At 41.9% G+C, this 72,089-nt stretch overlaps 2 protein-coding genes across 2 annotated transcripts; one reads left to right on the plus strand and one right to left on the minus strand.

The window, feature by feature from the left end:
• The first annotated feature begins 10,764 nt into the window (after positions 1-10,764).
• Positions 10,765-18,589, plus strand: LOC121846774 (zinc finger protein 239-like). The gene is made up of 2 exons (XM_042324163.1): positions 10,765-10,979; positions 16,704-18,589. Exons 1-2 carry the CDS (start codon positions 10,841-10,843, stop codon positions 17,447-17,449), a joined length of 885 nt encoding a protein of 294 aa, XP_042180097.1. The 5' UTR covers positions 10,765-10,840; the 3' UTR covers positions 17,450-18,589.
• Positions 18,590-51,888: 33,299 nt separating this feature from the next.
• Positions 51,889-59,140, minus strand: LOC112255221 (zinc finger protein 664-like). The gene is made up of 2 exons (XM_042324158.1): positions 58,461-59,140; positions 51,889-54,137 (listed from the first exon to the last, which is right to left on the minus strand). Exons 1-2 carry the CDS (start codon positions 58,915-58,917, stop codon positions 53,263-53,265), a joined length of 1,332 nt encoding a protein of 443 aa, XP_042180092.1. The 5' UTR covers positions 58,918-59,140; the 3' UTR covers positions 51,889-53,262.
• Positions 59,141-72,089: the final 12,949 nt, after the last annotated feature.

Genomic DNA, 72,089 nt, shown 5'->3' on the forward strand with positions numbered 1-72,089 from the left:
GCTCAGCTCGGCGGCTTATTTAAGTACTTTCTAGAAATAATTCAGTAATTTCCTTTTGGAACACTATATCAGTAAATTCGAGCGGTTCTATAACAATTGTCAGAATAATTTTATCACTTTGGGAACCGGTATTTTTTATTCGGATTTGTTCAGTGATTTATTTAAATACTTTCTAAAAATAATTCAGCAATCACCTTTTGGAACAATATATCAGTAAATTCATGTGGTTCTATAACAATTGTCAGAATAATTTTATCTCCTGGGAAATACCAACAGCGGAAAGAGGGAAAAAAGAAACAGTCAATATTTTGGCACGGCGGCTGGGTTAATTCACAGCTCGGCGACTGAACAGTATTTGGCTCAGCGGCCGTCAATATTACACCGTTTATATATTCAGAGTATGGCAATCATTCCCCAACAAATGTTTTCTCTGAATTGGGCACAACAAAATCGCGGAACATCCAAACTGGTTATATTATGTTATAGTGTGATGTGCAATGGTCACATCATTCCCGATCTCTGTCTTGTGGAACGCTAAACTTACATATACTATATCTATTCGACCACACCTCTAACATAACCAATTAAACAGTCTACAACTTATTTAATAGGGTCTTTTACATGCAGATTCAGTCGATCTATTAATTAACTACACCTCTAACACAACCAATTAAACAGTATACCACTTATTTAATAGGATCTTTTACATGCAGATTCAGTTAATTATCTGTTAACTACACCTCTAACACAACCAATTAAACAGTATACCACTTATTTAATAGGATCTTTTACATGCAGATTCAGTTAACCAGACTCTATTTATGCAAGATATCTTTTAACCATGCCTTGATTTCTTAAAAGCAATTTAACAGCTATGGATTTAATTTCCCCGGTCTCAAAATCGTGGAACGTCAACTCTGGTTCATATGTTTTCTCAGTACCACATTCATTTGTATGAAATTCACACTAAATTTCCAATATCCATTATTGTGTCCATTATGTGTTAGAACACAGCCACTGTTTAACCTCACATCATACACAACCTATATTATATATAATAGGACAGTTTTCTATGCAGATTTCAGAACAAACAGGGTCCCAGAAGGAATTTAACACATTGGTCAATCACAATTCACCGTGTCCATCATGTACTAAAACACAGCCACAATTTAACTTCACCTCATACACAACCTATATTATATATAATAGGACAGTTTTCTATGCAGATTTCAGAACAAACAGGGTCCCAGAAAGAATTTAGTACATTGGTCAATCACAATTCACCGTGTCCATCATGTACTAAAACACAGCCACAATTTAACTTCACCTCATACACAACCTATATTATATATAATAGGACAGTTTTCTATGCAGATTTCAGAACAAACAGGGTCCCAGAAGGAATTTAGTACATTGGTCAATCACAATTCACCGTGTCCATCATGTACTAAAACACAGCCACAATTTAACTTCACCTCATACACAACCTATATTATATATAATAGGACAGTTTTCTATGCAGATTTCAGAACAAACAGGGTCCCAGAAGGAATTTAGTACATTGGTCAATCACAATTCAATAAAAATAAAAGTTTTTAGCAAAACAAGATCTCTTTGATCAATGCCTTTGGTTCTTATGTCAAAAAATTGGGCAACGATTCATACTCACACTCAATACTTTCTGATCAAAATTTGGTTTAGGCTAAGATACAATATGCAGATTTCGATTTAACAGGCTCTGCTTACCTTGGTGGAGCGCTCTGATCAGGTTTCCTGAGGCAAGACGAATGGTTGATGGTTTCATGTACTACCGATCACTCTTCCGTCTGATTTTGAGCCGCTGATTTGTCTCGCCTCTCACACCAACTTATCATAGATCGAATTCAGATGTTTAACCATCCTCTGCTACCATTTTGTTGATGTTCAAATACAGGAGGGCGAGACCAAATCATGGACGCTGGACATATAACAATAACTAACCATGCTTTCCGCAAATTAGAGTCACCTGTTCTGGTTTACCAAACAAATGCTTATTTGTGTAAAATTTTGCCCGGAATTGGCCTTAGCTAGAGTGAGTTTGCTAGTTAGCTTCAGTGTTGTTAGCACCGGTTAGACATGGCAGCGAACATTCCCCCTCCCGCCGTTATGAAGCTCAGCGGGGATTGAAGCACGAACTGGGATACGTTTAGAGGTGAATGGGAGGACTATGCGCTAGCAACGGGACTTCTGGAAAAGGAAGATGAGGTAGTGGCTGCCACTTTGAGGACTATAATGGGAACTGAATGCCGACACGTATACAAACACAACCTGAACCTAACAGCAGCTCAGCAAGGCAACGCTATAGCTATTCTTGATGCTCTTGAACATTACTTTACGCCAGCAAAGAACGTCATCTACGAGCGTTATGTTTTCGGTCGTAGCAAACAGGAGGACGGGGAGTCCATTGACAGCTTTGTCACTAGGTTAAGGGAAAAGGCAGCTACATGTGACTATGGTGCTTTAAGAGATGAACTGATCAGAGATCAGATTGTGCTTGGCATAACTGATGAGGGCACCCGCAGACGTTTGCTGAGAGAACGTGACCTGACACTGGCCTTGGCAGTGGAGACATGCCGTGCAGCAGAGCTTACTATTATACGGATAAGGTCCATGGAGCTAGAAAGGCAACATATGGACAATGTCAATGCTACATTCAGGCAGCCAGTAAAGAAATTCCCCTTTGCCACAGCTAATGCTAATACTACAGCCAACTCTGCAGTAGACAACCCCAATACATGCCGATATTGTGGCATTTCTCATGGACGAGGAAAAGAACACTGCCCAGCCTATGGAAAAATATGCAAATCCTGTGGTACAGCTAATCACTTTGCAAGGGTCTGCATGAAAAGCAAGAGAAAGGAGGGTAAAGTGCACTCCATGGAAACAAACAGATGAAGGGAACGACACCACAGAGGATGTATATGATAACAAGTGCATAGGGGCAGTGAGGGCAAAAGGACAAAAGTGGTTTGCCACTCTGCTACTCAATAATAAACCACAGCAATGCCAGCTAGATTCAGGGACCACGTGCAACGTTATGAGCCTTAAAGACAACAGGAGGCTCGCACCCAGAGACAAACTCACACAGAGTAGCACCAAGCTGAAACTGCATTCAGTCCAGTTCATGACCTCTTTAGGCCTGTTTGTGACAGAGTGTGTTTTACGTGGCCAGAAATACACCCTTGAGTTTGAAATAGTTGAGGCTGCCATTACTGCCATTACTGTCAGGTTCTACATGCGAGCGCCATGGGCTTATTAACTTCACCATCCCAGCTGATCTTAACATTATAGACAAAGTCCAGGCTGGGCCCCTGAGCAAGGAGACACTCCTAAGCAAGTACCATGATGTCTTCAACACACCGGTCGAGTCAGTTCCCGGGGAAGTCCACTTTGAGTTGGACGCAGCAATCCAGCCTGTCTAGTGCGCACCCCACAATGTACCAGTGGCCATGAAAGCAGTTACGAAGGCTCAGCTTGACAAATACGAAGTAGATGGCCACATCATATCCGTCACCAAGCCTACAGACTGGATAAGTAATATGGTTATCCTCAAGAAACCAGACAAGCTACGGATATGCATTGATCCTAAACACCTCAACCAGGCTCTGCGACGTTCACAATTACATTATGCCCACATTGGAGGATGTTCTTTACAAGCTCCCAAAGGCCAGAGTCTTCACGCTCGTGAATGCCAGAGATGCCTTCCTGCAGTGCAAACTCGACGAGCCCAGCAGCTACATGACCACCTTTTGGACACCCTGGGGCAGGAAGAGGTGGTTGAAGCTTCCGTTTGGTGTCTCTGTGGCTCCAGAGGTGTATCAGCGGAAACAGCATGAGCTGTTGATGGGACTCAGTGGCGTGGAACCCATAGCAGATGACGTCCTCGTAGTGGGCTGTGGGGACAGTGATGAGGAGGCAGAATGTGACCATGACGCCAAGTTCTGGCCCTGATGGTCAGATGCAGACAGGTCAAGCTAAGGCTAAGCATAAAAAAGCTTCAGTTTAAAGTGCCAGAGGTCCGCTTTCATGGGCACATCTTGTCCTCCACCGGATTGAAGGCAGATCCTGAAAAAGTGAAGGCTGTCTTGGAAATGCCCCACCCATCTGACGTGAAGGGAGTGCAGCGCTTCGTCGGATTCGTCACCTACCTGGCCAAATTCCTACCGCGGCTCTCTGAAGTGTGTGAGCCACTAAGGAGGCTCATACAAGGACACCATCTGGCATTGGCTCCCAAAACATGACGCAGCGGTGAGGGAAATAAAACAACTGGTCACCCAGACACCTGTACTGCAATACTACAATGTGTCAAAACCTGTCACGATTCAGAGTGACTCAAGCCAGTATGGACTTGGCTGTTGCCTCATGCAGGAGGGCCAGCCTGTGGCATTCGCCTCTAGGGCACTCACCCCAACAGAGCAGAACTATACCCAGATAGAGAAGGAATGCCTCAGCATTGTGTTTGCATGCCAACGCTTCCACCACTACCTGTACGGGCGCGACAATATTACCGCAGAAACAGATCACAAGCCCCTTATTGCTATATTCAGCAAGCCTCTTCTGAATGCCCCAAAACGACTGCAGAGCATGCTACTGGCCCTACAAAACTACAAACTCAAGGTGGTGTATAAGCCAGGGCCAGAGATGTATTTGAGTGACACGCTCAGCAGGGCTACTGCATCAGGCACTCACACACGCTCCATGCATGAACAACACGCAGTGTGCAGCTTACAAACAGAGCAAGTGAATGTTGAACACATCAACCAGGCTGACTACCTCAATGTTACGGACCAGCGCCGTAACATTTATACAAATCAGACAGCACACAGACAGGGACGAGCAACTTCAGGCATTGAGGTCTGTGATTCTGATGGGCTGGCCCGACTGCAAGGAAGAAACTGCTTTAGCCGTCAGAGAATATTGGCCAGTCAAAGAGGAGCTCAGTGTTCAAAACGGAGTAATATTCAAGTGTCAGAGAGTCGTTATTCCCCGGTCTCTGCGCCCTGAGATGTTGGCGCGTGTGCACTCAAGTCACATAGGAGGTGAGGCCTGTTACAGACAAGCACGTGACACACTATATTGGCCAGGAATGCAGAGTGAAATCAAAGACTATGTCAGTAAATGCACAGTCTGCAATGAATATGCCATTGAGCAACAGCGAGAGACGATGATGTCCCACGAGCTACCGATGCGCCCCTGGCAGAGAGTAAGTCTAGATCTCTTCCAGCACAGTGGCAAACACTTTCTGCTGGTAGTCGATCATTACTCAGACTTTTGGGAGATTGACCTCCTCCCCGACCTCTCAGCAGAGACAATGATCAAACACTGCAAGGCTCAGTTTGCCCGCTATGGCCAGCCAGATAGGGTAATTTCAGACAATGGACCCCAATTCTCCGGAGTTGAGTTCCGAATATTTGCTGCAGGATGAGAGTTCGAGCACGTCACTTCATCACCACGACACCCAAAAGCTAATGGGAAGGCGGAGTCCGCAGTAAAAATCGCAAAGAACCTCTGCAAAAAGGCTCTGCGAGAGGGCAAAGATGCCTGGAAAGCAATCCTGCAGTGGCGCAATACCCCGACAGAAGGCATGGATAGCAGCCCGGCCCAGCGCCTCATGGCACGGCGCTTAAAAGCAGCTCTACCAGTAGCCAGCACTCTCCTGGAGCCATGTGTGGTGACAGACGTGCTGGTGAAGCTACGTCACAGAAGACAGGTCTCCAAGTTCATCTACAACAAATCAGCAAAAGACTTACCTGAGCTCAGGGTGGGTGAAACGGTGCGAATGAAGCCACTACCAGGGGACTGGACAGGCCTCTGGAGACTCGGATCCTGTGTACAGAAAGTGGCACCACGCTCCTACTTGGTCGAAGTGAATGGATCACTGTACCGTCGTAACAGGGTTGACCTTCGGATTGCTGAGCCAGCACCTACTCAGAACCCTGATGACCAAAGGGGTCGCATGACAAAAGACAGAACCCCAGCAAGTCACATGGGGCCTGAGGCACTGGGCGAAGAGCCAGGGGATCACAGGTCGGCCGCTCCTTCGCCCATCAATTCTCCCCTTAGACATTCAGGTGACACGCCTGTGCGAGAACCCGCAGTCCTCGCAGACACGCCCCCTGTCTTTTCACGCTGCGGGCGTCTGTCCCAGCCACCAAAAATACTTAATCTGTAGGTTTCCCATCAGGGATTGTTGACAGACAGAGATAAAAGTTAAGAGAATATCAAAATGAGAAAAAAATAATAATAATACAATTCTAAACTGTTCATGTTGGAAATTGTTACTAGGTTTGTTTTGTTAGTGAATTGACACCTCCTGTCCTATTTTATTAAATGGGAGATGTTATGGGTGTAAGATGATTCCATCTGTTGGTAAATGTTCATTACTGCAATTCTTGTGTTTTTACCGGGGTGCTTGAGATACCCGGATGTGTTGTGATGTACGGAACAAGACTGGTTACTCGCATCAATGCTTCATCATTTAACATTCAAACATCTTCCTCTTCTTTAACTGAGACGTCTTTCTCTTCTTCTTTCACGGTAACAACCTCAACCTCTACATGTTTTTGTATTGTAACAGCCTCCTCTTCCTCCTCCTCTTTCACGAGAGCTTCTTTCTCCATCTAGCAGATCTCCTCTTCTTCAACACGAACGGGGTTAAGTTTGAGACTGGAGCTATGAGGCATGTACTGAAGTCGCTAAGTATAATTCAAAGCAGTGTCACTTTATCAGCAGCACATGATCAATGAAGTCTGAAGAATAATTTTGTCGAACACCTGATTGGTTTGGTATTGGGCTCGTTTGACATTGCAGCCGACAGTGCAGGTGACTGCTGACTGACTAATTTACAAATCAACTTGCATCATAAATAAATACTCATTATTATTATTTATAAATCAGTCAGCCAGTCACCGTTTACCCACAACGCAGCATGGATTTGATGCTCTCGAACACGGCCAGTGGTTTAATGGATGTCATAAAGACTTCATCTATAAAAATGTAGCTGTTCTAAATTCTGTGTTGCTCAAAGCCTTGAGTAATTAACCTTTTTTTTAACACAATTGGCTGGTAAGAGCCAATGCTTCAGGATGCTTTGTTTCCCCATCACTAATTTTCAGCATGTTTTCTGTGAATTAGACTACAGGAGTTTGTAACTTTTTCCACCTTGGCTTACTGTTAGTTGGCTTCTAACTGGTCTCCGGTAGTTAGTCTCGCTGACCATAACCGTGCTGGTTGGCTATGCTGGTTAGGCTAATAGCTAGTTGGCTAAATAGCTAATGTTAGCTGGCTGGCTAAGATAACTGCATATAGCTAATATTATTCGATTTTTGGTTAGATGGCGTTATGTATTTCCAAAATGTTGGTTTACTTTAATCACTCAAGTCATGAGCGCAACGATTGGTTTAATGTGAAGTTCTACATTTGAAGTAATTTCTGTTGTAGTTTACATCATAGGGAATAGGCTGGTCCTCCATATTACTTCACACCTGACTTTATCATTCTTCTGAGTTCTAAATGTAATAACTCCAAAAATAGAACAGTGAGGTGTAACTTTGCAATAGGTCTTCAAACATTTTTGGGGAAAAATATTTTATTTGATCTTTTAAACTTTACCGTAACTTAACCATTTTATTTATCTCTGTCACTTTACATTTTTAGATCAAAAAGCATTTGACCTTTCCACTGCGTTAACAATGGAGGATTGGTTGATTTCCAGTTTTTAAGCATAGTATTTAAGATGATTGACGAGAAAAGTATAGTTCAACCATCGGGTAACTTGTTTCATGCTCATCAAAGGCGAGGGTGAATTTCAGATATTCACTGCTTGTATTGAAGAAGGAGTGGAATTGATGAAATTCCTCTGCTGTCCCCTGGAATAGATGGAACACGTCATCACTGAAGACTTTTTCAGACAAAAAAAGAGTTGTGTTACACTTACCACATTGGTCAGTGTACTTACCACTTACCACAATGTGGTAAGTGTAACACAACTCTTTTTTTATTGGTACAGTTTTGTTAAATCACATAAATAATACTCTTTCGATTCAGAGCCTGGATTTTTCCCCTGAGGCTAAAATCCATATCATGCTGAAATCAATTTATCAAATTAAACAGGGGGAAAACATTTAGGGTTCTACATCGGGACATCATTAAAATACTCCTTCAACAATGTTAAAACATTCTACATTGTGACAGTATTTAATTGATATCGTGAAACTACTCCTTCATGTATGTATTTTATGATGTTTGATTAGATATATTTTATCAGAGTATCTCTTGTCACATTGATCATAGCCATAAGGTTGTCCGCTGGTGTGATATCAGGCTGTTTGACTTGAGTAAAACTCTTCCCACATTGATTACAGTTATAAGGTTTCTCTCCAGTGTGTATTCTCTGGTGTGATTTCAAGTTGCTTGGCTAAGTAAAACTCTTCCCACATTGATCACACCTCTGGGTTCGCGCCCAAATTCTGTCGTAACCGGCCGGGACCGGGAGGTCCGTGGGGCGACGCACAATTGGCCTAGCGTCGTCCGGGTTAGGGAGGGTTTGGCCGGTAGGGAAATCCTTGTCTCATCGCGCACCAGCGACTCCTGTGGCGGGCCGGGCGCAGTATGCGCTAACCAAGGTTGCCAGGTGCACGGTGTTTCCTCCGGCACATTGGTGCGGCTGGCTTCCGGGTTGGATGCGCGCTGTGTTAAGAAGCAGTGCGGCTAGGTTGGGTTGTGTATCGAGGACGCATGACTTTCAACCTTCATCTCTCCCGAGCCCGTACGGGAGTTGTAGCGATGAGACAAGAGAGTAGCTACTACAACAATTGGACACCACGAAATTGTGGAGAAAAAGGGGTAAAAATAAATAAAAATAAAAACAATACATCATGTAGATGTATATAATGAACAGACTAGGTCTATACTGCTCCTACATGGTGTAACAATACATCATGTAGATGTATATAATGAACAGACTAGGTCTATACTGCTCCTACATGGTGTAACAACATTCCTTCCCACTGTTTCCGCATTGTATTACGTTAGCCTTGTTATAAAAATCATTTAAAATACATTTCAAAAGTTTGGGGTCACTTAGAAATGTCCTTGTTTTTGAAAGAAAATCATATTTTTTAATTTATAATTTATAAAAACCTGTTTTTGCTTTTTTAATATGGGGTATGGTGATGTCATTATGGGGTATTGTGATGTCATTGTGGGGTATTGTGATGTCATTGTGGGGTATTGTCATGTCATTATTGGGTATTATTTGTAGATTGATGAGGGGGAAAAAATATTTAATCCATGTCAGAATAAGGCGTAACAAAATGTAGAAAAAGTGAAGGGATCTGAATACTTCCCGAATGCTCTGTATATATAGGGGCAGTACTCAGTGACATCACTTCATGAAACAAGAGGTACAAATATTTGACGCCAAACCAACAACAGTAGTTACTAAAACATAAATTGCTAATGTATGATGTAATGTCAACTTTATACATTTCTATCCCAGGACCATTCAATTTTCAAATTCTCCAAAAATCTGCTGTGGATTACCGTGAATCCCATACCTTTATCACTGAGTGTATTACACGGAGTGTAATGTAAACACACCAGCAGCTCAGCAGTCTAAGGTACGGCATCTCAGTGCTAGGAGCGTCACTACAGCCCCTTGTTCAAAACCAGGCTGTATCATAACAAGCTGTGATTTGGAGTCGCATAGGGCAGTGCACAATTGGCCCAGCATCATCTGGGTTAGGGTTTGGCTGGGGTAGGCCGTAAATGTAAATAAGAATTTGTTCTTAACTGACTTGCCTCGTTAAATAAAGGTTACATATATTTAAAAAATGTAACTTCATTACACCGTTACACTGGCATACAAACTCAGTAGCACAGAGTTGATCATCCATATGACGTGAAGAAATACTGCATTGTGGGTAGTTTGGAAGAGTTCACAAAATAAGTTAATAAATATGTAATAACGAAAAAACATAACTGTTTGTACTTATAGGTAACCATAACGTGTCTACAAATGGCTTACTAAGTCTTTAACCACACTGTATTGTTACACTGGTGAGTAAAAACTCATACTTCCTGAAGATAAAATATACTTTTTACTCAACTGCGTTACCCACTCCAGTCAGCAGATGGCGGTCTGGGAATTTAAGGCAATGCTGCTGGTGTGACGTACAATCTAGTGGACGGAACGCTTCTTTCAACAGCAGCAACAGTTCGTCAGCCAGCTCGGTAGCTTTCTAGACAAAATTGACGAACCAATGAAGCTCTTTAGACGCTTTAGTGTATATTAGCCACTGTGTTTTAAACCCACTTCTGTCGTCTAGTTAGTTATCCGATTTAATTTCATATTTACTGTGTTGTTATTAGTCAGCTAGCGGGCTGGTTAAGTTAGCATTAGCCTAGCTAGCTAACATCTCCAACCATGAGGTTACTAAGCTACCCTCCTTCTAAAGAGGAGGAAGATATCACAGTAAAACAAGAAGTAGAGGGTGAGGCCGTTACTGTGAAAGATGAGGAAGAGGCGTTCAGAGTGAAAGAGGAGGAGGGGGATGTTACAGTAAAAGGAGAGGAGGAAGAGAAAGAGGGTCTGTGGCTGAACATTGTCGTGAAAGAGGAGGAGGGAGAGAAGGATGTTACAATACAAAAACAAGTAGAGGGTGAGGCTGTTACAGTGAAAGAAGAAGAGAAAGACGTTTCAGTGAAAGAAGAGGGAGACGCGTTCAGAGTGAAAGAGGAGGAGGATGTTACAGTAAAAGGGGAGGATGAAGCAGTTTATGGAGTGAAAGAGGAGGGGGAGATGACTGTTACATCGGAAGAGGAGGAGGAAACTGGATATCTCGGCCCAGTTTCCCAAACGCTTCTTAAGGCATCCAATGGTTCTAACAATGAATTTAGCCATAAGATGGTTTTAAGAAACCGTTCCCGGATTAACACTAGTAAGTACTGTCTTAAAAACAGAGGCACAAACTCTACAGTTGTTGAATTGATGTTTGGTGTTAAGGCGGAAATCTGCAATTGCTACATCCATATTTTGACTTTTAAATTATTTATTTTTAGCCATTGATTCTTGAAGAATATAACACATGCCTCATGAGCTTAGTTCAACTGTTGTACCCCATCAGAACCCCAAATAAGATTTTTTTTACTATAATGTTTAGAAACAATGTAAATCAACACTGTATAGCCTCAACATGGTTAAAAGTATAATGTTGATATCATGGCTGGTCAGTCCTTGCATTCATAGGTCTGTCTGTCTGTAGTTACATTTCTCCAACCCCATAATCATTTTATTACCAAAACAGTGGTGGAATGACAGATTTGTTATTGTTTGAACTGCAGATTGCTGGGTTGTGTGGGATTTTTAAACAATAACAAAATGGCTGCCCATAGACATGGTTTGGTAAACTAGGCAAGTCAGTTAAGAACAAATTCTTGTTTACAATTACTGCCTACCCTGGACGACCCTGAGCCATTTGTGCGCCGCCCTATGGGACTCCCAATCACAGCCGGTTGTGATACAGCCTGGATTTGAACCAGTGTGTCTGTAGTAACACCTCAAGCACTGAGATGCAGTGTTTGCTGTGCCACTCGGGAGCCCCAGAATCATGTTCCAGTGCTGTCCCCAACTAAAATACATCTTGGTCAACCAAGAGTCATCTGTTCTTTCTACCAATCGCCCCATGTGTTTTTATGAAATCTATATGTACTGAACTTGTCTGATGCTTTAAGCACGCTGTTTGATTAAATAAATTATACACACAAATGACTAGAGAAAGCCAGTCATCAATATAACCTGACGAGAGGGAGGTAGCTTCCCTCTGCTCCTGGACTTCATAAATTCTGCCGTTCTGCCAGTTATGATTTTCATATGCACATTTTCGTGGAACAGTTTAATTTAAATTATAATAGTATCTCAAAATCATTGTCTGTGATTCATCTACATTCTCTCTAAATCTAAATGAAAATTATACACATCTAAAAGTAACTTTTATTGCCAATGCCAACTATGTAAAAAAAATAGCCTACATAAAGCCAACAAATGAAAACATGGCATTCTGCAGGTAGAAAATATCCTGATAAAAAAATATCCTAGAAATCACATTGGCTGCACATGGCCTGTCTACAACAAACTTGAAACATTGAATCAACTGGGTCAGGAAACTCTGGTAGCAAGCTTGCAACATTGTATAAAATATTCTAGGCCCTCAGTTTCCTGCTCCATTGAGTTCTGGACAGTTATCAGGTATTTTATGACATTTCCACTGGATCAGAGCATTACATTTTTCCCTTTTCTGCCAAGTGGTTATCGAAAGGGCGAGTTGGAAATATTTTATAAAAATACTTAGAGGAACTATTGTCATTCGCAATTGATTTTGATTAGACTTTGTTTACTTGCTGTTTGGAGGTGAAAAAATACTTTGAGAAGCTCCACAACTCATTAGTGGTGGTGCATTAAGACAATCTGAAATAATATCAGACGTCCCCAAATGGGCACATTTATAGGCCTACATTTGTGTGCATGCCAGGTAGACTAGTCCTACTACAAAATGCGTAATCAGGTGTGCGTCCTTACTCAACATTGACAGGAGTGTTTCGAACAAAAGACAATGAATAAATTGACAAAACTGACGCATCTTGCGGGGTAAGTCTGGGTGGTCGTTTCATTTAGTATCCATTTGGGTCGGTTTGGGGATGATTGTATTGATTGAAGTTGACCGACTGAAAGGGAGTGTAACTTTGATTATAATTACTCTTCCCTTAAGGAGGGAATCGAGGTTCAACACCTTTTTGTCCCCGCCCTTTCCTGGGTTGGTGAAGAGCGGCATTACATTTTAAGGAATAAATCCAAGCCTCACTCTCATCACCTGTGGACGGTGGTGCTTCCAGCGAGGCTTGGATTTAATAGTATGTTGTACCTAGTTTCCCTCTTTCAGGGAACAGTGGTTATAGTCATAACGTATTGTCATATGATGAACTTCAACTTAAATACGGGATCTTACTATCGGACAGTTTTTTTGCATTCTGAAATGCACTCAAACTATATATAATTTAGTGTCTCCTTATGTTATGCTGGGAAAACAGTTTTCGTGGGCACAGAAATGCTAAATAATTTCAGACTTTGCTAAATCCCAATGGTTTTTATCAGAGTCGTCTTGTAATCCAAGATGGTGTAGCATTAAGATGTGTTTGTTGTAAATGGTAAGAATTTTTTGTATTTTTTTGTATATATTGCAATATATTTCAATCTTTTTCCATTTTTAAATTAAATATACCTTCCGGCAACATGCCTCACCCATTATGATACGGATCTGCAATTTTTTTTTATAGACCTAATAGCTAGAACCTCCATCAGCAGCTAGCCATCAGAAGCTAACCAGCTAATTAGCTACTAGCTATTTAGTCATTGTTAGCCACTGCTAGCAGCGGCCTTTACCTTTTTAGCTCAGACACCAGCCGCTTTTAGCCTGGATAATACCTGCCAGTCTACACAGCGCGATATCAACCCTGAGCATATCGGACTGTTTTTCTCCACTACATCACCGTATTCCTGCTGTAAGCTCTGGGCCATTACAGCAGATAATCGCAGCTAGCTTGCTGCCAACGAGTGGCCCAGCCCCTAAGCCAGCCTTGAGCCAGGCCCATCTCCCGGCCTGCTCAGTGGCTCCTATGATCACTCGGCTACACAGCTGATGCCTCCCAGACTCTTCACTAAGACGACTAGAAGCCACTATATCACCGGATTCCTGCCGTAAGTTCTGGACCTTTGCACCGGATTGGCTATAGTGGCTAACACCCTTGTCCTGAAGCTAGCACCAGTTAGCCTCGAGCCAGGTGCATCTCCCGGCTGGCAAACAAAATTATTCCAGCTACAATACCTCTTTTGCCAATTGGCCTGGACCCTTTGTCGACACGGAGCACCGCCGATCCATCACGACTGGTCTGCCAACGCAATTTCATCTGATGTGCCCTCGTAGTATTGACTACCTAGCGGCTTCCCTGGTTCATATATTGCTGTTCACTGGACCCTATAATCACTTGGCTACATAGCTGATGCCTGCTGGACTGTTCATTAATCGCGGTACTCCATTTTGTTTCTGTCGGCCCCAGCCTCGAACTCAGGCCCTGTGTGTAGTTAACTGACCCTCTCTGCCCATTCATCGCCATTTTACCTGTTGCTGTTGTCTTACCCGCTGTTTTCTTAGCTAGCTCTCCCAATCAACACCTGTGATTGCTTTATGCCACGCTTTATGTCTCTCTAATGTCAATATGCCTTGTATACTGTTGTTTAGGGTAGTTATCATTGGTTTATTTTACTGCGGAGCCCCTAGTCATACTCAACATGCCTCAAAGAACACTTTTGTCCCACCTCCCACACTTGCAGTGACCTCATCTAGCATAACTGGTGCCTCTAGAGATGCAACCTCTTATTGTCACTCAATGCCAAGGTTTACCTCCACTGTACTCGCACCCTACCATACCCCTGTCAGTCCATCATGCCTTGAATCTATCCTGCCACGTCCAGAAATCTGCTCCTTTTATTCTCTGTTCCCAACGCACTAGACAACCAGTTCTGATAGCCTTTAGCCGTACCCTCATCCTACTCCTCTGTTCCTCAGGTGATGTAGAGGTTAACCCAGGCCCTGTGTGTCCCCAGGCACTCTCATTTGTTGACTTCTGTAACCATAAAAGCCTTGGTTTCATGCATGTTAACATCAGAAGCCTCCTCCCTAAGTTTGTTTTACTCACTGCTTTAGCTCACTTACACCCACCTTGATGTCTTTTCCGTGTCTGAATCCTGGCTTAGGAAGGCCACCAAAAATTGACATTTCCATCCCCATCGACAACAATTTCCGTCAAGATATAACTGCCAAAGGGAGAGGAGATGCAATCTACTGCAGAGATGGCCTGCAAAGTTCTGTCATACTTTCCAGGTCTAAACCCAAACAGTTTGTGCTTCTTCTACCAATTTCATAAAAATGAATATCTCCAGAAATGTCTCACTGTTACTGCCTGTTATAGACACCCTCAGCTCCCAGCTGTGCCCTTGACACCATATGTGAATTGATTTTCCCCCCATCTATCTTCAGAGTTCTTTCTGTTGGGTGACCAAAACTGGGACATGCTGAACACCCCGGCCGTCCTACAATCCAAGCTAGATGCCCTCAATCTCACACAAATTGGCAAGGTATCTACCAGGTAGAACCCTAAATCCGTAAACATGGGCACCCTCATAGATATTATCCTGACCAACTTTCCCTCCAAATACACCTCTGCTGTTTTCAATCAGGAACTCAGCAATCACTGCCTCATTGCCTGCATTCGTTATGGGTCCGCGGTTAAATGATCACTCCTCATCACTGTCAAATGCTCCCTAAAACACTTCTGCAAGCAGGCCTTTCTAATCGACCTGGCCCGGGTATCCTGGAAGGATACTGACCTCATCCCTTCAATAGAGGATGCCTGGTTGTTCTCTTAAAAGTAATTTCCTCACCACCTTAAATAAGCATGCTCCTTTCAAAAAATGTACAACTAAGAACAGATATAGCCCTTGTTTCACTCTAGACCTGACTGCTCTCGACCAGCACAAAAACATCCTGTGGCGTACTGCACTAGGATCAAATAGTCTCCACGATATGCAACTTTTCAGAGAAGTCAGGAACTAATACACACAGTCAGTTAGGAAAGCAAAGGCAAGCTTTTTCAAACAGAAATTTGCATCCTGTAGCTCTATCTCCAAAACATTTTGGGACACCAAAGTCCATGGAGAATAAGAGCACCTCCTCCCAGCTGCCCACTGCACTGAGGCTAGGAAACACTGTCACCACCGATAACTCCACGATAATCGCGAACTTCAATAAGCATTTCTCTACGGCTGGCCATGCTTTACTCCTGGCTACCCAAACCCCGGCCACAGCTCCCCACCCCCCGCAGCTACTTCCCCAAGCTTCCCCAGCTTCTCCTTCACCCAAATCCAGTTAGCTGATGTTTTGAAAGAGTTGAAAACCTGGATCTGTACAAATCAGCTGGGCTAGACAATCTGGACCCTCTCTTTATAAAATTATCCGCCACCATTGTGGCAACCCCTATTATTGGTCTGTTCAACCGCTCTTCCGTACTGTCCGAGATTTATAAAGATTGTAACGCTTCTGCGGTCATCCCCCTCTTCAAAGGGGGTGACACTCTAGACCCAAACTATTACAGACTTATTTCCATCCTGCCCTGCCTTTCTAAAGTCTTCGAAAGCCAAGTTAACAAACAGATCACTGACCATTTTGAATCCCACCGTACCTTCTCTGCAGTGCAATCCGGTTTCTCTCATCTTTTTAAGTGGGAGAACTTGCACAATTGGTGGCTGACTAAATACTTTTTTCCCCCACTGTATATTGGAGACCAAAAGTCATCTGGCACACTGTTTAGGGTTTCAACAACATGAATAACTTATTTCTAGCCTACAATCATCGATGTTACTACTAATGTGAAAACAAGACAAAATATGACTATTCTTGCTCATTTTAAGACTATTGTCAAATAATTTTAACATTCATTACAGACGTCAATTGTTGTACAACATCATGGCTACGCTGTTGGCATCACCTTTTACAGTGGATTACCGCTGTTGTGGGCCTTTAGTCATCTGTCTGACTTTGTTGTTCACACAGGAGAGAGACGGGACTATTGTGGATCCTCTGGGGAGCCTCAACAACTTCATGATGCTGATGAGGCAGAGAAGAGTCTCTCCAGATCAGAACACCTCAAGAAACACCTGCAGAGATCCACAGGGAAGAGAACTCACTGCTGCTCTGACTGTGGGAAGAGATTCACCTCATCAGGCATTAAAATTCATCAGAGGATCCACACTGGAGAGAAACCTTATAGCTGTGGTCAATGTGGGAAGAGATTTACTACATCTGGTTCTCTGACTCTACACCAGAGAATACACACAGGAGAGAAACCTTATATCTGTGGTCAATGTGGGAAGAGTTTTACCTCATCTAGCAGTTTGACTCAACACCAGAGAATACACACAGGAGATAAACCTTATAGCTGTGTACAATGTGGGAAGAGTTTTACTGAGTCTGGTGGTCTGACTATACACCAGAGAACACACACAGGAGAGAAACCTTACAGGTGTGATCAGTGTGGGAAGAGTTTTGGTCAATCTGGCCATCTGACAGTGCACCAGAGAATACACACAGGAGAGAACTCCTATAACTGTGATCAATGTGGAAAGAGTTTTACTACATCTAACCATCTTATTGTACACCAGAGAACACACACAGGAGAGAAATCTCATAGCTGTGATCAATGTGACAAGAGATACTCTGATAAAAGACATCTGATCAAACATCAGAAAATACATATCATGAAACAACTCCTTCATGTATCATTGAACTATCCCACTTAGCCAAATGTCATTGAAAATATGTTGTAAATAAGGCTAATTGTCTTTATTCCACTACTGAAGAAGCATGATTCAAATCACCTACTCATATTTCAAACATCCAGCCTGACAAAATATACATGTTTTATTATTCCATGCCTCACCACAAAGTGAATTATTGCCAATATATATTAACAAATGAGTGTAGGTTTGGTTTTGATTATTCATATTTACAATTCATCTAACATTTATGAATCATAATTATTCATGCAATCAACTGACATTTTTTGGCTACAATTATATTGACATTGTTGCTCTGCTTTTAAAATATCAGAGTTAATTCTCAGATGTGCCAACCCGAATGTACTAGAGCATGACATTGGGGACTTGGCCCTGATCCAACAACATGCCTATTGAGTGAACCCTGAAAAGAGAGAGAAGCTCTGCAGTGAGGTGGAAAGTTACTACGGATATTAAGGAGCTAGTTCTAGAAGTTAGTGAGTTTTAGAAAGACGAGAGTTCTAGAAGTTAGTGAGTTTTAGGAAGATGAGAGTTCTAGAAGTTAGTGAGTTCTAGAAGCTAGTGAGTTTTAGGATTCTATAGAAAGAAAAATAATATGATTGTATATTATTATTTAGAAATACGTGTTTGTTCTTGTTTTTAATTGTTGCCAGCCAGTAGACACCATGTTTATATTGGTGAAGGTGAAGCATTGTAGTTGATAATAATGTGAAATTGAAGTTGTTTTCTGTTGGTGGTAAGCAAACCTGTCTATCAAAAATATTGGATATATGTGTTGTCTTAAAGGGGAAGGTTTTACACGCTTTGGTTTTTAGGTTGGATTTTAGCACGTATAGCTCGTCAGCGCGTATAGCTCCCGTTTACGTTTAGCATGTAGGACGCACTGATTGGTGTCACCTCGTTAGTCACTGTTACACCTGTGCTGGCTTGTCCATCTCGTTATGGTTAAATATTGCCTCATGTTGTTAATATTTTAATCATTGGATTTTCCTTAGTCTTTCAGTTGTTAATCTTCTGTTTGTTATCCTCTTATATTTGTTGTGTATTAAATATTTCTGTTTATTTTTGTAAATTCATGTGAAGCCATTGTGTTGCATCCATGTCTGAAATGTGCTGTTTAATTAAAGCTTGGATTGAACATATTGCAAAACAAATTTACCCAATGATTGACAATCAACAGACTTAATAATTGATTTAACCTTTAACTAGGCAAGTCAGTTAAGAACAAATTTTTATTTAACATGATTGCCTACCAGGGAACAGTGGGTTTAACTGCCTTGTTCAGGGGCAGAACAACATATTTTTTACCTTGTCAGCTCTAACCACAAGGCTACCTGCCGCCCTCTTGAATAACCAATGAGCACCTATTTTAGTCAATTTTAGTATGAAAAACAGTATCAATTCAGTATATCTTCCACTATGTCAAAACAGTATCACTTTTCAACCAACCCAGTGCATTTGTTGAAACTGAAAAGTTTTGAAATCAACAATACGTCAAAGGATTCAACAACTGTAAACTGTAACAAACAATTGGATCAAACAGATCAATCCCACTTGACATTAGGTTTCATTCAGACCCTGCAGGGCTTAGATTAAGCCAGGACTAGTTAAACTAGGACATTTAATAAGCTTTCCTGAACGTGGTTTAAATTAGGCAAAGTTAGTCATAGACTGGAGTGCTGGAGTCAGGTAAATAAGCCTAAATGAGAACACCTGGGTTAATCCTGATTAGGTTCAGTATGAACACCTTGGTTAATCCTGATTAGGTTCAGTATGAACACCTGGGTTACTACTGATTAAGGTCAGTATGAACACCTGGGTTAATCCTGATTAGGTTTAGTATGAACACCTGGGTTAATCCTGATTAAAGTCAGTATGAACACCTGGGTTAATCCTGATTAGGTTCGGTATGAACACATGGGTTAATCCTGATTAGGTTCAGTATGAACACCTGCTGTTGGTCTAATGGTGCTCATTAAAACCCGGAATAGAAAACACCAATACTGGTGTGAATCTTGAGACGAAACAAAGGCAGAGGCAAAAATAATTTGTTTAAAAAAACAAAACAATAGTGTGAATGCAAAAACGTTCCAAAACAAAAGTTGTCAAACCATCCAGTTATTCAATGTAAAACCACACTGCTGCTACTGAGCAGTAGAAGAAGCGGGTTGGGCTGCAATTTGCAGTGAATTCAATGGAAATGTGACCACAAGAAGAAACAACAACTAGAGGTGAGATTTCTGCATTATTATCAGGATTACAAGAAGAAACAACAACTAGAGGTGAGATATCTGCATTATCAGGATTACAAGAAGAAACAACAACTAGAGGTGAGATTTCTGCATTATTATCAGGATTACAAGAAGAAACAACAACTAGAGGTGAGATATCTGCATTATCAGTATTTCTCATTGGCAAATTTTTGTGACATCACTTCTATTATTAAATTATCTCTGCCTTTTTATAGACTGTGGAAAAACCTTAAACTGTCTTTTAAAAAAGAGAGAAAGCAGAGATCAGAAGAGAGATTTACTACTAGTGGTGGACCACCAAAATAACACAACACTGATGAACTCAGTTACTTCCTGTCTGGAATAATAGAGCAGCAGCAACCTCTGGATGGTATACCGGATGATGACCAACCTCTGGATGGTATACCGGACGATGACCAACCTCTGGATGGTATACCGGACGATGACCAACCTCTGGATGGTATACCGGATGATGACCAACCTCTGGATGGTATACCAGATGATGACCAACCTCTGGATGGTATACCGGATGATGACCATTTGGACAGTTCAGATGAAGAACTGATCACAAATGGTACATATACCAACTCACTGTGTACTGGCTCTTATAACCAAAGACAGTAAATTGGTTACTTCCTTTGGTAAATATATTCCTTTGTCTGTGTCAATCTTTATTCTTCTTCATTCTAAGAACCGTATTAGTTTATTTGTGCTTGTTCTTTTTCCAGAGGAAAGGAATGTTACTATGTAACTAGTAACTATTAGTAGACCATGTTACTATGTAGTAACTATTAGTAGACCATGTTACTATGTAGTAACTATTAATAGACCATGTTACTATGTAGTAACTATTAATAGACCATGTTACTATGTAGTAACTATTAGTAGACCATGTTACTATGTAGTAACTATTAGTAGACCATGTTACTATGTAGTAACTATTAGTAGACCATGTTACTATGTAGTAACTATTAGTAGACCATGTTACTATGTAGTAACTATTAGTAGACCATGTTACTATGTAGTAACTATTAGTAGACCATGTTACTATGCAGTAACTATTAGTAGACCATGTTACTATGTAGTAACTATTAGTAGACCGTGTTACTATGTAGTAACTATTAGTAGACCATGTTACTATGCAGTAACTATTAGTAGACCGTGTTACTATGTAGTAACTATTAGTAGACCGTGTTACTATGTAGTAACTATTAGTAGACCATGTTACTATGTAGTAACTATTAATAGACCATGTTACTATGTAGTAACTATTAATAGACCATGTTACTATGTAGTAACTATTAGTAACTATTAGACCATGTTACTATGTAGTAACTATTAGTAGACCATGTTACTATGTAGTAACTATTAGTAGACCATGTTACTATGTAGTAACTATTAGTAGACCATGTTACTATGTAGTAACTATTAGTAGACCATGTTACTATGTAGTAACTATTAGTAGACCATGTTACTATGTAGTAACTATTAGTAGACCATGTTACTATGTAGTAACTATTAGTAGACCATGTTACTATGTAGTTACTATGTAGTAACTATTAGTAGACCATGTTACTATGTAGTTACTATGTAGTAACTATTAGTAGACCATATTACTATGCAGTAACTATTAGTAGACCGTGTTACTATGCAGTAACTATTAGTAGACCGTGTTACTATGCAGTAACTATTAGTAGACCGTGTTACTATGCAGTAACTATTAGTAGACCGTGTTACTATGCCGTAACTATTAGTAGACCGTGTTATTATGCAGTAACTATTAGTAGACCGTGTTACTATGCAGTAACTATTAGTAGACCGTGTTACTATGCAGTAACTATTAGTAGACCGTGTTACTATGCAGTAACTATTAGTAGACCGTGTTACTATGCAGTAACTATTAGTAGACAGTGTTACTATGCAGTAACTATTAGTAGACCGTGTTACTATGCAGTAACTATTAGTAGACCGTGTTACTATGCAACTATTAGTAACTATTAGTAGACCGTGTTACTATGCAGTAACTATTAGTAGACCGTGTTACTATGCAGTAACTATTAGTAGACCGTGTTACTATGTAGTAACTATTAGTAGACTGTGTTACTATGTAGTAACTATTAGTAGACCGTGTTACTATGTAGTAACTATTAGTAGACCGTGTTACTATGTAGTAACTATTAGTAGACCGTGTTACTATGTAGTAACTATTAGTAGACCGTGTTACTATGTAGTAACTATTAGTAGACCGTGTTTCTCACCCTAATATACTCTGGGAAGTGCCCATATTCATAGAATTGCACTTTAAAGTTGGCTTGACCAGCAACATCAGGAAACTTGATGTAAAGACTCCCCAGTTCACAAATGGCCTTGCAGACTTTGAACAATTAAACATGCAGTTGCTTCATTGGCACCACACAAATCACCAGTTTCATAATTAAAAATTCCAGATGCCAAAAACCTCAAAGTGATCAGAACTTGGAGAGAATTGGGTGAAGGCCATCCTCGAGTCTCAAGCAGAGATGTTATCTCCAATGCATTTTTGTTAAGGGAATTTTTTTATCAATAATGACTAATTATGTATACATTTCAATCAGGATGTACTAATCAGAATACTATTATGTTACTGTATATGTATGAATTTTATTTTTAATCCTAGTACTGAATATAATGTGTGTAAATATAATCAAGAATTAGAACAATGACTGTCTGTTCCTTGGTAGAAATGAATGAACTTATCGTCAGACTGGCTAGAATGCTTATCTACACAGGAAGACCTTGGCTCAGTCATAAATTATATTAAATTGGTAGGGAGACGATGTGGGAAGGCTTGAGATACTGCCTTTGTACCAGGGTGGGAGAAGAGTCATTAGTTTTCAAACTGTCCCATCGTCATTTTCAGTTTATAACCTGTGGTAAACTGTACCGTGTTCAGTACTCTCGTGAATAAAATCTGCTGTTTGACTTTAAGACTGGGCTCTGTCCATTACTATAAAATAAGGGTCTTACAAATCCTTATGAATTGACAGAGTGTTTCATTTTAATTGGGTGTTAAAACATAGAGTTATTTAATTCCTGCAACAATGTTCTTTGTACATACGAAAGCGGTCTCAAAGTAATGTAATGGGTGACTCCTATCCACAAGTACTGGTCTGGCCTCTGTAGTGCATGTTGGTCTTCATGTAGACATTCCAGATAGTCCAGGCTCCCTCACAAACAGCACTAAGCAGAAGTTAAACCTGCCTCTTTGAAAGATTCATTTAAGCTTCCATTTAGTCCTGGAGTAGCTCTTATCTGCCCTCTTGCAATCGGCTTTGTTTAGTCCAGAACAGGCTAAATCTACCACAAATTATAAGATAATTCTGTGCAAGTCGCTTTGAGATAAGACAGCTCAAACAATAATTTTAATCTGTGAGTAAGCTTAAGATTTGCTGGGGAACCGGCACTGAGTGTTGTATATAATATGACTAAATGTGTTTCTTTCTGTGTTGCAGGGGCAGTCAAGAAATGGAACATCAAGGCCACAGGACATGACATAAGCAGAGCTGTGGGAGACCACCTCAAGCCCCTGGTAGAGCCAGGAGTGGTGTTTACCACTCCACCACGCCTTCAGCAGGCTTGAAAAGTGGGATTGATCTGTTGGATCCATTTGTTTGCTTCAGTTCTCAGTAGTTGAATCCTTTGACATATTGTTGATTTCAACATTTTTCATCTTCAACAAATGCTTTGAATTTATACTGTTTTTCATACTAAGATGGAGCAAGAATCTGTTGATTGGTTGGTCATTGGGTAAATTTGTTTTGCAATATGTTCAATCCAAGCTTTAATTAAACAGCACATTTCAGACATGGATGCAATGCAATGCATTTCACAGAAAAACAAAACAAATAAAAACATACACAGCAAACAGAAGAATAACAACTGAAAGACTAATGAACATTTCAAGGAAATGCCTTTGATTAACAAGAACTGGATGCTACAACCCAAAATATAAGCTTGTTTTACTACGTTGTTTGTTGTTACGTTCCCCAGCAAGAAAACCAAAAATGTCCCTTAAACAGAAGAGGGAACTAAAAATGAATCACTGACAACAGCCAAAACTAAACATGTGGGGTTTTAGGAGGGGTTCTGAAAGACACTATGGGGGTGTCCACTGGAAGTTGACTAGTAACAACTGGGACCTAAAAGACACCCACCATGAGACCCACTAAATCTGTCCAAGAAGAGGCAAACAAAAGAAAAACCCACAACAAACTTAAAGACAGGAAGTAAACCAAAAAGGTGGTTAAAATAATTTATTACAATCAATACCATTCATACTATTACAAAATCATAATTCTCATTCATTCTTAATTAATTCTATTTACAAAAACATCAAACAAAAACAAACCTCAGGGGAGCATCGTCCCTCCCCGTCATACCTAACCAATACATAACCCTTTCCTATCTCCCCTTCCCTAATCTATCCCCTTACCAAACTCACTCTAACACTCCCAGCCCTAAACCCCCTTTCCACCTCTCCCGTGCCGCATGCTTCCCCACTTCCTCTCCTCCCTCTTCATCTTCCCCCTCAAATCACCTTCCACCCTTCTCACTATCCCTTCCACCCCCAATCTCTCCCTGTCTTGACTAAATTCTGCCTGGCTTCCCACAGTCCCTTTTAAAGAGACTCATGAGAAGCCAGAGCAGAAACCTGTCCCTATCCGTTCCCTTTGCTCTCCCTACGCCTCTCTCTAGCCTAGCCCATGTCAAAACAAAATCACTCCTAACCACACCTAGCATCACCCGTGCCCTAGCCCAGACTAGTCCGGCAAAGGCACAGTCCCAGAAGGCATGGCGCACAGTCTCCCCCTGCCACAAGAGGATCTTGGACAGGTGGGGGATTGCACCAAACTATACCGGTACAAGATGGCACGTACCGGCAAGCGCTTATGGAGGCCCAACCAATTCAGGTCCTTGAGCCTGTTGTCCAGGCCCCGCGCCTGCACTCCCTCCCAGACCACTGACGAGATGCCCGCTACAGGCGCAGGACTCCCTGCCTGCCTGACCTCCTCGTACAGGTGCCTGTGGTCTAAACCTACTCGGGCAACTTCAACCTCGGGGTGCGCACGCAGCCACTTGGCCGCATGGCCAAAGTGCCACGGCAGCTGTTCCGCCCGAGGACCCGTTAGACCACACCATTACGCTTCTTGCCTTATACGAGAAGAACACCCGCAGGAGGTAACCGGACGGGTGTATAACCGGACGAGCAAGCTCCGTCAACAAGAAAGAAACAAAAATGGCGTCCAGCTTGAGGGGGAAATGTGGTACCCCCCTACCTCCCTCCCCGATGGGACAGATCATGCGTGCCCTGGCGACCCACTCGCACCTGCCACTCCACATAAACTGAAACACAAGCCTCACTAGAGGCCTCCTTAGACAAGCCGGCAATGGGTAGATGTATGCCAAATACAAAAGAGACGGCAACACATCCACCTTTAGGACCAGGACTTTGACCATAAAAGACAAATACCTAGCCTTCCACATTGCTAGCTTCCTCTGTACCACTGCGATACGCATGTTCCAGTTTAGCGTCGCTGAGCCGGAGGTCTCAAAATGAACCCCGAGAATCCTCAGGGCCCCTTCACAGAGAGATAACCCCCAGGCACATCCGTTCTACCGCGCCATCTTCCGAAAAACTTGACGGAAGACTTTGCATGGTTCAGAACTGCTCCAGACGCTCGGGTGAAATCCCCAAAGATGGCAAGGGACCTTGTCAGGCACGAGTCCTTGCACAACAGCAAGGAAGTGTCGTCGGCGTACTGCGTCATCTTAACACGCAGCCCACCGCTTCCAGGGATCAACAAGCCTTCCACCCCTGTGTCTGCCCTAATGGCAGCCCCCAGAGGCTCCATGTACAGAACGAAGAGGAGAGCCGAGAGTGGGCATCCCTGCCTGACCCCAGACGAGAGGTCAAAAACGTCACCTAAGTGACTATTTACACTAACTCGACACCCCGCTCCGACATATAAAGTACGGATCCATCCTATAAACTTCTCCCCAAATCCTAATCTACCTAACACCCTGAATAGAAAAGATCTATTCACGCGATCAAAAGCTTTCGCCTGATCTAGCGCTGCTACCATTAAAGGCAGCCCTCTATCTTCAACCCAAGCGATGGAATCCCTGATCAACTGTAGGTTCCATCTTATAGAGCGGCCCTCTAACCCGTACGTCTGATCCTCGTGGACGACGTAGGGAAGGCCTGTGCGCAACCGGTCTGCTAAAACCTTTGCAAGAATCTTGTAATCTACGCACAGCATGGTCAATGGCCGCCAGTTGCCAAGGTCAGTTGCTTCCCCCTTCTTATAAAGAAGTGACAGCACACCAACAGCCATTGATCCCCCCGGGACCCCCGTCTCAAGGATGGCCTTCAAGACTTCGAGAACCACTGGTCCAAGTATACCCCAAAACTTGAGGTAAAACTCAGCCGGCAGCCCATCCATCCCAGGCACCTTCCCTTTTCCCATCCTCCTAAGAGCGCTCTCAACCTCTTCTAGTGAGATCTGGGCTTCCATCACGTCTCTAATGTCCTCTGGCAACCGCCGGGACAAGTGTTCTAAAAACACGTTTCCCTGCTCTACATCTATTTCCCTTTCCTTAAATAAACCTTGGAAATACCTAGATCAGTTGTCATTTCCTCTGGTTTACTTACTATACTACCATTTTCTTCCCTAACTCCCTGCATTACCTTCCTACTCTGTCTGGCCCTAACCGTCCTCTCCTCTCCTGACGCCCCCCCGTCCTCCATCCCAACCCATGACCCAGGCAGTGTGTTGGGTCCTCCCTCCCCACCCACCATCCCCCCCTCCCTGTTTGCCTCGGGGCTGCATGTAGGGGACCCCATCTCCCCAAACAGGAGTTGGGATCCCTCTAGGAAACAGCCCACCGACCCCTCACTGGAGTCATCAAAATGCAAGGGGCTGAGGCAAACCGGGAGGACAAATTACCCTCCCCCCCCGCCACTCTCTTAGCCCCCCCCACCTCCCTCTCACTTCCTGCCAAGCTCCCCCTCTTTATCCCTTTCTTCTTTGGTGAAGGAGGTAGCGGGGAGACACAACGTCCCATCCCCGCTAACTCCTCCACCAAATCCCCGATCATTTCGACCTCGAGGAAGCCTGGCAGGCTGTCCCCCACTCCTTCCCCCATCTCTCCCCTCCCACCCCCTCCCCTCCCACCTCCACTCCTCCCTCCTTCTCCGTCACTGTCCCCGTTCCCTCTTCCACTCCTTCTCGTACCACTGTCCCCTTCTCCCTCTTCTCAGCTCCTCCACGTTCTTCCACCTTCTTTTTAATCTCTCCTTCTTTTTCCTTCTTTCCATCTTCTCTCCTCTTTCTTTTCGCCTCTTCCTTCTTCCCTTCTTCGTCCTTCTCCGTCCTTTCCCCTGTGCCATCCGTACAATCCGCGCATGCGTCCTCTCTTTCCTCCCCCATCCCCCGCTCCCCCAGCTGCAGACGTGTATGACCTGTGACGAGCCGGGCAATCACGCCACAGGTGTGCTCTTGAGCCACACCCGTGGCAAGCCTTGGGCTCGTCACATTCCTTGGCCTCGTGCTCTTCCGACCCACAAAATCGACACCTCTTGGCGCTGCACGAGGCCAGGATATGGCCGTAGGCCATACAACGCCTGCAGAACGGGGCTGACGGGCATAGTAGAGTGTTCCCCTGTCAGCCCCCAGGGAGAACATCGCCGGAGGATGGAGGTAGCCATCCACACTCTTCGGGGACTCCCTGAGTAACGCCTGGAACCCTCTCCTCCCGTTCCAGAAACCCAGGGAGTCCCTGAGGTACCTCGCTGAGGAGACATTGTCCATGTACCTCCCCAGAAAGGCCCTCACCTCTTCATCTTTCACATGCAGATTGTACATGGTTACGGTGACCACCCTGAAGTTGTTCTTCGCCAGGCTGGTCACCGCATAATGGCACAGGGGTCCCGTTTTCTCTGCTTCCTTTGCTATCTTCATTACTTCGTCATGTTTTTCTTCTTTGTGAAACGTCACATCGAAAGCCTTCTCATTCGGGTTCCCTTGAAGGCAGAGCACTTCCTTCACCTCTATCCTGAGGCATCCCATCAAAATGGTCCTTCCAAATGTCTCTCTACTCCACGGCTCCACCTCCTTTTCAGTCCAGGCAAATCGTAAGGTATTTGCCATACCAATCCCCGGAACCGATCTTGTTTGCTTGTATTGATTCATTTAAAAAAATAAGCTCTCTTCAGAAAGAAGCTTCAACCTGAAATGAAAACATCTTTAACCAGAAAGGTGGAGCAACTAAAGTTGTTGACTCTCCACATCTATCAAGACAACTGGAGCACTGGGCCAGACACTCTTAAATAGAACCTGGACCAGCTCAGGTGAAACACCTTCCCACTAACGAGATGGACAAGCCAGAACAGGTGTAACACATACTACACCAATATGTGCACCCAAGACACATTTCAGTTGTACAATCAATCAATCAATCAATCAAAATGTATTTATAAAGCCCTTCTTACATCCGCTGAGGCCACAGAGTGCTGTACAGAAACCCAGCCTAAAACCCCAAACAGCAAGCAATGCAGGTGTAGAAGCACGGTGGCTAGGAAAAAGTCCCTAGAAAGGCCTAAACCTAGGAAGAAACCTAGAGAGGAACCAGGCTATGAGGGGTGGCCAGTCCTCTTCTGGCTGTGCCGGGTGGAGATTATAACAGAACATGGCCAAGATGTTCATAGATGACCAGCAGGGTCAAATAATAATAATCACAGTGGTTGTCAAGGGTGTGACAGGTCAGCACCTCAGGAGTAAATGTCAGTTGGCTTTTCATAGCCAATCATTCAGAGTATCTCTACAACTTCCATTTCACATAATCATCTACAATATAAACATGGTGTCTTCTGTTAGGAATTTTATCAATAATGACTAAACAATATCTACATTTTAAATAGAACTATAACTAATTAAAACTTCTACTCTGTTTTATTATAATCTGATTAATAATGTTAATTCATAAGGAAGGGATTGTGTAGCTTGAAACAGGGGGTAATTAAACTTAATAAATACCATTTCAGCTATGTTGTGGAGGAATGGATTGTGGGTTTTAAGTAGAAAGAAATGATCATTAACCTATGGTTGAACCGACTCAACTTAGCTCTGGAATGTTTAGATAAGGCAGCGAGTGTTTTCCTGAGTTTTCCATTATCTGGAACTGTCTTCTAAATAGTGATTGGATGAAGGTGAGACTTCAGAATTTAATCTTGATAATAATGTGTGCGCAAGGGGGTTGGAATAAACTTTTGAACCTGTTTTGTCTTGGTCGATAGGAGGAAGGATATTTTATAACCTATGACGTCATGTTTTGTATATAAACTGTTGTTTGTGGTTCCATGGTAGCGAGCTCCGAGAATAAATACTATTATCTAATTTTGATAAGACTGGTCTCTGTCTACTTTATGCAAATAGGAATCTTACAAATTCTTATAAAATAGACTGAGTGAATTTAATTGTAGGAATTATGAAATTCCAATGAAACTTCACATACATGTAATTCTGTAATTGGTTACATTTTTACAATACATGTCAACAATTAAAAACACGTATTTCTGAATAATAATATACAATCTATAGTTTTTTATGCTTTTTCTTTCCATAGAATCCTAAAATTGACTAGCTTCTAGAACTCGTGTCTTCCTAAAATTCACTAGCTTCTAGCCCAAACAAATCTCAAATCAAGTTGTATTAGTCACATGCACCGGATACAACACTGGACTGCTTACTTACGAGCCCCTAACCAACAGTGCAGTTTTTAAAAAATACAGAAAAGAATAAGAGATAAAAGTCATCTCCAACACGGAAAAACGTGTCAAAATAAATTGTGATCCATGGTAACACACTGGCTAAATGCAAAACAAATCTTTTTGACTGCCAATCCTTGAGATAATCAGCAACCAAGTTGTCCTTACCACACACGTCTGATTTCAAGAGGAAACACCTGCGATATCTGTAGTAACTTTCCACCTCACTGCGGAGCTTCTCTCTCTTTTCAGAGTTCACTACATAGGCATGTTGTTGGATATAAAAGCAGGGTAACAATGTCAATACAATTGTACCAAAATGTTTTAAGTTGGTTGCATGAATAACTATGATTACTAAATGTTACATAATTGTAAATATGAAATATCAAAACCAAATGTACACACCCCTTTGTTAATATATATTGGCAATAATTAACTTAATGGTGAGGAATGGAATAATTAAACATGTATCTTTTGTCAGGCTGGATGTTTGAAATATGAGGTTATTTGAGTCATGCTTCTTCAGTAGTGGAATAAAGACAATTAGCACTTGAATGTTGGCAAGAAATTCTGGGGTGATGTAAGATTGTTAATAAAATTGATTATAGGTGTATAGGCTGCAAGTACGTTGAAATTAAACTATTTTCAAGTCATTGAAAAAACAACCCGAAAATAAATCTTTTCAACTTTCACTTTCAACTACAAACGACAATATATTGGACGTTGATTATAGTCTTATTTTCAATGTCTTTTAAATTTCATTTTGCTGTATGGGAATAGTGAAATGTCAAAACACTGTTGTAACGTGTCCAAATCAATAACCAATATGCAGAAACAGCTTGGGATATATTGAAAACCTAAACATTTGGGAGTGTTTCATTGTGATTCCAGTGGGTCACCAATGTGGTAAACAGCTAGCTACATTTTGAAATGTAACATGTAACTCTTTTTTGTTAGTCATTTTTTGTTCAATCACATAAATAGTAACTCTTTCAATTCAGAGCCTGGATTTTTTTCGCCTGAGGATAATATCAATTAAACATGGGGCAAACATTTAGTGTTCTACATTGACATTCATTAAAATACCCGTTCTACAATGTTAAAACATTCTACATTGTGACATTATTTCATTGATATCATGAAACAACTCCTTCATGTATGTATTTTCTGATGTTTGATCAGAGATATTTTACTAGAGTATCTCTTCCCACAATGATCAAAGAGAAAAGATTTCTCTCCTGTGTGTATTCTCTGGTGTAAAGTCAGAGAGCCAGAAGTAGTAAAACTCTTCCCACATTGACCACAGCTATAAGGTTTCTCTCCTGTGTGTGTTCTCTGGTGTAATGTCAGAGAGCCAGATGAAGTAAAACTCTTCCCACATTGATTACAGCTATAAGATTTCTCTCCTTTGTGTGTTCTCTGGTGTATTTTAAGTTTCACTGAAGTGTTGAATATTTTCCCACGGTCAGAGCATCAGTGAGATTTCTTCCCTGTGGGTCTCTGCAGGTGTTTCGTGAGGAGTTTTGATCTGGAGAGACTCTTCTCTGCCTCGTCAGCATCATGAGGTTGTTGAGGCTCCACAGAGGATCCGCGATTGTCCTGTCTCTCACCTGTGTGAACGACAAAGTCAGACAGATGGTTAAAGGTCCACAACAGCAGAAATCCACTGTTTATTTGAGGTAAAAGGTGATGCCCAGAGCATACCCATGACGTTGTACAACAATTGACGTCTGTTAAATTTGACCATAGTCAAGTTAGCAACAATAGTCATATTTTGTCTTGTTTTCACATTAGTAGTAACTAGAAAAAAATTATTCAAGTTGTTGAAATCCTAAGCACTGTGCCAGATGACTTTTGGTTTCCAATATAGGCCCCTTTCGGTGTTTGATAAAATTGCGTCACAAGGTCAATGCACACAAAATGTGATTGCAGAAACTCCTCCCTGCTAATGAGGATGTAGTATATCTGCCTGGAGCAAAAATGGTGAGCAAAGATTTCAGTTTTTCACAATGTTTTCTGAATATTACAGCGCAAGATCAGGAGTGCTACTCAAGGAAACTCACATTAAGCTCTGTGTCTATTCACAAATTCACCACCGTGGGGGAAAAATCAAGGGAGTTCTCATAGGCTGACAGCAAAAATAGCCATTTACAGGTTGCTTATGAGTGCATTTCACACTACTTTTGGATTATAATTGTAAGACTCATTTTGAATCACCTGCTTAATATGTTGGTGTTTTTGTCGCAAATCAACTGCTTTATACTTTTAAAAAACACTTCAACCAGTAAAATGCTCTTCGGCTAGCTTTGCCATCAGCCTGACAATGAGTGTTTGTACACTAAGAGTAACAAATTGGCCCATAACTTCACCAAACAATAACATAGTAGAGGTCGACCGATTATGATTTTTCAACGCCGATGCCGATTATTGGAGGACCCAAAAAAGGCGATACCGATTAAATCGGCCGATTTTATATATATATTTGTAATAATGACAATTACAACAATACTGAATGAACACTTTTATTTAACTTAATATAATACATAAAAAAATCAATTTAGTCTCAAATAAATAATGAAACATTTGGTGTAAAAAATGCACAGTGTAAAAGTGCAATATGAAGAAAGTAAAAGTGCAATATGAGCCATGTAAAAAAGCTTTTAACATAACTACAGTGCCTTGCGAAAGTATTTGGCCCCCTTGAACTTTGCGACCTTTTGCCACATTTCAGGCTTCAAACATAAAGATATAAAACTGTATTTTTTTGTGAAGAATCAACAACAAGTGGGACACAATCATGAAGTGGAATGACATTTATTGGATATTTCAAACTTTTTTAACAAATCAAAAACTGAAAAATAGGGCGTGCAAAATTATTCAGCCCCCTTAAGTTAATACTTTGTAGCGCCACCTTTTGCTGCGATTACAGCTGTAAGTCGCTTGGGGTATGTCTCTATCAGTTTTGCACATCGAGAGACTGACATTTTTTCCCATTCCTCCTTGCAAAACAGCTCGAGCTCAGTGAGGTTGGATGGAGAGCATTTGTGAACAGCAGTTTTCAGTTCTTTCCACAGATTCTCGATTGGATTCAGGTCTGGACTTTGACTTGGCCATTCTAACACCTGGATATGTTTATTTTTGAACCATTCCATTGTAGATTTTGCTTTATGTTTTGGATCATTGTCTTGTTGGAAGACAAATCTCCGTCCCAGTCTCAGGTCTTTTGCAGACTCCATCAGGTTTTCTTCCAGAATGGTCCTGTATTTGGCTCCATCCATCTTCCCATCAATTTTAACCATCTTCCCTGTCCCTGCTGAAGAAAAGCAGGCCCAAACCATGATGCTGCCACCACCATGTTTGACAGTGGGGATAGTGTGTTCAGGGTGATGAGCTGTGTTGCTTTTACGCCAAACATAACGTTTTGCATTGTTGCCAAAAAGTTCAATTTTGGTTTCATCTGACCAGAGTACCTTCTTCCACATATTTGGTGTGTCTCCCAGGTGGCTTGTGGCAAACTTTAAACAACACTTTTTATGGATATCTTTAAGAAATGGCTTTCTTCTTGCCACTCTTCCATAAAGGCCAGATTTGTGCAATATACGACTGATTTTTGTCCTATGGACAGAGTCTCCCACCTCAGCTGTAGATCTCTGCAGTTCATCCAGAGTGATCATGGGCCTCTTGGCTGCATCTCTGATCAGTCTTCTCCTTGTATGAGCTGAAAGTTTAGAGGGACGGCCAGGTCTTGGTAGATTTGCAGTGGTCTGATACTCCTTCCATTTCAATATTATCGCTTGCACAGTGCTCCTTGGGATGTTTAAAGCTTGGGAAATCTTTTTGTATCCAAATCCGGCTTTAAACTTCTTCACAACAGTATCTCGGACCTGCCTGGTGTGTTCCTTGTTCTTCATGATGCTCTCTGCGCTTTTAACGTACCTCTGAGACTATCACAGTGCAGGTGCATTTATACGGAGACTTGATTACACACAGGTGGATTGTATTTATCATCATTAGTCATTTAGGTCAACATTGGATCATTCAGAGATCCTCACTGAACTTCTGGAGAGAGTTTGCTGCACTGAAAGTAAAGGGGCTGAATAATTTTGCACTCCCAATTTTTCAGTTTTTGATTTGTTAAAAAAGTTTGAAATATCCAATAAACGTCGTTCCACTTCATGATTGTGTCCCACTTGTTGTTGATTCTTCACAAGAAAATACAGTTTTATATCTTTATGTTTGAAGCCTGAAATGTGGCAAAAGGTCGCAAAGTTCAAGGGGGCCGAATACTTTCGCAAGGCACTGTATTTCTCTCTATACCATTTGTATTTCATATACATTTGTATTTATCTAATATGTTTTTTTACCTTTATTTTCCTAGGGAAGTCAGTTAAGAACAAATTTGTATCTTCAATGACAGCCTAGGAACAGTGTGTTAACTACCTGTTCAGGGGTAGAATGACAGATTTGTACCATGACAGCTCGGGGATTTGAACTTGCAACCTTTCGGTAACTAGTCCAACGCTCTAACCAGGCTACCCTGCCGCCCAGAATGTTCTTATAGGCACATTAGTATTGCCAGCCTAATCTTGGGACTTGATAGGCTTGAAGTCATAAACAGAGCTGTGCTTCAAGAATTGCGAAGAGTGCTGTTTGAATGAATGCTTACGAGCCTGCTGCTGCATACCACCGCTCAGTCAGACTGCTCTATCAAATATCAAATCATAGACTTAATTATAATATAATAAACACAGAAATACGAGCCTTAGGTCATATTCAATTTAATACCGCTCTTCACCGACCCAGGAAGGGGCGGGGACAAACAGGTGTTGTACCTCGTTTCCCTCCTTCAGGGAACAGTAATTATAGTCATAAATTTACACTCCCTTTCAGTCGGTCAACTTCGGTACAACAAACTATGGGGAAATACAATCATTCCCCAGCCGACCAAACGGATACTACATGAAACCGCACCTGGCAGACCACCCAGACCCGACCCTACAAGATGCGTCAGTTTTGTCAATTTATTCATTGTCTTTTGTTTGAAACACTCCTGTCAATGTTGAGTAAGGACGCACACCTGATTACGCATATAGGCCTATAAATGTGCCCATTTGGGAGATGTCTGATAGTATTTCTGATTTTCTTAACGCACCACCACTAATGAGTTGTGGAGCTTCTGAAATACATTTTTTCTTCACCTCAAACAGCAAGTAAACAAAGTCTAATCAAAATCAATTGCTGGGTATGAGTTGAGAAACATACGTACTTTCAAAGAAAATAGGCAATGTTACGATTGCAAAGCTACACGATATTACAGAGAACAAGTTAATTATCTCACATCTTTGAAAATATTTGTAATGTTGTGCTTCTTGTTCACGGAGGGTAATTCATGCAAATGTTATTTTCTTTAAGCTGTTAATACAAATCGAAAGGAGTTTCCAAAATCCTAATTTCTTAACTTCTTAAGGTATAGGAGGCAGCATTTTCACTTTTGGATAAATAGCTTTCCCAATTTCAACTTCCTACAACTCATGCAGGAAACGCAACGTCACTACAAAATAATTCAAAATTTCCCTATTAACTTTGCCAAAATATTTCAAACTACTTTTGTAATACAACTTTAGGTATTTTTAAACGCTAACAATCGATCAAATTGTAGACAGGGCTGTGTTCAATACAGGAAGAAAACAAACCATGCTCCTTTTCACGTCTTGCGCAACTCTCAACAGTGTTATGTAGTTCCTAGATGACCTACTTCTTCATTCCACAAATTAATAACCTCAACCAAATTCCAAAGACTGGTGACATCCAGTGGAAGCGGTAGGAACTGAAAACAGGTTCCTAAGAAATATCACATGCCAATGACAAATCAGTGAACAGACAGAGACCGAAAAAGAAAAACATTTCTGAACTGTTAGTCCACGGGGGTTTTGCCTGCTAAAAAGTTCTGTTATACTCACAGACATGATTCAAACAGTTTTAGAAACTTCAGAGGGTTTTCTATCCAAATATACTAATGATATGCATATATTATATTCCTGGCATGAGTAGCAGGAAGTTGAAATTGGGCACGCTATTTATCCAAAAGTGAAAATGCTGCCCCTTATACCTTAAGAAGTTAACACAGTGTCCAAATAAGGGCCAGATGTATACAGAATGGTGTGGTCTGCGTAGAGGTGGATCAAGGAATCACCCGCAGCAAGAGCAACATCATTGGTATATACAGAGAAATGAGTCGGTCCGAGAATTGAACCCTGTGGTACCTCCATAGAGACTGCCAAAGGTCCGGACAACAGGCCCTGCGATATGACACACTGAACTCTGTCTGAGAAGTAGTTGGTGAACCAGGCGAGTCAGTCATTTGAGAAACCAAGGCTGTTAAGTCTGCCGATAAGAATACAGTGATTGACAGAGTTGAAAACCTTGGTCAGGTTGATGAAGACGGCTGCACAATACTGTCTTTTATTGATGGTGGTTATGATATCGTTTAGTAACTTGAGCGAGGCTGAGGTGCACCCATGACCAGCTCGGAAACGGGATTGCACAGCGGAGAAGGTACGGTGGGATTCAAAATGGTCAGTGATCTGTTTGTTAACTTGGATGTCGAAGACTTCAGAAAGGCAAGGCAGGATGGATATAGGTCTATAACAGCTTGGGTCTAGAGTGTCAAACCCTTTGGAAAGGGGGAAGACCGCAGAAGCGTTCCAATCTTAAGGAATCTCGGACGATACTAAATAGTTGTTGAACAGACTAGTAATAAGGGTTGCCACAATGGCATAGGATAATTTTACAAAGAGAGGGTCCAGATTGTCTAGCCCAGCTGATTTGTACGGGTCCAGGTTTTTGCAAGTCTTTCAGAACATCAGCTAACTGGATTTGGGTGAAGGAGAAGCTGGGGAGGCTTGGGGAAGTAGCTGAGGGGGGTGGGGAGCCGTTGGCCAGGGTTGGGGTAGCCAGGAGGAAAGCACGGCCAGCCGTAGAGAAATGCTTCTTGAAATTCTCGATTATCGTGGAGTTATCGGTGGTGATAGTGTTTCCTAGCCTCAGTGCAGTGGGCAGCTGGGATGAAGTGCTCTTATTCTCCATGGACTTTACAATGTCCCAAAACTTTTTGGAGTTAGAGCTACAGGATTCAAATTTCTGTTTGAAAAAGCTAGCCTTTGCTTTCCTAACTGACTGTGTGTATTGGTTCCTGACTTCTCTGAAAAGTTGCATATCGCGGAGACTATTCGATGCTAGTGCAGTATGCCACAGGATGTTTCTGTGCAGTATGCCACAGGATGTTTCTGTGCAGGTCAAGGGCAGTCAGGTCTGGAGTGAACCAAGGGCTATATCTGTTCTTAGTTACACCTTTTTTGAAAGGGGCATGCTCATTTAAAGTGGTTAGGAAATTACAATGAAAGAATAACTAGGCATCCCCTAAAGACGGGATGATGTTAATATCCTTCCAGGATAACTGGGCCATGTTGATTAGAAAGGCCTACTTGCAGAAGTGTTTTAGGGAGCATTTGACAGTGATGAGGGGTGGTCGTATGACCGCGGACCCATAACGGATGCAGGCAATGATGCAGTGATCGCTGAGATCCTAATTGAAACAGCAGAGGTGTATTTGAACAAAGTAGTTAACCCACTGTTCCTAGGCCGTCATTGAAAATAAGAATTTGTTCTTAACTGTCTTGACCTGGAAAGTATGGTAGAACTTTGCAGGCCATCTCTACAGTAGATTGCAACTCCTCCCCCTTTGACAGTTATATCTTGATGGAAAATGTTGTAAATGGTGATGGAAATTTCAGAATTTTTGGTGGCCTTTCAAAGCCAGGATACAGACACAGCAAGGATATCAAGGTTGGCGGAGTGTGCTAAAGCAGTGAGTAAAACAAACTTAGGGAGGAGGCTTCTGATGTTAACATGCATGAAACCAAGGCTTTTACAGTTATAGAAGTCAACAATTGAGAGCGCCTGTGGACACACAGGGCCAGGATTAACCTCTACATCACCCGAGGAACAGAGGAGTAGGGTGAGGGTACGGCTAAAGGCTATCAGAACTGGTCGTCTAGTGCGTTGTGAACAGAGAATAAAAGGAGCAGATTTCTGGGCATGGTAGTATAGATTCAAGGCATAATGTACAAACAGGGTTTGGTAGGGTGTGGCTACAGTGGAGGTAAACCTAGGCATTGAGTGACGAAAAGAGAGGTTGCATCTCTGGAGGCACCAGTTATGCTAGGTGAGGTCACCGCATGTGTGGGAGGTGGGACAAAAGAGTTCTCTGAGGCATGTTGAGTGGGACTAGGGGCTCCGCAGTAGAATAAAACAATGATAACTACCCTAAACAACAGTATACAAGGCATATTGACATTAGAGAGACATAAAGCGAGGCATAAAGCAATCACAGGTGTTGATTGGGAGAGCTAGCTAAGACAACAACGGGTAAGACAAAAGTTAATCAGCTAAGAAAACAACAGGTAAAATGGCGATGAATGGGCAGAGAGGGTCAGTTAACTACACACAGGGCCTGAGTTCAAGGCTGGGGCCGACAGATAAACAAAATGGAGTATCGTTATTAATGAACAGTCCAGCAGGCATCAGCTATGTAGCCAAGTGATCATAGGGTCCAGTGAACAACAATATATGAACCAGGGAAGCCGATATGGTAGTCTTTACTACGCTAGCCGGGAGATGCGCCTGGTTCGAGGCTAACTGGTGCTAGCTTCGGGACAAGGGCGTCACCGACATCTGGCAAAGGCTGGTTGAGGGCACATCGGAATTGCGTCGGCAGACCAGTCGTGATGGATCGGCGGGGCTCCGTGTTGACAAAGGGTCCAGGCCAATTGGCAAAATATGTATCGTAGCTGGAGTAATTTTGTTTACTAGCCGGGAGATGCACCTGCCTCGAGACTAACTGGTACTAGCTTCGGGACAAGGGCATTAGCCATCATAGCCACTCCGGTGTGTCCGGTGCGAAGGTCCAGAACTTACGGCAGGAATCCGGTGATGTAGTGGCTTTAGTCGTGTTAGTGAAGAATCTGGGAGGCATCAGCTGTGTGGCCGAGTGATCATAGGAGCCACTGAGCAGGCCGGGAGATGGGCCTGGCTCAAGGCTGGCTTAGGGGCTGGGCCACTCGGTGGCAGCAAGCTAGCTGCGATTATCTGCTGTAATGGCCCAGAGCTTACGGCAGGAATACGGTGATGTAGTGGAGAAAAACAGTCCGATATGCTCAGGGTTGATATCGCGCTGTGTAGACTGGCAGGTATTATCCAGGCTAAAAGCGGCTGGTGTCTGAGCTAAAAAACGTAAAGGCCGCTAGCAGTGGCTAACAATGACTATATAGCTAGTAGCTAATTAGCTGGTTAGCTTCTGATGGCTAGCTGCTGATGGAGGTTCTAAATATAAGGTCTAAACAATAGCAGATCCGTATCATAAGGGGTGAGGCGGGTTGCCGGTATATTTAATTTCAAAATGGAAAAAGAGATGGAAATATATTGCAATTTATACAAAGATGAAACAAACATAACATTTACAACAAACACGACTTACTGCTACGCCATCTTGGATTACAAGATGACACTCAGTTAAAAACCATTGGATTTAGCAAACTCTAAAATTATTTAGCATTTCTGTTCCCACGAAAAGTTTTCCCAGTGTAACATAAGGAGCCACTAAATGATACATAGTTCAAGTGCATTTCAGAATACAAAAAACTGTCCGACAGCAAGCTCCCGTATTTAAGTTGAAGTTCATCACATGACAAGCATAACGTTATGACTATAACTACTGTTATAGTACAACACAACAATGTACAACATACTATTAAATTCACACCTCGCTGGAAGCCCCGCCTTCTACAGGTGCTGAGCGTGAGGCTCGGATTTATTCCTTAAAATTAGTACGACTCTTCACCGACCCAGGAAGGGGTAGGGCCAAACAGGTGTTGTACTTTGTTTCCCTCCTCCAGGGAACACTAATTATAGTGTTAGGTTCTAATTTTTCAGAGTAAATAACTCACGGACACTAGAGAAGCTAAACCAGGTTTAAAAATTCCCAAAGGGCCGTTACAGCTGTAATTCAGACAAAAACATGTTCTCACCATCACAAGTATATATACCCCACTTTGGACAATCCTCCTCTCCAATCCTTACATCTTCTGGTTCGACAGGAAGAGGGTAACAGGCTACTAAACCCTTATTACTCCCTTCAGGGGATCTGACCTGACCTCCTGACCTCAACGCCTCCTTCGCCTAATCCACAGATGTCCATCCACTTCCCCTAAAGCAATCCTTTGATCTCCTCCCGTCCACCCAGCACATTCCACAGCCACTCTGTCTTTCTACAGATCTCACTCCTTTATATACTCTGTGTCTGATCTATCATGTCTTTAATATCTCAATGTTCAAAGTTTAGAATCCAATAATAGTCATAAAGACTTTCAGTCGGTCAACTTCAGTAAAAATACAATCATTCCCTGTGCCGACCAAAACGGATACTAAATTAAATGGCCCCTGGCAGACCACCCAGACCTGACCCCGCAAGATGCGTCACTCTAACTGGAAAAGGTTGCTGACTGCTGCTGTAGTCTATTACTAGTCTTTTAGTCTATTACTTCAGGAGCAGAATGGCAGAATTTACGAAGTCCGGGAGGGGGGGGGGGTTCCTTCTGGTTAGGTTGGGGCGGCAGCGTAGCCCAGTGGTTAGAGCGTTGGACCACCGAAAGGTTGCAAGATCGGATCCCCGAGCTGACAAGGTACAAATCTGTCGTCCTGACCCTGAACAAGGTAGTTAATCCACTGTTCCTAAGCCATCATTGAAAATAAGAATCTGTTCTTAACTGACTTGCCAAGTAAAATAAAAATAAATAAATAAGGTTATGTCGATGACCGGCTCCCTCCTAGACAGGTTATGTCGATGACCGGCTCCCTCCGAGTCAGGTTATATTGATGACCGGCTCCATCTAGTCAGGTTATGTTGATGACTGGCTCCCCCTCGTCATTTGTGTGTCTTATTTATTTAATCAAACAGAGCACTTAAAGCATCATACGTTCAGTACATATAGATTTTATAAAAACACATGGGGCGATTGGTAGAAATGACAGATGACTCTTGGTTGACCAAGCTGTATTTTAGTTGGGGACAACACTAGAACATGATTTTGGGGCTCTCGAGTGGCGAAGCGGACACTGCATCTCAGGTGCTTGAGGCGTCACTACAGACACCCTGGATCAAATCCAAGCTGTATCACAACCGGCCGTGATAGGGAGTCCCATAGAGTGGCGCACAATTGGCCCAGCGTCGTCCGGGGTAGGTAGTCATTGTAAATAAGATGTTGTTCTTAACTGACTTGCCTAGTTAAAGAAAGGTTACATTTAAATACATTTTAAAAATAGTGTTCAAACCATTTTTTACAAATCCGTCAAGGAACCAACTTTGAGGAGGGTTTAAAACAAAGGTTTCAAACCAATTCATGAATGCAATTGAATCTAGGTATGTCTTGCCTTTAATGTAATGGCATGAAAGAAATTGGCTGAATATTATGCAATAACTTGTCAACAGCTTTGCCCCGACAGGAAAATCTACACTCGCAATTATAGAATATACTATATAGCCTCAATCTGTTTAAAACAATAATTTTGACCTCATGGATGGCCAGTTGTTGTATTCATAGTGTAGTGAATTCTGGGGGTAGCCAACACCCACACCTTATAACTGTTACGCCAAGATTTCTGAACTTCTTGACGAGGTCGCTAGGTGTTAGAGAAAACTATTGTAGCAACCGTAACCTATGAAAGTAAGAGTGGTTACACTTCTCCTCCCCCCATCCCTCAGCTGTTTACCAAACCAAGGCTCTGGGCAGCCATTTTGTTGCTGTTTAAAAATCCCACACAACCCAGCAATCTACAGTTCAAACAATAACAAATCTGTCATTCGACCACTATTTTGGTAATAAGATGATGATGGGGTTGGAGAAGTGTAACTACTTTCAAAATTCATAGACAGACCTATGGATGCAAGGACGGACCATCCATGATATCAACATTATAGTTTTAACCATGTTGAGGCTATACAGTGTTGATTTACATTGGTTCTAAACATTGGAGTTAAAAAAAGCTTATTTGGGGTACTGATGGGGTACAACAGTTGAACTAAGCTCATGAGGCATGTGTTATACTCTTCAAGAATCAATGGCTATAAATAAATAATTACAATAAAATAGTCACAATATGGATGTAGCAATTGCAGATTTTCGCTTTAACACCAAACATCCGTTCCACAACTGCAGAGTTTGTGCCTCTGTTTTTAAGATGGTACTTACTAGTGTTCATCAGGGAACGGTTTCTCAAAACCATTTTATGGCTAAATTCACCGTTAGAACCATCGGACGCCTTAAGATGCATTTGGGAAACCGGGCCCATATATCCAGGATCCTCCTTTTCGATGTAACAGTCATCTCCCCCTCCTCCTCTTTCAATCAATAAACTGCATCCTCCTCCTCTTTCACTCTGAACATGTCTTCCTCTTCTTTCACAGTAACGGCGTCACCCTCTAATTCTTGTTTTACTGTGATATTCTCATCTTATTTAGAAGGAGAGTAGCTTAGTGACCACATGGTCGGAGATATTAGCTAGCTAGGCTAATGCTAACTTAACCAGCCCGCTAGCTGAATAATAACAACAACACCGTAAATGTGAAATTAAAGCGGATAACTAACCAGACGACAGAATTGGGTTTGAAACACTGGCTAATATACACTAAAGCGTCTAAAGAGCTATATTGGTTCGGCTATTTTGTCTAGCAAGCTACCGAGGTGTCTGACAAACTGTTGAAAGAAGAGTTCCGTCCACTAGATTATACGTCACACCAGCAGCATAACCTTAAATTCCCAGTCCGTCCTTTGCTGACTGGAATGGGTAACGCAGTTGAGTAAAATGTTTATTTTGTTTTCAGACAACAAGTTAAAGTATAGGACGCCTGAGTTTTTACTCACCAGTGTAACAACACAGTGTGGTTAAAGACTTAATAACTTAGTTGTATTGAAGATCTGGTTCCCTATAAGCACAAACAGATATATTTTTGAATGATCACATATGTATTAATTTATTTCGGGATTCTGGGTAATCCACAGCAGATTTATGGAGAATTGCTGTGGGTGAGTTGAAAATTGAATTGTCCCGGGATAGAAAAGTATAAAGTTGACATTACATCATAAAATCCACCTTTTACATCATACATTAGCAATTTCTGTTTTAGTCACTTCTGTTGTTGATTTGGTGTCAAATAAGCCTCTCTTTATATGTTATTTGCCGAATCTCAGTTTTCCATGTGGGTTTTTGTTATGGAGTCTAGTTGATAGGTATTCGACTAACCGGACTGTTTCCCGGACTCCACGTGTAGGGAATTGTACAATGCACAAACAAGTCTATTGAACTTGACATTGGTATCTGTCTTTATTCATTTATCCAACATATTGTAACGACCCTGGGTTTATAAACGCGGAAATCGACTCTGCCTTAAATTCCCAGACCGCCATCTGCTGACTGGAGTGGGTAACGCAGTTGAGTAAAATGTATATTTTATCTTCAGACAACAAGTTAAAGTCTAGGGAGCATGAGTTTTTACTCACCAGTAAAATTCAGTGTGGTTAAAGACTTAGTACGCTAGTTGTAGTCACGATATGGTTACCTATAAGTACAAACAGTTATGTTTTTGCGTAATTACATATTTATTAACTTATTTCAGGAAATCTTCTAAACTACCCACAATGCACTATTTCCCAAGGTCATATGGATGATCAACTCTGTGCTACTGAGTTTGTATGCCAGTGTAATGAAGCTACATGTTTTAAAAATATTTAACCTTTATTTAACTAGGCAAGTCAGTTTAAGAACAAATTCTTATTTACATTGACGGCCTTCCCCAGCCAAACCCTATTCCAGACGATGCTGGGCCATTTGTGCGCTGCCCTATGGGACTCCCAATTACGGCCTGTAATGATACAGCCTGGATTTGAACCAGGGTCTGTAGTGACGCTTCTAGCACTGAGATGCCATACCTCAGACCGCTGCGCTGCTTGTGTGTTTACATTACACTCGGTGTAATATACTCAGTGATAAAGGTATGGGATTCTGGGTAATCTAGGTAGTTTATGATAAAGTACATGTTTTATAAACTCAGGAACACCAGACAGTTTATTAGCCCGGTTTTGTTAGTTTAGGTGTATTATATATATATATATATATTATATTATATATATATATATATATATTATATATATATATATATATATATTATTGAGTAGTTAAATTGATATATTTTGATACTAAAATGGATGATTGTTTATTCTGATGTTGTGAATATGAGACACGTGGAAACAATGTATTCATTTTATTATAGTCAATTAAGAAATATTAGGAATTGTTAAATCCACTATACTATCACAATAACTTTGATAGACATTTCAATTGTTTTTTGTTAGTATATTTTAGGGCAGATTTATGTAGAATTGCTGTAGGAGTGCTATTTATATCCCGTCACTACTGATCATTCATCCATACTGTGTGTGTCCCATCATTGCAGCTTTGGAAATAAATGAACTATCCATCCATTGCTCCTTCCTGTGTTGACTCACTGACTTGAGGGACCAGGAAGGTCACTCTAGGTCAATATCTAGCTCAAGCTTGCAAACATGAACCACACCTCATGCTTTCATGAACTGTGTGGTTGTGTTATCTAGTGTGAACCCATTAGCAGGGTAGGCTCTGGTGCCTTCTTGCCGTGGGCTCAAAACGCCAGAGGAAATCGACTCGATTCATTTCGTCGAACAACCACCTGATTGGTTTGGTATTGGGCTTGTTCGACATTGCAGCCGACAGTGCAGGTGACTGCTGACTGACTGATCTACAAATCACCTTACGTCATAAATGACTACTCATTATTATTTATAAATCAGTCAGCCAGTCACCGTTTACCCACAATGCAGCATGGATTTGAACTGGTGAACAACGCCAGTGGTTTAATAGATGACATAAAGGCTACGCTGCTACGGACTTCATCTATAATAATGTGGCTGTTCTAAATTCTGTGTCGCTCAAAGCCTTGAGTAATGAACCTTTTTTTGACACAATTGGCTGGAAAGCGTCAATGCTTCATGAAGCTTTGTTTCCCCATCACTACTTTTCAGCATGTTCTCTGTGAAGTAGACTACGGGAGTTTTGTCACTTTTTCCACCTTGGCTTACTGCTAGCACGCTAACTGACATCTGGAATCTTATCTATTTTGGATATTGGGGATTTTCCCTGCCATCATTCTGTATGTCTCTGCTCTTTTGATCTGCGGTCATGTTTTAGTTGGGTTTTGTTAGTTGGGTTCTAACTGGTCTTCGGTAGTTAGGCTTCAGCTCACTAACCATAACTAGTTGGCTAAATAGCTAATGTTAGCTGGCTGGCTAAGATAACTGCATATAGCTAACATTCTTTGATATTTGGTTAGATGGCGTTATGTATTTCCAAAACGTTTGTTTATTTCAATAACTCAACTTTAATCACTCAAATCATGAGCGTAAACGATTGGTTTATTTTGAAGTTCTACATTTGAAGTAATTTCTGTTGTAGTTTACATCATAGGGAATAGGCTGGTCCTCCATACTACATCACACCTGACTTTGGCATTCTTCTGAATTCTGATTGGTTTAATGTAATAAAACCAAAAATAGAACAGCGAGGTGTAACTTTATATTGGGAATTATTTTTTGTTTTGTTGATATTTTATAAACAATACAAAACATACACATACAAATTACAACATCATAAAAACATTAACTACATCACACCTGCCCAGACCCACTAGAACAACACCTCCATCTCCATTAACTACATCACACCTACCCAGACCCACTAGAACACACCCCCATCTCCATTAACGACATCACAACTGCCCAGACCCACTAGAACACAACCCCATCTCCATTAACTTCATCACAACTGCCCAGACCCACTAGAACACACCTCCCGGATCCACTAGAACACACCCCCATCTCCATTAACGACATCACAACTGCCCAGACCCACTAGAACACAACCCCATCTCCATTAACAACATCACAACTGCCCAGACCCACTAGAACACACCCCCATCTCCATTAACGACATCACAACTGCCATGACCCAATAGAACACACCTCCCGGATCCACTAGATCACACCTCCATCTCCAGCGCCTGCAACACTCTCCGCCACATGGCCTCAAACTGAACCATTTTATTTCTCTCTGTCGCCCAAAACTTTACATTTTTAGATAATAAAGCGTTTTACCTTTCTATTGCGTTAACAACAGACGATTGGTTGACTTACAGTTTTTAAACAGTACTTAAGATGATTGACTAGAAAACCATCTGGTATCTCACTGCACCCTCACATTCCATGTATTGAAATATGCAGACAGACGGATTAAAAGTAAGTTGACATTGTACTCCTTCTGACAGCCAACTTTCTAACTCCGCCCATAACTTTTGGATGTCATAACGTTCCCAGAAGGATTATTGAGTCATTGTTAGTTTTACACTTAAGACATGACTCTGCCATTGTGCTGTAGAATTTCTGAATTTTGTTTCTTGTATAATAAGGGACTATCATCTGTCCCAACATCACAGGCCACAGATTTTGATAAAGACTTCCAAATGTTTTTCTGCAGTTTTGGATCGACTGAGTAAAAAAAAGGGGGGCTTTCTCCCTGTGCACCTGCCAATGTAAATCCATTGAACGAGACAAGTTACCAGACAGGGCGTATTGCTAATGCTCTACCTATTGAGAATCTGAATGACAATTAACTTGTGGGCGGTGGTGGTGATGACTTCTGTGTTTTTGGTTGTTTCCTGGTTACATCACCCAACTTGAGCTTCAATTGGTGGACAGATAGCCTAACATTCTCCTGCAAAATGTGTTGATAAACTTGGGAATTCATTTTTCCATCAATGATAACAAGCTTTCCAGGTCCTGAGGCTGCAAAGCAGCCCCGAACCATGATGCTCCCGCCACCATACTTTACAGTTTGGATGAGGTTTTGATGTTGGTGTGCTGTGTCTTTTGTCCTCCACACATAGTGTTGTGTTTTCCTTCTTAAACAACTCAACTTTAGTTTAATGTATTCACAGAATATTTTGCCAGTAGCGTTGTGGAACATCCAGGTGCACTTTTGCAAACTTCAGACGTGCAGCAATGTTTTTTTTGGACAGCAGTGTTTTTTTCCGTGGTGTCCTCCAATGAACACCATTCACGTTTAGTGTTTTATGTATCGCAGACTCGTCAACAGAGATGTTAGCATGTTCCAGAGATTTCTGTAAGTCTGTAGCTGACACTCTAGGATTCTTCTTAACCTCACTGAACTCTTGTTGTCATGCAGGACAGCCACTCCCAGCGCTGAACTTTCTCCATTTATCGACAATTTGTGTTACCGTGGACTGATGAACATCAAGGCTTTTAGAGACACTTTTGTAACCCTTTCCAGCTTCAAGCTAGTAAACAATTCTTCATCTTAGGTCTTCTGAGATCTCTTTTGTTCAAGGCATGGTTCACATCAGGCAATGCTTCATGTGAATAGCAAACTCACATTTTGTGAGCATTTTTTATAGGGCAAAGCAGCTCTAATCAACATCTCCAATCTCATCTTGATTGGACTCCAGGTTAGCTCACTCCTGACTCCAAATAGCTTTTGAAGAAGTCATTAACCTATGGGTTCACATACTTTTTCCAACCTACAATGTCAATGTTTAAATTATGTATTCAATATAGACAAGAAAAACACAATCATTTGTGTGTTATTAGTTTAAGCACACTATGTTTGTCTATTGTTGTGACTTAGATGAAGATCAGATCAAATGTGATGACCAATTTATGCAGAAATCCAGGTCATTCCAAAGGGTTCACATACTTTTTCTTGCCACTGATGCACATATGACTGAAATGTAACCAATCACAAAAATCACTGAGCCAGCTTTGATGGCTCAATAAAAAAACAGCAAGTTTCTGCCAGTCAATGGGATAATTCCAGTGCCAGCACATATGTAGAGGGATAATTCCAGTACAGTACATGTGTGGAGGGATAATTCCAGTACAGTACATGTGTAGATGGATAATTCCAGTACAGTACATGTGTAAAGGGTGTAGAGGGATAAATGTGTAGCGGGATAATTCCAGTGCAGTACATGTGTAGAGGGATAATTCCAGTACAGTACATGTGTAGAGGGATAATTCCAGTACAGTACATGTGTACAGGGATAATTCCAGTACAGTACATGTGTAGAGGGATAATCCCAGTACAGTACATGTGTAGATGGATAATTACAGTACATTACATGTGTAAAGGGTGTTGAGGGATAATTCCTGTGCAGTACATGTGTAGAGAGATAATCCCAGTACAGTACATGTGTAGAGGGATAATCCCAGTACATTGTAGAGGGATATTTCCAGTACAGTACACGTGTAAAGCGTGCAGAATGATAATTATAGTGCAGTACATGTGTAAAGGGTGTAGAGGGATAATTCCAGTACATTACATGTGTAAAGGATGTAGAGGGATAATTCCAGTACATTACATGTGTAAAGGGTGTAGAGGGATACGTCCAGTACAGTACATGTGTAGATTGATAATTACAGTACATTACATGTGTAAAGGGTGTTGAGGGATAATTTCAGTGCAGTACATGTGTAGAGAGATAATCCCAGTACAGTACATGTGTAGAGGGATAATTCCAGTACAGTACATGTGTAAAGGGTGTAGAGGGATAATTCCAGTACAGTACATGTGTAAAGGGTGTAGAGGGATACTTCCAGTACAGTACATGTGTAAAGGGTGTTGAGGGATAATTCCAGTGCAGTACATGTGTAGAGAGATAATACCAGTACAGTACATGTGTAGAGGGATAATTCCAGTACATGTGTAAAGGGTGTAGAGGGATAATTCCAGTACAGTACATGTGTAAAGGGTGTAGAGGGATAATTCTAGTACATTACATGTGTAAAGGGTGTAGAGGGATAATTCCAGTACAGTACATGTGTAGATGGATAATTACAGTACATTACATGTGTAAAGGGTGTTGAGGGATAATTCCAATGCAGTACATGTGTAGAGAGATAATCCCAGTACATGTGTAGAGGGATAATCCCAGTACAGTCATGTGTAGAGGGATAATTCCAGTACAGTACATGTGTAAAGGGTGTAGAGGGATAATTCCAGTACAGTAAATGTGTAGATGGATAATTACAGTACATTACATGTGTAAAGGGTGTTGAGGGATAATTCCAGTGCAGTACATGTGTAGAGAGATAATCCCAGTACATTGTAGAGGGATATTTCCAGTACATGTGTAAAGTGTGCAGAATGATAATTATAGTGCAGTACATGTATAAAGAGTGCAGAATGATTATTTCAGTACAGTATATGTGTAGAGGGATAATTCCAGTACATGTGTAGAGGGATAATTCCAGTACAGTACATGTGTAGAGGGATAAGTACAGTACATGTGTAGAGGGATAATTCCAGTACAGTACATGTGTAGAGGGATAATTCCAGTGCAGTACATGTGTAAAGGGATAATTCCAGTATTTAGTATTTTAATCAATTGCATTTTCTACCAAGTATGATCTCTGTAATTGCAAACAAAGGTTTCTGTACCAACTATTAAATTCTGCTTTTCTGATGTATCAAATACTTATGTCATGCAATAAAATGCAAATTAATTATTTAAAAATCATACAATGTGATTTTCTGGATTTTTGTTTTAGATTCCGTCTCTCACAGTTGAAGTGTTCCTATGATAAAAATTACAGACCTCTACATGCTTTGTAAGTATGAAAACCTGCAAAATCGGCGGCAGTGTATCAAATACTTGTTCTCCCCACTGTAACTGCACCACATATCACACTTTCACAAAAAACATGAAGACACGGCTAAAGGTCAATCAGATTTGTGATCATAATCCCTAACTGTGCATTGCCGCTTTCCATGTTGTCTGTAGCTTGTGAGGTGTGGAAACACTTTGTTGCTTTTAAGAATTTTGTCTTGCTGATTTTTGTTCTATGTTGCTCTGTTTGTATGCTATGTAATTGCTTGTCCTATGTTGCTCTGTGTGCTCCCTGCTCAATGATCGTGTATATTGTAATAGTTTTTAATAACCTGCCCAGGGACTGCGGTTGAAAATTAGCCGGCTGGCTAAAACCGGCACTTTTACTGAAACGTTGATTAATGTGCACTGTCCCTGTAAAAAATAAATAAACCCAAACTCAAACCTACATAGCAGTCAATACAAACTGAAAACCATTAGCATACAAATGTGTGCAAATGATCTTCTCAGAAATGAATGAAGTCCATGGAATGGATATAGACAAAAAGAGAATAAGGCCTAGCCGAGGTAGAGGCGAGGTAGTGGTGAGGACATCATCCTGCTATTTTGACAGTCCAGATCTCTGCGAGGAACTATAGATCTCTGCGAGGAACTATAGATCTCTGCGAGGAACTATAGATCTCTGTGAGGAACTATAGATCTCTGTGAGGAACTATAGATCTCTGTGAGGAACTATAGATCTCTGTTACTATCCAAACTTCAGATTAAGACTCAGTCACACAACTCTCATATCGCAGTCACACAACTCTCATATCGCAGTCACACAACTCTCATATCACAGTCACACAACTCTCATATCGCAGTTACACAACTCTCATATCACAGTCATACAATGCTATTTCTAAACGTACCTAATCAATTAGTTGTTTTTCAACAATATTTTAACCTGCAGGAATATTTTCACATTTCTATGTGGTTAATTCCTAGGATAATGCAACTCATACATTTACATCTTTCAATACTTCTAAAATGGGGTACAGGTTTAAAACAATTACAGGTTTAAAATAATGACAGGTTTAAAACAATTACAGGTGCACTTTACTAGCTTATACTATATCATAAATGGTCTCCACTAGTAAACACATATAGCTGGCTCGGCCCTGTTTACACCTCCAAGGTGCCCCCCTCACACAGGAATATACACTCAGAGCCTAGGAGGCTTTTCTAAAAACTACACTTTGCATGTTTCGATCACCTCATTATTTTTTAAAACTAGGTTTGAGTTGTGGTATCCACTCAGATCAAAGGTGGGTTCATCTGCTCAGTTCCCGAAGTGTGGTCTCCCTGAGATCCCAAGTTAGAAGGATCTCTCGTGCTCCATTTAGCCAGGTTGTCTGAAGCCAGGTCATTTACCCAGGTCGTCAGTCACCAAGTCAAGATTCACGTCCCCATCGCCAAATGTGGTTTGTTAATTACTTTAATATCCAATGAGACAAACTTAACGCAGAAGTCAGAGTTATTCTTAAATTAAATCTTTATTCACTTAATAAGGGAGCAGGGCAATACAACAAACATATATAAAGTGAATAAATTGAGTGATCTATGATAAATGATGGCTGGTCGACGAATCACCCCCAGATGATTCGTTGAGAGCCCCGAGACAAAAGTACAAAGGTATTTTACAGCCAAGATACACCCCTTTCAACCATATATGACGAACAACAGATGTATAGAATGGGTCACAAGATTAAGATTTGTATGAAAGATACTGTCTGCTGAGAATTATAGGTATCTGCTGTAAAAACAGTACTCTTTGTGTAGAGAACCTGGGGTCATCTCTCCCTGGTACCATACAGAACAGAAACATTAACTCATGCACTAGAATGTGCTCTCTTTAGGTTTGAATCACCCAAAAGACATTGTAAATCTAAAACTGCATGTTACTCAGGCTCAGAAGCTAGGATAAGCTAGGATATGCATATTATTTGTAGATTTGGATAGAAAACACTCAGAATTTTTGAAAACTATTTGAATAATGTCTGTGAGTATAACAGAACTTATTTGGCAGGCGAAACCCCAAGGACAAACCATGCAGGACATTTTTTTTCAGGTCACTGTGTTTTCAAAATACATTCTATGGGAAACTATATTTATGAGGCACCTGGTTGCAGTTCCTATGGCTTCCACTAGATGTCAACAGTCTTTAGAAATTGGTTGATGTTTTTCTATAGAGAAATTAAGAAGTACAGCTGTTCTCTGAGTGTCAAGCCAAGTGGACTCTATTGTGTTTTGCGCGCGACCTGGAGCCCACTCCACGTTGATTTTATCCGCTATTGAACACAGTATATTCCGTCTTAAATTTGATTGATTATTTATGTTTTAGGATACCTGAGGAAGGATTAGGAAAGTTGAAATGTTTGGACCAACTTTACAGGTAACTTTGTTTGTAGTCATGTTGGGCGAGTTGGAACGGGTGTATTTCTGAATGAAACGCGCCAAATAAATGGACATTTTGGGGATATAACAAAGGAATTTATCGAACAAAAGGACCATTTGTGATGTTTCTGGGACATTTTGGAGTGACAACAGAAGAAGATCTTCAAAGGTAAGGCATGAATTATATTGTTATTTCTGACTTTCGTGTCGCACCTCCCTGGTTGAAAAATGTTGTCATGTCATGCATTTGTATGATGGGGAGCTGTCCTCAGATAATCGCTTATTTGCTTTTGCCGTAAAGCCTTTTTGAAAGCTGACACACGGTGGCTGAATTATCAAGAAGTTAAGCTTAATTTTGATGTATTACACTTGTGATTTTTTGAAAAAGTTAAATTTTTCAAATAATTTCTTTGAATTTCGCATTCTGCAATTTCATCGGGATGTAGCGGAATGTCTAGTCGTAACAGGTTAAGAGAATGCTCACCACCAACAGAAAACAACTTCCATTTCACATTCTAATCAACTACAATGCTTCACCTTCATCAATTTAAATATGGTGTCTTCTGCCTATCAACAATTAAAAACAAGAAAAGTTTATTTTTTCCCTTCCTAAAACTCACTCACTTCTAGAACTCTCGTCTTCCTAAAACTCACTTGCTTCTAGAACTCTCGTCCACTTGGAACAAGCCCAAACAAAACTCAACTCCAAAACGGAAAAACGTGCAGTCAAAAAAAGATAAAATGTCAACTCACTGGCTAAACGCAAAACAAAACTTTTGACTGCCACACCTTGAGACAATCAGAAACGAAGTTGTCCTCACCATGGACACAAGCACAAAAAACGCTGTGGTTTTGACAAGTTGCAATAAATCACTGATATCGATTAGAGGGGAAATCAGGTTGTACATGCTGTTGAAACTAACAACTAAAAAATCACATAGAAATAGGAGATCTTTTAGCTCATTGGTTAGAGGACAACCTGCCGAAGACAGTCAGCTACATTTTGGAGTGATGCATTTCAATTTAGGGGTCGCTAAACAAAGGAACGCAACACTTATTTGTCATCACTCCTCGATATCATGTTGAAATCAATTGTGCCGAGAGGAGGGAGATGAGGTTGCACGTCCTGTTAAAACTAACAGCTCAAAAACCACACGGAATCTGGGAATAATGTGTACATCACTGGTTAGAGGACAATTTGTAGAAAACAGCTAGCTGCATTTAAGTGTTGTATTTTGATTCAAGCGGGTCACCAACATGATAAGTGTAACACAGCTCTTTTTTTGTGAATCAATTTTTGTTAAGTCACATAAATAGTACTCTTTCAATTCAGAGCCTGGATTTCCCCCGAGGCTAATATCCATATTACGCTGAAATCAATTCAATGAGGCAAACGTTTAGGGTTCTACATTGTGAAATTCCTTAAAAATACTCCTACTACAATGTTTAAATATTCTATATTGTGACATCATTTCATTGATATCACGAAACAACACCTTCATGTATGTATTTTCTGATGTTTGATCAGAGATCTTTTATCAGAGTATCTCTTGTCACACTGATCACAGCTATGAGATTTCTCTCCTGTGTGTGTCCTCTGGTGTAGAGTCAAAGAGCCAGATGTTGTACATCTTTTCCCACATTGACCACAGCTATAAGGTTTCTCTCCTGTGTGTATTCTCTGGTGTTGAGTCAAGTGGCCAGATTGACCAAAACTCTTCCCACATTGAACACAGCTGTACGATTTCTCACCTGTGTGTATTCTCTGGTGTCTAGTCAGATGGCCAGATCGACCAAAACGCTTCCCACATTGAACACAGCTGTAAGGTTTCTCTCCTGTGTGTGCTCTCTGGTGCACTGTCAGCTCTCCAGAGTGACCAAAACTCTTCCCACATTGATCACAGCTAAACGGTTTCTCTCCTGTGTGTATTCTCTTGTGTTGAGTCAGATGGCAAGATCGACCAAAACTCTTCCCACATTGAACACAGCTGTAAGGTTTCTCTCCTGTGTGTGTTCTCTGGTGCACTGTCCGCTCTGCAGATTGACCAAAACTCTTCCCACATTGATCACAGCTATAAGATTTCTCCCCTGTGTGTATTCTCCTATGTTGAGTCAGATGGCCAGATTGACCAAAACTCTTGCCACATTGAACACAGCTGTAAGGTTTCTCTCCTGTGTGTGCTCTCTGATGAAGTTTAATGCCTGATGAGGTGAATCTCTTCCCACAGTCAGAGCAGCAGTGAGTTATCTTCCCTGTGGGTCTCTGCAGGCGTTTCCTGAGGTGTTCTGATCTGGAGAGACTCTTCTCTGCCCCGTAAGCATCATGAGGTTGTTGAGGCTCCCCAGAGGATCCACAATAGTCCCGTCTCTCTCCTGTGTGAACAACAAAGTCAGACAGATGATTAAAGACCCACAACAGTGGAAATCCATTGTAAAAGGTGATGCCAATAGCGTAGCCATGATGTTGTACAACAATTGACTGTAATGAATGTTAAAATGAGTTGAATATTGTCTTAAAATGAGCAAGAATAATCATTATCTTGTTTTCACATTAGTAGTAACATCTAAGATTAGAAACTAGAAATAAGTTATTCATGTTGTTGAAACTAAGCAGTGTGCCAGACGACTTTTGGTCTCCAATATCGGCCCCTTTCTGTGTTCGCTAGAATTGCGGCACGAGGGCAATTTGATTGCATAAACTCCTCCTTGCTAATGAGGAAACCGATAGTTATGGATGTAGTATATCTGCCTGGAGCAAATATGGTGAGCAAAGATTTTAGTTCTTCACAATGTATTCTGAATGTGAATGGGGGAAAACTCAGGGGAGTAACCTCCATTTCCAGGTTGCTTATGAGTACATTTCACACTACTTTGGATTATAATTGTAAGGCTCATTTGAATGTCCTATTTAATATGTTTGCTACAGTATTAAGAATTATGTGTAATTATTGAAGAACCACGTTAATGACAGTATCCATTTGGGTGTTGTCAATAAAGTAAAGACTTTTTTTATTTCACCAGGTAGACCAGTTGAGAACAAGTTCTCATTTACAACTGCGGCCTGGCCAAGATAAAGAAAAGCAGTGCGACAAAAACAACATCACCGAGTTACACGTGGGATAAACAAAAGTACAGTCAATAACACAATAGAAAAATCTATATACAGTGTGTACAAATGGAGTAAGGAGGAAGGGCAATAAATAGGCCATAGTAGTGAAGTAATTACAATCTAGCAAATTAACACTGGGGTGATAGATGTGCAGATGATGTGCAAGTAGAAATACTGGTGTGCAAAAGAGCAAAAAAAGTAAATAAAAACATGGGGATGAGGTAGGCAGTTGGATGGGCTATTTACAGATGGGCTGTGAACAGCTGCAGCAATTGATAAGCTGCTCAGATAGCTGATGCTTAAAGTTAGTGAGGGAGATACGTCTCCAACTTCAACGATTTTTGCAATTCCTTCCAATTGCAATTCCTTCAAGGAGGTGTTGCTATGCTGACCAGCGAGCTGAGATAAGGGGGGACTTTACCTAGCAAAGACTTATAGATGACCTGGAGCCAGTGGGTTTGGCAACGAATATGTAGCGAGGGCCAGCTGACAAGAGCATACAGGTCGCAGTGGTGGATGGTTTATGGGGAATTGGTGAAAAAAAAGATGGCACTGTGAAGGACTGCATCCAGTTTGCTGAGTAGAGTGTTGGAGGCTATTTTGTAAATGACATCGCCAAAGTCAAGGATCGGTAGGATAGTCAGAACATCAACATCAGGGTACGGCTAAAGGCTATCAGAACTGGTCGTCTAGTGCGTTGTGAACAGGGAATAAAAAGCGCAGATTTCTGGGTGTGTTAGGATAGATTCAAGGCATAATGTACAGACAGGGGTATGGTAGGGTGCGGGTACAGTGGAGGTAAACCTAGGCATTGAGTGACGATAAGAGAGGTTGCATCTCTGGAGGCACCAGTTATGCTAGGTGAGGTCACTACAAGTGTGGGAGGTGGGACAAAAGAGTTCTCTGAGGCATGTTGAGTGGGACTAGGCATAAAGCGTAAAGCGAGGCATAAAGCAATCACAGGTGTTGATTGGGAGAGCTAGCTAAGACAACAGCGGGTAATCAGCTAACAACAACAGGTAAACTGGCAATGAATGGGCAGACTGGTGCTAGCTTCGGGACAAGGACGTCACCGACGTCTGGCAAAGGCTGGTTGAGGGCACATCGGACGCAATTGTGTCGGCAGACCAGTCGTGATGGATCTGCGGTTCTCCGTGTCGACAAAGGGTCCAGGCCAATTGGCAAAAGAGGTATTGTAGCTGGAGTCATTTTGTTTGCTTGCCGGGACATGCACCTGGCTTGAGGCTAACTGGTGCTAGCTACGGGACAAGGGTGTTAGCCCCTATAGCCAATCCGGTGCAAATATCCAGAGCTTACGGCAGGAATCCGGTGATGTAGTGGCTTCTAGTTGTCTTAGTGAAGAGTCTGGGAGGCATCAGCTGTGTAGCCGAGTGATTATAGGGTCCACTGAGCAGGCCGGGAGATGGGCCTGGCTCAAGGCTAGCTTCGGGGCTGGGCCACTCGGTGGCAGCTAGCTAGCTGCGATTATCCGGTGTAATGGTCCAGAGTTTACGGCAGGAACACGGTGATTTAGTGGAGAAAAACAGTCCGATATGCTCAGGGTTGATATCGCGCTGTGCAGACTGGCAGGTATTATCCATGCTAAAAGCGGCTGGTGTCTGAGCTAAAAAGGTAAAGGCCACTAGCAGTGGACAACAATGACTAAATAGCTAGTAGCTAATTAGCTGGTTATCTTCTGATGGCTAGCTGCTGATGGAGGTTCTAGCTATAAGGTCTAAATAAATAAATAGCAGATCCGTTTCATAATGGGCGAGGCGTGTTGCTGGAAGGTATATTTAATTTTAAAATGTTAAGAGTGAAATATATTGCAATATATACAAAAATAGACTAAAAATACATTCCATTTATAACAAACGCGTCTTAACTCTGTTAAAACCATTGGATTTAGCAAACTCTGAAATTATCTAGTATTTCTGTGCCCATGAAAACTGTTTTCCCAGCATAACATAAGGAGCCACTAAATGATACATAGTTTGAGTGCATTTCAGAATACAAAAAAACTGTCCGACAGCAAGATCCAGTATTTAAGTTGAAGTTCATCATATGACAAGCATAACGTTATGACTATAACTACTGTTCCCTGATGGAGGGAAACTAGGTACAACATACTATTAAATCCACGGCTTGCTGGAAGCACCACCGTCCACAGGTGATGAGAGTGTGGCTTGGATTTATTCCTTAAAATGTAATACCGCTCTTCACCAACCCAGGAAAGGGAGGGGACAAACAGGTGTTGAACCTCGATTCCCTCCTTAATAAGGGAAGAGTAATTATAATCAAAGTTACACTCCCTTTCAGTCGGTCAACTTCGGTACAACATACTATGGGGAAATACAATCATCCCCCAACCGACCCAAACGGATACTAAATTAAACGGCCCCTGACAGACCACCCAGACCTTACCCCACAAGATGTGTCACTCCTGTCAATGTTGAGTAAGGACGCACACCTGATTACGCATTTTGTAGTAGGACTAGTCTACCTGGCATGCACACAAATGTAGGCCTATAAATGTGCCCATTTGGGGATGTCTAATATTATTTCTGATTCTCCTAATGCACCACCAATAATGAGTTGTGGAGCTTCTCAAAGTAACTTTTCTTCACCTCCAAACAGCAAGTAAACAAAGTCTGAGGGCAGGAAACTGGGCATATTGTATACAATGTTGCTACCCGAGTTTCCTGACCCAGTTGATAGTTGATGCAATGTTTCAAGTTTGTTGTAGACAGGCCATGTGCAGCCAATGTGATTTCCAGGATATTTATTTTATCAGGATAATTTCTACCTGCAGAATGTCATGTTTGCATGTGTTGGCTTTATGTAGGCTATTTTTTTTTACATAGTTGGCAATGGCAATAAAAGTTACCTTTAAAAAGTTACCTATGGCCAGTCCTTGTATTCATAGTGTAGTGAATTCTGGGGGTAGCCCTGAGCTGAACTCAAACCTGGGTCCAGCGACCGTCAAGCCAACACCTTATAACTGTTACGCCAAGATGTCTTTACTTCTTGGCGATGTCGCTAGGTGTTGGGTTACGGTGGCTACAATATCGTTCTCTATGAATTTGAGAGTGGTTACACTTCTCCTCCCCCCATCCCTAAGCTGTTTACCAAACCAAGTCTCTGGGCAGCCATTTTGTTTGTTTAAAAAACCCACACAACCCAGCAATCTGCAGATCAAACAATAACAAATCTGTCATTCCACCACTGTTTTGGTAATACAATGATTATGGGGTTGGAGAAATGTAACTACAGACAGACAGATGAATGCAAGGACTGACCATCCATGATATCAACATTATAGTTTTAACCAAGTTGAGGCTATACAGTGTTGATTTACATTGTTTCTAAACATTATAGTAAAAAAAATCTTATTTGGGGTTCTGATGGGGTACAACAGTTGAACTAAGCTCATGAGGCATGTGTTATATTCTTCAAGAATTAATGGCTAAAAATAAATAATTTAAAAGTCAAAATATGGATGTAGCAATTGCAGATTTCCGCCTTAACACCAAACATCAATTCAACAACTGCAGAGTTTGTGCCTCTGTTTTTAAGACAGTACTTACTAGTGTTAATCCGGGAACGGTTTCTCAAAACCATTTTATGGCTAAATTCATTGTTAGAACCATTGGATGCCTTAAGATGCGTTTGGGAAACTGGGCCGAGATATCCAGTTTCCTCCTCCTCTTCCGATGTAGCAGTCATCTCCCCCTCCTCTTTCACTCCATAAACTGCTTCATCCTCCCCTTTTACTGTAACATCCTCCTCCTCTTTCACTCTGAACGCGTCTCCCTCTTCTTTCACTGTAACAGCCTCACCCTCTACTTGTTTTTGTATTGTAACATCCTTCTCTCCCTCCTCCTCTTTCACGACAATGTTCAGCCACATACCCTCTTTCTCTTCCGCCTCTCCTTTTACTGTAACATCCCCCTCCTCTTTCACAGTAACGGCCTCGCCCTCTACTTCTTGTTTTACTGTGATATCTTCCTCCTCTTCATCAGGAGAGTAGCTTAGTGACCGCATGGTCGAGGATGTTAGCTAGGCTAATGCTAACTTAACCAGACCGCTAGCTGACTAATAACAACAACTGTAAATATGAAATGAAATCGGATAACTAACTAGACGACAGGAGTGGGTTTAAAACACAGTGGCTAAAATACACTAAAGCGTCTAAAGAGCAATATTGGTTGGGCTATTTGTCTAGCAAGCTACCCAGGTGTCTGACTAACTGTTGTTGCTGCTGTTGAAAGGAACGTTCCGTCCACTAGATTATACGTCACGCCAACAGCATAACCTTAAATTCCCAGACCGCTATCTGTTGACTGGAGTGGGTAACGCAGCTGAGTAAAATGTATATTTTATCATCAGACAACAAGTTAAAGTGTAGGGAGCATGAGTTTTTACTCACCAGTGTAACAATACATTGTGGTTAAAGACTTAGTAAGCTAGTTGTAGACACGATATGGTTACCTATAAGTACAAACAGTTATGCTTTTTCGTTATTACATATTTATTCACTTATTTTGTGAACTCTTCCATACTACCCACAATGCAGTATTTCTTCACGTCATATGGATGATCAACTCTGTGCTACTGAGTTTGTATGCCCGTGTAACGGTATAATGAAGTTACATTTTTAAAATATATTTAACTAGGCAAGTCAGTTAAGAACAAATGATTATTTACATTGACGGCCTGCCTCTGCCAAACCCTAACCTAGATGATGCTGGGCCAATTGGGAGCTGCCCTTTGCGACTCCAAATCACGGCTTGTTGTGATACAGCCTGGATTTGAACCAGGGTCTGTAGTGACGCCTGTAGCAGTGAAATACCGTACCTTACACTGCTGCGCTGCTCGTGTGTTTGCATTACACTCGGTGTAATACACTCAGTGATGAAGGTATGGGAATCTGAAAATCCACAGCAGATTTTTTGAGAATTTGAAAATTGAGTGGTCCTGGGATAGAAATGTATAAAGTTGACATTACATAATAAAATCCACGTTTTAAATCATACATTAGCAATTTATGTTTTAGTAACTACTGTTGTTGGTTTGGCGTCAAATAAGCCTCTCTTTGTATGTTATTTGCCGAATCTCAGTTTTCCATGTGGGTTTTATGCTAAGGTTCCCTCTTTCAATTTGGTAGCAAACTGAAAATTGCATCTTCTTTAGGTTTGCTATTTTTATTCTGTCATCTACTGATCATTCATCCACACTGTTGTGTCTCATCAATGCAGGTAATTTATGACAAATGTATAAAGTATATGTTTTATAAACTCATGAACACCAGCGAGTTTATTAGCCCGGTATTGTTAGTTTTGGTGAATTATACTTCTTATACTTATACCTTTTCGCCACCAGAGAGAGACATTGAGTAATCTTTCAGGTTAATTTGATAATTTTTGATACTTAAATGGATGACAGTTTATTCCGATGTAGTGAATATGAGACACATGGAAATAATGTATTTATTTTTATTGTAGTAAATTAGGGAATTAGTAGGAATTGTTAAATCCACCATACGATCACAATAACTTTGATAGACATTTCAACTGTTTTTTTGTTAGTATATTTATAGGTCAGATTTATGTAGAATTGCTGTGGGAGTGCTATTTATATCCCGTCACTACTGATCATTCGTCCATACTGTGTGTGTCCCATCATTGCAGCTTTGGAAATAAATGAACTATCCATCCATTGCTCCTTCCTGTGTTGACTCACTGACTTGAGGGAAGGGACTAGGAACTAGCTCGATATCTAGGAAGGTCATGCTAGGTTGATATCTAGCTCAAGCTTCAACTGTGTGATTGTGTTATCTAGTGGGAACCCGTTAGCACGGTAGGCTCTGGTGCCTTCTTGCCGTGGGCTCAAATCAAAAGAGAAAATCAACCTGCTTGCTCCTTTATGTTCTGTCAACTTTTCGATATGGATGTTACGTTTGATACCGGAGCTACGAGCCATGCGTCCAAATCACTAAACAATCATTCAAAGCAGTGTGCTGACGCCTGTATGACTTTATTAGCAGCACGTGATCAATGGCGTCTGAAGCATCATTTCATCGAACAACAGCCTGATTGGTTTGGTATTGGGCTTGTTCAACGCTGCAGGCGACTGCCAACTGACTAATCTACAAATCACTATACATCATAAATAACTACTCATTATTATTTATAAATCAGTCAGTCAGTCAATTTACCCACAATGCAGCATGGATTTGATGTTCTTGAACAAGGCCAGTGATTTAGTAGAAGACATAAAGGCTACGCTGCTACGGTGTGGGACGTCATCTATAATAATGTGGCTGTTCAAAATTCTGTTTCGCTCAAAGCCTTGAGTAATGAACCTATTTTTGACACAATTGGCTGGAAAGCATCAATGCTTCAGGAAGCTTTGTTTCCCCATCACTACTTTTCAGCATGTTCTCTGTGAAGAAGACTGTGGGAGTTTTGTAACTTTTACAACCTTGGCTTACTGCTAGCGCGCTAGCAGACTGACACCTGTAATCTTTATATTTTGGATTTTGGGGATTTTCCCTGACATCATTCTGTATGTCTCTGGCTAAGAAAACTGCATGTAGCTAACATTCTTTGATATTTGGTCAGATGGCGTTATGTATTTCCAAAACGTTGGTTTATTTCAATAACTCAAGTCATGAGCGGAAACGATTGGTTTAATTTGAATTTATTTCTGTTGTAGTTTACATCATAGGGAATAGGCTGGTCCTCCATATTACTTCACACCTGACTTTGGCATTCTTCTGAATTATGATTTGATTTCCAGGGTTTAATTAAGTATAATATTTAAGATGACTGATTAGAAAAGTATCATCCAACCATCGGGTATCTCACTGCATCCTCATTTGCCATGTTTTGAAATATACAGGCAGACGGATTAAAAGTCATTTTACATTGTATAACTGTACTTCTGACAGCCAACTTTCTAACTCCTCCCATAACTTTATGACATCATAACATTCCCAGGAGGATTATTGAGTCATTGTTAGTTTTACACTTAAGACATAACTCTGTCGTTGTGCTGTAGAATTTGTGAATTAGGTCTCTTGTATAATAAGGGACTATCATTTGTCCCAACATCACAGGCCACAGACTTTGATACAGTTCAAGACTTCCAAAAGTTTTTCCTCTGTTTGAAATCAACAGAGTTTTTTTTTTATACACCTGCCACTTTAAATCCATTAAATGAGACAAGTTACCGGACAGGACATATTGCTAATGTTCTTCATATTGATAACCTGAATGACAATTAACTTGTGGGCAGTGGTGGTGATGACGGCCTATTGGATGACGTGGGATTGGGTTCAACCCTCGGGCCGACTCTCTTCTCTGTATACATCCATGATGTTGCTCTTGCTGCCGGTGATTCTCTGATACACCTCAATGCAGACGACACCATTCTGTATACTTCTGGACCCTCTTTGGCACTGTGTTAATTAACCTCCAGACGGGCTTCAATGCCATACAACTCTCCTTCCGTGGCCTCCAATTGCTCTTAAATACAAGTAAAACTAAATGCATGCTCTTCAACTGATCACTGCCCGCACCTGCTCGCCCGTCCAGCATCACTACTCTGGACGGCTCTGACTTAGAATACGTGGACAACTACAAATACCTAGGTGTCTGGTTAGACTGTAAACTCTCCTTCCAGACTCACATTAAGCATCTCCAATCCTAAATTAAATCTAGAATCGGCTTCCTATTTCGCAACAAAGCATCCTTCACTTGTGCTGCCAAACATACCCTCGTAAAACTGACCATCCTACCGATCCTCGACTTTGGTGATGTCATCTATAAAATAGCCTCCAACACTCTACTCAGTAAACTGGATGCAGTCTATCACAGTGCCATCAGTTTTGTCACCAAAGCCCCATATACCACTGCTCTCGTCGGCTGGCCCTCGCTACATATTCGTCTCCAAACCCACTGGCTCCATGTCATCTATAAGTCTTTGCTAGGCCACCTTAACTCAGCTCACTGGTCACCATAGCAACACACACCCATAGCACGCGCTCCAGGAAGTATATCTCACTGGTCTTCCCCAAAGCCAACACCTAATTTGGCCGCCTTTCCTTCCAGTTCTCTGGACTGGAACGAACGGAACGAATTGCCAAAATCGCTGAAGTTGGAGACTTATATCTCGCTCACTAACTTTAAGCATCAGCTATCTGAGCAGCTCACCGATTGCTGCAGCTGTACACAGCCCAACTGTAAATAGCCCATCCAACTGCCTACCTCATCCCCATGTTTTTATTTACATTTTTTGCTCACACCAGTATTTCTACTTGCACATCATCATCTGCACATCTGTCACTCCAGTGTTAATGCTAAATTGTAATTACTTTGCTACTATGGCCTATTTATTGCCTTAATGCCTTTATTGCCTCTGTATTCCATTTGCACACACTGTATATAGATTTTTATATTGTGTTATTGACTGTACGTTTGTTTATCCCACGTGTAACTCTGTTGTTTTTGTCGCAGTGCTTTGCTTTATCTTGGCCAGGTCGCATTTGTAAATGGTTAAATAAAGGTGAAAAAAAATGCATGAATTGTTCATGACATCCTCCAGTGAATTAAAAAAAATACTTTTCCTGTTGAAAAGTGATATAAATACAGTGAAGTATAAACACACTAAAGGGAAACAAATAAATGTTTTGGGCAAAATAGTGTTTTTTTTAGAGAACTGCAAACTTGAAGGAGTGAGTGATGTCATCGTAAGGCATTTAAGGATTTGGCTTGATGTGAAGTCGTGATGTCATCCAATAGGTGACTGATCTTCATGTGATTATTCATTATTATTTTTTAAATCCTTCCTGTACTGTCAAGTTGGTTGTTGATCATTGCTAGAAAGCCATTTTAAAGCCTTGCCATAGACTTTCAAGACAATTTAAGTCCAAACTGTAACTAGGCCACTCAGGAACATTCCATGTCATCTTGGTAAGCTCCTCCAGTGTAGATTTGGCCTTGTGGTTTAGGTTATTGTCCTGTTAGGACAGTTTTTTTGTATTTAGATCTCTGAAATGCACTCTTACTACGCACACTTACTACGTAGTGTCTCCTTATATAACGCTTGGAAAACAGTTTTCATGCTCACAGAAATTCTAAATCATTTGAGTTTGCAAAATCCAATGGTTCTAACCGAGAGTCACCTTAACTTTATTGACAACACCCAAATGGATACTGTCATTAACGTGGTTTTTCAATAATTACACATAATTCTTAATACTGTAGCTGTTTAGTTACAGTCACATGTTTAACTATCATCAGCTGATCCAGGAAATCATTTTCTGAATGACAGTCACATGACAAACATCACGACATGCAACAACAACCAAAGTGCTTCTTCATTCATTACTCTGGTAAAGACAGTTATGCTGTGCTCCACGTTGGATCCAACATCCCTAAAAAATTGATGTTTATAGTGTGTTATTGTCTGCTTGATTTACTGTAGTGTCTCGTGTTTGGACACAAAGATACTTACCTCATAATGTGTAGAGAACTGTTCTTTGATGGATAGGCTATTGTACAACACACAGAGCAATGTCCCTATCTATATTTGTTAGGTGAAGTTATGGGCCAATTTGACAAACAGTGTACAAACCCTCATTGTCAATGTGATGGAAAAGCTAGCCAAATATAATTTTACTGGTTGATGGTTTTTTTAAGTACAAAGCGGTTGATTTGCGAAGATGACACAAACATTATTTTAATTAAGCAGGACATTCAACCGAGCCTTACAGTTATAATCCAAAGTAGTGTGAAATGCACTCATAAGCAACCTGGAAATGGAGGTTACTCCCCTGAGTTTTCCCATATTCACATTCAGAATACATTGTGAAAACTAAAATCTTTGCTTGCCATTTTTGCCTCAGGCAGATATACTACATCTGTAACTAGCGGTTTCCTCATTAGCAGGGAGGAGATTCTACAACCAAATTGCATTTGCATCGCACTCGTGCCACAATTTTATTAAACACAGGAAGGGGCCTATATTGGAGACCAAAAGTTGTCTGGCACACTGCTTAGAGTTTCAACAACATGAATAACTTATTTCTAGACTACGATCTTATATGTTACTACTAATGTGAAAACAAGACAAACTATGACTGTTCTTGCTCATTTTAAGACAAATGCAAAATAATCATTATATTCATTACAGATGTCAATTGTTGTACAACATCATGGCTACGCTGTTGGCATCACTTTTTGTTAGTTTTTAAAAATGTATTTTTATATTTTTTACCCCTTTTTCTCCCCAATTTCATGGTATCCAATTGTTTTTAGTAGCTACTATCTTGTCTCATCCCTACATCTCCCGTACGGGCTCGGGAGAGACGAAGGTTGAAAGTCAAGCGTCTTCCGATACACAACCCACCCGGAAGGCCCGCATTACTTTTTACAGTGGATTTCCGCTGTTGTTGGCTTTTAACCATCTGTCTGACTTTGTTGTTCACACAGGAGAGAGACGGCACTATCGTGGATCCTCTGTGAAAACTCAACAACCTCATGATGCTGACGAGGCAGAGAAGTGTCTCTCCAGATCAGAACACCTCAAGAAACACCTGCAGAGTTCCACAGGGAAGAGAACTCACTGCTGCTCTGACTGTGGGAAGAGATTCACCTCCTCAGCAGGCATTAAAATTCATCAGAGACTCCACACAGTAGAGAAACTTTATAGCTGTACTCAATGTGGGAAGAGTTTTACTCATTCAACCAGCCTGATATCACACCAGAGAACACACACAGGAGAGAAACCGTATAGCTGTGATTAATGTGGGAAGAGTTTTACTAGGCTAAGAAGCCTGATATCACACCAGAGAACACACACAGGAGATAAACCATATGGCTGTAATGAATGTGGGAAGAGTTTTACTACTTCGAGCAATCTGACTCTTCACCAGAGAACACACACAAGAGAGAAATCTTATAGCTGTACTCAATGTGGGAAGAGTTTTGTTCAATCTGGTAATCTGACAGTACACCAGAGAACACACACAGGAAAGACATCTCTAGATAATCTGATAAAAGGTCTCTGTTCATATAGTAAAAAATACATACATGAAGGAGTTGTTTCATGATATCAATGAATTAATGTCACAATGTAGATTTTTTTTTTTTACATCTAGCTTTCTGAAGACACACAAGAGAAGACACACAGGAGAGAAATCCTATAGCTGTACTGTATGTGGGAAGAGTTTTGTTCAATCTGGAGAACTGAAGAGTCACTGGAGAACACACACAGGAGAGAAATCTTATAGCTGTACTCAATGTGGGAAGAGTTTTACTGAGCTAAACGGCCTGATATTGCACCAGAGAAGACACACAGGAGAGAAATCTTATACCTGTGATCAATGTGGGAAGAGAAACTCTGAAAAAAGATCTCTGATCAAACATCAGAAAATACATACATGAAAGAGTTGTTTCATGATATCAATGAAATTATTTCACAATGTAGAATGTTTTAACGTTGTAGTAGGAGTATTTTAATGATGTCACAATGTAGATTGTTTTTACATTGTAGTAGGAGTATTTTAATGATGTCACAATGTAGAATCCTAAACGTTTCCTCAGGGGAAAAATCCAGGCTCTGAAATGGAAGAGTACTATTTATGAGATTTAAGAAAAAGTGACGAACAAAAAGAGTCGTTACACTTACCACATTGGTGACCCACTTGAGTCAAAATGCGGCGAGCTGTTTTCTACAAATTGTCCTCTAACCAGTGATGTACACATTATTCCCAGATTCCATGTGGTTTTTGAGCTGTTAGTTTTAACAGGACGTGCAACCTCATCTCCCTCCTCTCGGCACAATTGATTTCAACGTGATATCGATGAGTGATGACAAATAAGTGTTGCGTTCCTTTGTTTAGCGACCCCTACATTTAAATGCATCATTCCAAAATGTAGCTGACTGTCTTCTGCAGGTTGTCCTCTAATCAGTTGATGTAAAAGATATCTCCCATTTCCACGTGTTTTTTTAGATGTTAGTTTCAACAGCAAGTACAATCTGATCTCCCCCTAATCGATATCAGTGATTTATTGCTACTTGTCAAAACAACAGCATTTTTGGTTCTTGTGTCCATGGTGAGGACAACTTAGTTTCTGATTGTCTCAAGGTTGGGCAGTCAAAAATATTTGTGTTTTGTGTTTAGCCAGTGCGGTCCATGGATCACAAATGATTTTGACTTTCCGTATTAGAGATGAGTCATGTTCCAAGGGGACGAGAGTTCTAGAAGCAAGTGAGTTTTAGGAAGGGAAAAAAATACACGGTTTTTTTCTTGTTTTTAATTGTTGCAGCCAGTAGACACCATGTTTATATTGTAGAAGGTGAAGCATTGTAGTTGATTATAATGTGAAATGGAAGTTGTTTTCTGTTGGTGGTGCGCATTCTTTTAAGGTGTTACAGTCTTTGGTTTTTCCATTTATGTTTTGAGGTTGGAATTTAGCCCGTGTAGCTCGTTAGCACGTAGGACGCACTGATTGGTGTCACGTCGTTAGTCATTATGTGTTACACCTGTGCTGGCTTGTCCGTCTCGTTAGTGGGAAGGTGTTTCACCTGAGCTGGTCCAGGTTCTATTTAAGAGTGTCTAGCCCAGTCCTCCAGTTGTCTTGATAGATGTGGAGAGTCAACACCTTTAGTTGCTCCACCTTTTTGATTTAAGATGTTTTCATTTCAGGTTGAAGCTTCTTTCTGAAGAAAGCTTTTTTTTGAAGAAGAAAAATGAATACAAACAAGCAAACCTGGTTGGTTCCGGGGATTGGTATAGCAAATACCGTAAGATTTTCATGGACTGAAAAGGAGATGGAACCTTGGGGCAGGGAAACTTTTGGAAGGACCATATTGATGGCATGCCTCAGGATAGAGGTGAAGGAAGTACTCTGCCTTCAAGGCAACCCAAATGAAAAGGGTTTTGATGTGATGTTTCACAAGCAAGAGAAACATGATGATGTATTGAAGATGGCAAAGGAAGCGGAAAGAAAAGGACCCCTGTGCCATTATGCGGTGACCAGCCTGGCAAAGAACAACTTCAGGGTGGTCACCGTAAACATGTACAATCCGCACGTGAAGGATGAAGAAGTGAGGGCCTTTCTGGGGAGATACATGGACAATGTCTCCTCAGCGAGGTACCTCAGGGACTCCCTGGGTTTCTGGAACGGGAGGAGAGGGTTCCAGGCGTTACTCAGGGAGTCCCCGAAGAGTGTGGATGGCTACCTCCATCCTCCGGCGATGTTCTCCCTGGGGGCTGACAGGGGAACACTCTACTATGCACGTCAGCCCCGTTCTGCAGGCGTTGTATGGCCTACGGCAATATCCTGGCCTCGTGCAGCGCCAAGAAATGTCGTTTTTGTGGGTCGGAAGAGCACGAGGCCAAGGAGTGTGACGAGCCCAAGGCTTGCCACGGGTGTGGCTCGAAAGTACACCTGTGGCGTGATTTCCCGGCTCGTCACAGGTCATACGCGTCTGCAGCTGGGGGAGCGGGGGATGGGGGGAGGAAAGAAAGGACGCGTGCAGATTGCATGGATGGCACAGGGGAAAAGACGGTGCAGGAAGAAGATGGGAAGAAGGATGAGGTGGGAAGAAGGAGGCGAGGAGAAGAAAAGAATGGAACAGAAGGAGAGAAGAAAAAGGGGACGGAAGAAGGTGGAGGAGCTGAGAAGAGGGAGAAGGGGACAGTGGTACGAGAAGGAGTGGAAGAGGGAACGGGGACAGTGACGGAGAAGGAGGGAGGAGGGGAGGGGGTGGGAGGGGGAGATCGGGGGAAGGAGTGGGGGGACAGCCTGCCAGGCTTCCTCGAGGTCGAAATGAGGGATTTGGTGGAGGAGTTAGCGGGGATGGGACGTTGTGTCTCCCCGCTACCTCCTTCACCAAAGAAGAAAGGGATAAAGAGGGGGAGCTTGGCAGGAAGTGAGAGGGAGGGGGTGTGGAGGGGGGGGGGGCTAAGAGAGTGGCGGGGGGGGAGGGGGTAATTTGTCCTCCCGGTTTGCCTCAGCCCCTTGCATTTTAGTGGATGACTCCAGTGAGGGGGTCGGTGGGCTGTTTGCTAGAGGGATCCCAACTCCTGTTTGGGGAGGTGGGGTCCCCTACATGCAGCCCCAAGGCAAACAGGGAGGGGAGGATGGTGGGTGGGGAGGGAGGACCCAACACACTGCCTGGGTCATGGGTTGGGATGGAGGACGGGGGGCGTCAGGAGAGGAGAGGACGTCCCCGCCGGTGGAGATGGACCAGGGGAGCATCAGGTGATTCTCCTGGTTTTTCTTTGGGTTTTTTTTTTTTTTTGTTGTAAATAATTAAATGAATAGTTCTGTTTCTTTTTTTAGTCTAAATGTTAGGGGTTAAGGGATAATGTTAAAAGGAGGGCGTTTTTGTTATTTAGAGGGTGTGGGGTTTGATTTCTGTTTTTTACAGGAGGTTCACCTGAGGGATGGTGGGGATGTGTGTGTAGATTTAAGAGGGAGTGGGATAAGGGGGAATCTTTTTGGGGCATAGGAGGGTGCACTCAACAGGAGTAGGGATTTTGTGTGGGCATAGAGAGGTTAAAATAGAGAACACTTTTGTAATAATGCAGGGTAGAGTTTTGGGGATAGATGTTAAGTTTAGAGAAGCTAGATATAGGTTAATTGGGGTGTATGGGCCACAGGTGGCGGCAGACAGGAGGGAGATGGTGGACTGTCTGGCGCCCCTGTGTGTTACAAACAGGCACTTGGTGATAGGAGGAGACTTTAATATAGATTTAGGGGTAGGCGGTGATAGCAGTGCAGGTGCCATCTCTGGGCTAATGGCTTGCCATGGTCTGGTTGATGGTGGCCTGCACACTACTCCGGCAATGGTCGGTCCTACATGGCGCAACTCCAGGGGGTTGCGCGGAGGCTCGACTACATTTTTGTATCCAGGTCTTTGGGTCAGTTGTCTGGGCGGCTGTTGCCTGTTTTCTTCACGGATCACGAAAGGGTGATCCTGCAGGTGGGGTCGCCAGTCTGCCTCTTCGGTAGGGGGTACTGGAAGTTAGATCGGGATATACTGGAGGAGCAGGCTTTCGTTGACGCATTTTTTGTTTCTTTCGGAGGCTTGACGGCCTCCGGTCCATGTGCGAGGGGGTGTTAGAGTGGTGGGATTTAGTCAAGGGGAGGATAAGGGCTTTTATAATAGGATATTGTAGAAGGAAAAAAAGGGAGGAAAGGAGGGAGGTGGATCGTATCCAAAGGTTAATTGAACTCGAGTACGAGGCAGGCAACCTTGGCGGGTCGATTGACTGGGAGAGATTCTCAGCCCTAAAGGCGCAGCTCAGGGAGCTGCAGGAGCAGAAGGCTCGAGCTTTCCTGGAGCGTGCGCATAGTGGCTTTCTAGAACATAATGAGACTTGTTCCGCTATGTTCTTTAAGTCGGTTAGGGCCAGACAGAGTAGGAAGGTAATGCAGGGAGTTAGGGAAGAAAATGGTAGTATAGTAAGTAAACCAGAGGAAATGGTCAGGGTGACAACTGATCATTTCCAAGGTTTATTTAAGGAAAGGGAAATAGATGTAGAGCAGGGAAACGTGTTTTTAGAACACGTCCCGGCGGTTGCCAGAGGACATTAGAGACGTGATGGAAGCCCAGATCTCACTAGAAGAGGTTGAGAGCGCTCTTAGGAGGATGGGAAAAGGGAAGGTGCCTGGGATGGATGGGCTGCCGGCTGAGTTTTACCTCAAGTTTTGGGGTATACTTGGACCAGTGGTTCTCGAAGTCTTGAAGGCCATCCTTGAGACGGGGTCCCGGGGGATCAATGGCTGTTGGTGTGCTGTCACTTCTTTATAAGAAGGGGGAAGCAACTGACCTTGGCAACTGGCGGCCATTGACCATGCTGTGCGTAGATTACAAGATTCTTGCAAAGGTTTTAGCAGACCGGTTGCGCACAGCCCTTCCCTACGTCGTCCACGAGGATCAGACGTGCGGGGTAGAGGGCCGCTCTATAAGATGGAACCTACAGTTGATCAGGGATTCCATCGCTTGGGTTGAAGATAGAGGGCTGCCTTTAATGGTAGCAGCGCTAGATCAGGCGAAAGCTTTTGATCGCGTGAATAGATCTTTTCTATTCAGGGTGTTAGGTAGATTAGGATTTGGGGAGAAGTTTATAGGATGGATCCGTACTTTATATGTCGGAGCGGGGTGTCGAGTTAGTGTAAATAGTCACTTAGGTGACGTTTTTGACCTCTCGTCTGGGGTCAGGCAGGGATGCCCACTCTCGGCTCTCCTCTTCGTTCTGTACATGGAGACTCTGGGGGCTGCCATTAGGGCAGACACAGGGGTGGAAGGCTTGTTGATCCCTGGAAGCGGTGGGCTGCGTGTTAAGATGACGCAGTACGCCGACGACACTTCCTTGCTGTTGTGCAAGGACTCGTGCCTGACAAGGTCCCTTGCCATCTTTGGGGATTTCACCCGAGCGTCGGGAGCAGTTCTGAACCATGCAAAGTCTTCCGTCAAGTTTTTCGGAAGATGGCGCGGTAGAACGGATGTGCCTGGGGGGTTATCTCTCTGTGAAGGGGCCCTGAGGATTCTCGGGGTTCATTTTGAGACCTCCGGCTCAGCGACGCTAAACTGGAACATGCGTATCGCAGTGGTACAGAGGAAGCTAGCAATGTGGAAGGCTAGGTATTTGTCTTTTATGGGCAAAGTCCTGGTCCTAAAGGTGGATGTGTTGCCGTCTCTTTTGTATTTGGCATACATCTACCCATTGCCGGATTGTCTGAGGAGGCCTCTAGTGAGGCTTGTGTTTCAGTTTATGTGGAGTGGCAGGTGCGAGTGGGTCGCCAGGGCACGCATGATCTGTCCCATCGGGGAGGGAGGTAGGGGATACCACATTTCCCCCTCAAGCTGGACGCCATTTTTGTTTCTTTCTTGTTGACGGAGCTTGCTCGTCCGGTTATACACCCGTCCGTTTACCTCCTGCGGGTGTTCTTCTCGTATAAGGCGAGAAGCGTAATGGTGTGGTCTAACGCGGGTCCTAGGGCGGAACAGCTGCCGTGGCACTTTGCCCATGTGGCCAAGTGGCTGCGTGCGCACCCCGAGGTTGAAGTTGCCCGAGTAGGTTTAGACCACAGGCACCTGTACGAGGAGGTCAGGCAGGCAGGGAGTCCTGCGCCTGTAGCGGGCATCTCGTCAGTGGTCTGGGAGGGAGTGCAGGCGCGGGGCCTGGACAACAG

This window comes from Oncorhynchus tshawytscha, linkage group LG07, assembly GCF_018296145.1.
Source record: "Oncorhynchus tshawytscha isolate Ot180627B linkage group LG07, Otsh_v2.0, whole genome shotgun sequence".
NCBI lineage: Eukaryota > Metazoa > Chordata > Actinopteri > Salmoniformes > Salmonidae > Oncorhynchus > Oncorhynchus tshawytscha.

What these genes read in the sequence shown, in the direction of transcription:
- LOC121846774 (XM_042324163.1), top strand. Translation starts at nt 10,841, where the DNA reads ATGACTGTTACATCGGAAGAGGAGGAGGAAACTGGATATCTCGGCCCA. An exon ending in CCGTTCCCGGATTAACACTA is followed by an intron (nt 10,980 to 16,703) that starts GTAAGTACTGTC and finishes TTGTTCACACAG; the next exon opens with GAGAGAGACGGGACTATTGT.
- LOC112255221 (XM_042324158.1), bottom strand. Translation starts at nt 58,917, where the DNA reads ATGCGGTCACTAAGCTACTCTCCTGATGAAGAGGAGGAAGATATCACA. An exon ending in CCGTTCCCGGATTAACACTA is followed by an intron (nt 54,138 to 58,460) that starts GTAAGTACTGTC and finishes TTGTTCACACAG; the next exon opens with GAGAGAGACGGGACTATTGT.